Raw genomic sequence first — 72,089 nt, forward strand, 5'->3', positions numbered from 1 at the left:
TGTGTTCACCACTCAGAGTAGATGAGGGTAACGTAGGTCAATTAAATTATATTTTAATTTAAATTTTATATAGAATTTACGTTCCACATAAGCATATTGATATAAATACATTTTATTCTTTTTAATTCTAAGAAAAGAAGTGAAAAACTGAAAGTTTACTTATTGAATAATAGTTCCTGATATGTTATTTAACGTATTTAATGATATTATATTTACACTGAACGATAATTATTTTACAAAATACATGTTTGGTTTTAAAAGTAAATTCTCATTAAATTTATAATATGCAAGCTTTGAGATTTATAGCAATAAAGCACTGACAACTCTGTAGCTGTTTTATAGAAAATAAATGCTATATTTGCATTTAGTCACATATCCTACATTTCCATTTTGATACTTTTTAGCATATCACATTTTTAGAAAAAAACACTGGGCATATATACATTTTAAAGTGCATTTTTCCATGAATGTTTCTCATGTAAAAATGTGATTTTGATTCAAAACAAAAGGGTGAGTAGAAGAAATCAATATTAATAATAGACTGCTTTAAAAAGTAATATTAATATGAAAATAGAAGGAGTGTGAAAAAGAGAAGCAGGTGGTATACAATACAACTAAGACTATTAAAAGAGAGTCTAATTGGGCAATCAGAAAAAGACAAATCAGAATTCATCAGCTTTTCATAATTAACTGATATTCTTGTGAAAATAATGGAAGCTGTGGTTGAAGATACACTTTACTGTCACTGAACACTATATTTTGCAAGATTAAAAAGTATACCTTTTTCCTGAGAGAAACAAATAAAGATCAAAATATATCTTCATATATATTTATATGATATATATTATATACCTCCCATATATATGTGTGTATACATATGTATGTCTGTGTGTCTATTTATGAATGAATAACTAGAAAGAACTCATATGCTTTATGTGGAATATGCATGTGATATGAGAGAAATATGTGTGAGTGAGAAAGAGAGAGTTAACAACTATTATCTCAATACACCAAACTAGAGAGAAGAGGAAGATAATGTTTAAAACCCACTTCATAAAAGTACTTTACCCTATTTACATAAGTTCTTCTGCAAATTTCACTGGCAAGTTCTTCCCTGAAACACTATACTGAAGAGGGCCACTACAGAATTCTGAGTAAAGTTCAGTTACTTTTTTTCCTGATTCAAAATCCACTAATTTTCTTTTTACTCTGTGGTTTCTGCTGACCTTTATACTAATGTGAAAAGTATACCAACAATGAAGGGTAAAGGTAAAATGAGGTTCTAACCTAGAAACAAATTCGACCAGAATTTTTCTCATAGGGTTTAGGTGCCAATTAAATGCTTTTAAATGGAGGTATTATATGAATGACAATACTTTTTGCACAAATTGGTTTTTTTATCATTTTGTCATTAATTTAAATAAAACCAATTTTTTTTTATTAAATCCCAATGGAAAAAAAGTATGTGTATTATTTACTCATTTGTTTACCTAAGCAATACACATAAACATGTATTGTATTATCATGGTGATCATAGGAAAGTTATTATTAGCAATGTTATATGGGTGAGGAAACTGAAAACCAAAAAATCTAAATCATGTACTAATGATTTCAGCACAATAGGGCAATCAATTCTGAAATCAATATCCTGTGTCTCTTACCTACTCATATGCAAATAGGAAGAAATGAATTGTTGAATTTGAAGGCATTAACTTACTGGTAAGAGGCTAACATTTGAAAAGCTACTTTATATATTAGGCATATTCATGCACTATATCTTTTAAGTACATTAATATCAATTACAATGTTAAGTATTTTATTCTTCTTTAAAAGATGGGGTGGGCATGGAAGTAATTTGCCTTAATTCACATGAAGACTAAGCAGTGGAAAGAGTCAAAGTTGTGTATTTAACCTCAATATGCTCGTTCTTTCTACTAAACCAAAGTCCCTAAAAAATTATAGTAGCATAGCATCTGGTCAGACTTCTAGAGAACTTCCTTCTACTCAAAATAAGTTAAATGGAACAAGTTAACTTATAATGGCCAATTTCAATCTTGGATCTACATAATGAAAATCAGTTTCATTATATGCTTACCTGTGCTGGAATCATTTAGAAACCACTGCCTGCAAAGAAATGCTTCTTTAAGTTGGAAACATATTATCAAAAAACAATTTTTAAAAACCTATATGTAGTAATCACCTAAGTGTAAATGACTGTGTTTTTCTCAAAAAATAAGAATTTCCTTATTTTTTCTAACCTTAAAAACAAGCCTGATAGGTCAATTACGGTCTGTGGAATTCAATGCTATAGAAGAATTCGTATTCCGACTTTATCCTTCAATATGCGACCCATTATTTTGAGGAAATAGATTTTACTGCATCTCCAGCAGCTAATTACTAATGAAAATTAACATTCAAAAATAATTTAGCTGCTTTTAGAATAACTTGAATTATTTTAAGAAAGGAATGTGAGTTTGTCTATAACTAGATTTGACCTCTTTACTAAATGACTGAGCCCTTTCAAATGTTTTGACTTCATGGGAGTCTGCTTTGTTGTCATGTTGGATGAAGTGTAATAGGACTTACTGCTGAGAATCAAAGTAAACTACATTTGTACCAGAAACATTGTGCCACTTATCCTGAAGCTGTTTGTGTTCAGAGAGATGATGTTACCATATGCATTGAGCCCTTGGTGTACCCGATTTTTTTTTTTTTTTAATCACCGGTAATTGTATGTTTTACTGTAGAAGCTCTTGAAAACACATTTTGCAAATTTAATTTGGGTCATCTCACAGTGTATTAATGTTTCTTTGTTGTTTTTATTTTTAATAAGCCAACCAAACAGGTCGTCACATATAACAGCATACACTCTTGTTTCCTGAGTTCAGAATTTGGGGTCTATTAATTTCTAATCGTGTAAGCCGAGCAACTTAAATGGTCTACTTATGCTTGTGTGTATGTTTATGTGTGTATAGTTTTCATTTGTAAAATTAGTAGAATGATAGAACATATTTCCAAGAATTGTTGAGGTGATTAGATTAGATTCTATATGTAAATTACTCCCAAGGCTGGCCAAAAAATGATGCTCACAATAATACGTGGGATCATTATTATACAAATTCTGTAACTTAAGAAATACTTAATATCAGTGACAGTTCCATTGAGAGTGTATTCAATAATCATTTATGTATGAATTTCTGAGCTAGACAACAGTGCTAAGTCAATGAAATTAAAGTCAAATAAGATTCAAGATCTAGCTTTTAAAAAATTACATTTTTATAATTAGACAGTTAAATGAAAGACTACAAAAGGCTGATAATATTTTGACTTAGTTAAGCTTAAAGTACTGTGTAAACACATTTGAATATTTTCTTTGGAAAAATATCTATTCAGGTTTTTTGCCCATTTTTAATTGGATTATTATTATCATTGTTGAGTTGTATACATTTTTTGAATTTAGGATGTTAACCACTTATCCAATATAAAATTTGCATATATTTTATCCCATTTCATAGGTTGCCTTTTCATTTTGTTGTTTCTTTTGCTGTATGGAGCTTTTTAGCTTGATATAGTCCCGTTTGTTGATTTTTTATTTTATTTTGTTGCCTGTGCATTAGGTGTCATGCTCAAAAAATTATTGCCTAGATCCATGTTAAGAAGCTTTTTCCCTGTGTTTTCTTCTAGAAATTGTATGATTTCAGGTCTTAGAGCTATTTGCTCTCCATGTTCATTGCAGCATTATTTGCAGTAGACAAGACATGGGAACAACATAAGTGTTGTTCAACAGATGAATGAATGAAGAAAATGTGATACACACACACACACACACACACACAAATGGGATACTATTTGGCCCTGAAAATGAAGGACAGTGTGCCATTTGCAACAACTTGGATGGACCTGAGGGTATTATGCTAAGTGAAATAAGTCAGACAAAGACAAATACCACATGATCTCACTTATATGAGGAATCTTAAAAAGCAAGTGTGAAAAAAAAAATCAGATGTGTGTTGCCAGAGATAGGGGGTACGGGTGGGAACATTGAGTGAAGGTGGTCAAAAGGCTCAAACTTTCAGTTGTAAGATAAATAACTACTAGGGATATGATGTACGACATGATGATTCCAGTTAACCATGACATGTGGTACATTTGAAGGTTGCTGAGAGATTAGATCCTAAATTTCTCATCACAAAGAAAAGTATTTTTTTTTTAAATAAGTCCATGAGGTGATGGATGTTAACTAAACTTATTGTGGTGATCATTTCACAATACGTGTATGTCAAGTCATTATTCTCTGCACCTTAACTTACACAGTGTTGCATATCAATTATATCTAAATATAACTGGAAGGAAAAAGGTGAAAATAAAATTAATGGTAGTAATTGAAGTAAAAAAATAAAGTGGTATAAGAACACATAACAAAGTAACTAACTCAACTTGGATGAATGTTTGAGAGATGTTGGTTGAGGAAATAATCATTGAACTGAATCCTGAAGAAAGTGTAAGAGTTAGCAAACAAAGAACAAGGAGCAAAGACATTCTGAATATAATTATGAGGCTCCTCAAAGACCCCGTGCAGGAATATAGATACGCTGAAATCTTAGAGTCACGTGGAGCAGGTCAGCATACGTGCGTGTGATTAGGCAATGATTAATAAGGAATCTGGGGACTGATTACATCTGGAGATTAAGATTCATATCTTTAACCTACAGACTATTGTGGGGGAAACATGACAGGATCATAATTCCCTTACAGAAATATTTCTGACCTCACCCTAAGTAACAGAGTAGAATGGAAGAGAGCTACAGCAGGTAATTGCCAAGGTATGGTTAGAAGTATGAAAATAAGGGAAAGGTAAACCTATAAAATAGGTGATGGATTTGTAATGAATAGTAATATTAGATTTAAAGTAGACGTTAGTGATAACATAAGATCTAAAGTGGGCCGTTAGTAGCAATCTTTGGTTCTAGACTGATGTCAGGGGCATTCAGTGATTTCACCACAGTTATACAGATAATTAGTGGTTAAAATAATATGATTGCAAACGAGTGTTCTAATGTTAACATTAACATTAAATCATCTAATTTATCTGAAACTTCAATACAATAGAAATGTGAAGTGAGTTCTCTATTTTAGAAGATGAACCAGAGGTTCTGAATTCTCCCAGGATCTCAGGGGGCATAAGGGAAATCAGAGTTTTATTCTTTGTGGCACTTATCAAGATCAATTGAAAAGACTTCTGTCAACTTGATCCTGGAGCTGAGAGATTTTCTAAGCTCTCTAATGGGGCCTGTCGGAGAGACTCACAAAGGAGTCCTCTAAGAGGGGCTGCCCAGCAATATGTGTGGGACCTTGAGGGCTTTCTGATTCCGATGAACCCCGAAGCCTCGAGAGGTGCTATATTTGTGTACTGAATTGTTCCTACCGTGTTTCCCTGAAAATAAAACCTAGCCAGACAATCAGCTGTAATGCATCTTTTGGAGCAAAAATTAATATAAGACCCGGTCTTATTTTACTATAAGACCAGGTATAATATAATATAATATAATATAATATAATATAATATAATATAATATAATATAATATAATATAATATAATATAATATAATATAATATAATATAATATAATATATATGCTGGGTTTTATATTTATTTTTGCTCCAAAAGATGCATTAGAGATGATTGTCCGGCTAGGTCTTATTTTTGAGGAAACACGGTAGTTCATAGATTTGAAAGAAAACTGCTTCTCCTTGGCCTGTGTCCAGTGAGGCCAATGGAGATAGAGGTGGGCAAGGTTAGAGTTCGCAAAGTTAATACATGCAGAAGCACAAGAACAAAAATGATGTATTATCTACCATCTGCCTCTTAATCACTGCCCCAAAAAGTCCAATGGTCTGATTTGTTTAAATAACAAGCAATGGTATTTATTTTCAGCGTTAGCAATTGACAATGAAAATGAAATGGTGACACTGCAGAATCCAATCCATTAATTCAGAAAAATGGAGTTTTTATTCACTGTGGGGAAAATTAATGATCAGTTGAGTAAAGTGGCCTTGATTCTTCAGTAATCATTGAAGAGAATCATTAAATAAAGAAGTTGCTTTTATCTCTGTGAGAAAAAGAGTTGGAGAGCACCAAACCTCTGCCCCATTCTTAAGCCTACAGTCCTATTCACATCTCCACTCTCATTCTGAAACAACTGAGCCTCCATAGTGGAGAAGCATGATTTGATTCTGACCCACACCCGTGTTGCTGTAGTATACTAGCATAAGAAGGTAGACACTACAAATCAATCCTCCTGGCATCTATGCGTCTGGACAGAACGCCTCAACAACTGCAATCATTAACTGAGACCATTACTGAACCAAGGAATGGGGAAGAGGAGAGTGGTCACAGTAGGGGCATCTCCAGCTTAAACCAAAGTAATGAATATTAGAAATTCAGACGGTGTTAGGAAAATGGAAGAGGAAAAGAAGTAAAAGGGAACAGGTCTTTGTGGGGTCAGAAAATATTTCCTTGTGACACATGATATTATAGCATGTATCACAATGTACTACACACAAACCTGATTCTATGTAAAAATATAGTAAGACAATAATAAAATTAAGATCATTGGGCTTTTTCAATTTTTACTGTTTTTTTCATAAAATACTGTATAATATATTCTAAATTCAACATATTTTTCATTTTTAATTCATATTCCCATGTGATGTGTAATAATCATAAGTAGGTATTAAATATTTTTGTCAAATAATCATAAACTTGCAATGATTTTAGGTTACTGGACAATAGCCTAAGACAATAATAAAATTAAGATCGTTGGGCTTCTTCAATTTTTACTGTTTTTCTCATAAAATACTGTATAATATATTCTAAATTCAACACAATTGTTTTTCATTTTTAATTCCTATTCCCATGTGATGTGCAATAATCATAAAGAAGGTATTAAATATTTTTGTCAAGTAATCAAAAACTTGCGAAGATTTTAGGCTAGCGGACAGTGCTATGGTACACTGAGTGCTTATCACTGGTAATGTGTTATTATGCCCGTAGCTGTTGTAAGTAAACTCACAAAGATATGATATATCTTGACATTGACTTAAATAAATCATGTTGGGTTTATTTCATGTGTTAAAACTCAATTAACTGTTATAAACACATACTCTTTTAAATTTGCTTTAAATATAAATGAGTTTTATCCATAAACTAGAAATCGCATTTTCTGCTAATAAAAAGTAAATTATATAAATCACCATTAAAGAATCCCTACAAACAAAACCAACCATCGCATTAGACATTAGATTAATTCATTCAACTGCAGTTATAGAACTCATATTTTGTCTTAATCATAATATATGAAATAATCATTTTGCTATCCTATTATACTACATTTATGTAGAAAAGACTGGGTCATTAGTTAGCATACTACTTTCTCTGGACAAACTCCAATTCAAATGAATTTCCAGCTGCTAGGATAATGATTTTCTGACATCTTGCTCAATAGGAGTGCATTTCCAACTAATAAACAAATATCACCTACATACAAGAAAAACACCTTGTTAAGTGGAAAATACAATAAGCTTGAAATAACACCATTTCTTTTCAGAGACTCATTTTGTGTTTAAAATGTATATTACCTAATTATTCCTAACTAATTGCTTCTCATTGAAAACTTTTCATTTAAGTTGAATAGTGCACATAATACTCTTTTGTCCCTGTGATAAGCCAACATTCATGATCCTGAATTAAGTTTGGGGGGCCTGGTTCTGGTCCCATTATACACACTAAGCATGGCCTTGAACAATACATAATTTGCTTCTGTGAGAATCTCATGAATACACACATACACACACACACACACACACACACACACACACACACACACACACACACACACCACTGGACCATTCTCAATGGCCAGGACTGTTTGTCTACCACACTATCAGGAAAAAAATATGAGATAAGGAGGGAAGGGGAGAAAAGAGGGAAAATAACCTTTCTTGGGAATCTTTTTTTTTTTTTTTTAATTTTCTAATGGCAGTTTCCAAAATCCCATGAAAAAGTATGAACTAAATCACTAAAAGAACTGAATAAAGCATTCTGGCCTCCACACAAATTAGCACTGACTTAGTCAATGTTTTCTAGGTGTCGATTACAGATTAGCTGTGTTCCCTTTCTCAGACACACACATATATCTGTTATTCACATCCTGGATTTATCTTTTTCTATTTTCAAGATTTTTCCCATGACTGTACTATTTTCCTATGTTGATACCTTTACAAAAATGTTTTTAGAAATACCACTTCCATTAAGCATGGGCAAGTAACACATCATCAAACTTTATGGAAATATTATCTCACAGAGCAAGAAGAAAATATTTTTTTTCTATCCATATGTAGGTCTACTTTAAATGGTTTTATTTACATTTGTCCAATATTTGTATTGCTACTATCAGTAAATAGACTACTTCAACATTTATTGGTCAATCAATTAAGAAGAAAATTCCTAATGTATGTTTTTAAAAACAACTAATAGGACTGGTATTATGGATCATTTAGTTGGTACCCCACATAAATTCTTACAGAAATCCATTCTCCTAAAATAATTTCACAATCAATCATCTCTTCCATGTATGTCGGTGTTGGGGATAGGGTTAACACATAATTTTTAATGTAGATCTGAAAGTTAAGATCGTTTTTATTTATTATTTCTCTATATTTCAGTGGTTGTCAAAGGGTGTATACATAAAGGGGAGTGGGATGGAGTGGGGAGAACATTTGAGACTCATTTTAATAGATTTGTTCCAAATGTTCCTTTGTCAAAGTAATAAACTTAATTTTCCATATGTATATGTGAGTGTTCCAGAATTTCAAATGGGGGTAGGACAGGTGGCTTCTGAGATTGTTTTGATAGATCCACTCCATCTCAGTGCCCTTTGCCTACCAAACATTAGTGCACCAGTTGGCAAATTCTGTTTCATACAGAACTTCATAGGAATTGCAAGTGAATGGGGGCTGTGTAAGTGTAGGGGCTCGAATTGCTTTCTAAATCAGGCAGATATCTGTAGTATGAAACCATTCACATCCCAAATGGATACAGAATATTAGCCTTGATCCTAAACTAGGCAGGGATTAAGTTTGCATATTTCTTTGCATAATTTTTATTCACCTAATTTTTATTCCTCAAATATCTACTAATTCCTGAAAAAATAGGGCAGTACTGTGAAATTCAGAGTCTGGCACTTAATCTGGTTTTAGAAATTTAGAACTAGTAGAGGCTTAGAGGTCATTCACTCTATACCTTTAAACTGTTTGTGTAAGATGGTAATTTTACCTTCTAATTCATTAGCAGCAATTTTATCTTTTAAACTTTATATGAATTAATATTGTTATTAATTCTTCAAAAATCGTTCAACCATTTAACAGTTGTCTAAAAGTAACAAGTTTCATTTAAAAGGATATAGGATTTGAAAATAGATAACTTATGTTCGAATTCTGGCTGTCACTTACTAATCCTGGGAAATAAACAAAACAATTTAAACCTCTCAGTCTCAGTTTCCTCATATGTATAATCACAACAATGCAGACTTATATAATTTTAAAAGGACAGATAAAAAAATATTAGTACTAGCATTTTTAAATTAAGTAAGCACTGTACATGTGCTAGTGGCTATCATTGGACATGTTACAGAACAGAATGAGGTTCAAAAATTATATTCTCATTGGTATATAATATCACTGGTGTCTTTGGGTTTCACACATCCAGTCAGTTACAGTATTGCTATATATCAACTACATCTTCAACATTATTTCTAAATTTCTGACCATGAGTCAGAAGATGGGAATATCTAAGGCAGCTGTCTGCCCCCTCGCACTCAGTTCCTAAAGTGGCGTTGTCATTCAGAGGGAAGCATATCATTGTACATTTGCCCATAACTCTAGATGTGTAGCTCAGAGTTTGCCTGGGCAGAGGAGCAGGCCATAAAACAGAAGGCTTTGAATTTTTCCCGAAAGGCAGTAATTTCATTTACAACAGAGTATGAAACAGTTCAAACCTAAGGGTTGTCTCAAAAATAGGGGAGGTTCTGGAGAAAAGCAATTGATAGGAAATCGATAGACGTATTGATGCTGTAGGCTAAACCGTAGGCCAGCTAGTTTGCAAGACAGAACCATGGAAAGAGGCAGCTGGGAAGAAGACAGAACAAATCTCAAACACTAACCATAGAAATGACTTCTTCAAAGGAGTCTGGTTTGATTGGATTTGTTTGTAAAGCAATGTGTGCCCCCAAAGCATCCTTGAAAGCAATCAAACAATCAGCCACCAATTTGTGGAGTTTAACAACTGGTTTTGGTCAGGAAAAGAAACAGTCACCATGAAGCTTGTCAAAACCACTGTCCTTCCAATGTGCTTGTGGGCCTATCCTAGGCTGCAATCCCTAAGGTACAGCATCAGAGGCTTAATGCTCCAGGGGCAAGGTGGGATAGGTCGATCTCACTAATAATTCAGACAGAAGTTAAAAACTAAACAAGCAAATAAGAATAACAAGCTCCTGAGTGTGGCAGTTCCAAGAGCTGGAATATGTTATTTAAAATGTTCAACAACAAAAAAGATGAGACATTTAACAAGAAAAATAGCCTGCACATGGTGGAAAAACACAGGCAACAGAGCATCAAAATAGAGAAAACCAACTAACAAATGCAGGAAGAAATAGACAATTCAACAATAATACTTAGAGCCTCCAATACCCCTACTTTCAATAATGGGTGGAACTACTAGGCAGAAGTTCAACAGGAAAGGAAGACTTGAACAAAACCATAAACCACTGAAACCTAATAGACATCTACAAAACACTCTACCCAACAACAGCAGAAAATACATTCTTGCCAACTCCATACGGAACATTCACCACGACGGGCAACATGATATGCCATAGACGAACTTCAATAACTTTGAAAAGATAGAAATAATGCAGAGTATGTTCTCTGACTACATGGAACGAAGTTAGAAATAAATAACAGAAAGACATTTAGAGAACTAAAAAATATGTGAATATTAAACAACACATTTCTAAGTAACAATAGGTCAAAGAAGAAATCAAAAGGAAAATGAGAAATACTTTCAGATTATTTAAAATGACACAATATACCCAATCTTAAGGGTATATTAAGCTAAAGTCATGCTTAGAGTAAAATTTATCGCTGTAACTGCCTATATGAAAAAAGAGAAGACATCTCAAATTAAGAATCTAATCTTCTACCTCAAGAAACTGGAAAAGAAGAACAAACTAAACCTAAAGCACACAAAAGCAAATGTTAAAATTCATGTGGAAACTACTGAAATAGAGAATAGAGTAGCAAAAGAGAAAATCCATGAAATTAAAAACTAGTTCTCTGAAAATATGAACAGCAAAAACAACCTTTAGTCCTATTTACTAAGGAAAAAAATAGAGCAGAGCCAAATTACTAGCACCAGAAATGAAAGAGGAGACATTACTACTGACCTTACAAAATTAAATAAGATTAAAAAGAAATATAATCAATAATTGCACATCAATAAATTATATAACATAAATATAATGCAAAAATTCCAAGAGATGCACATTACCAAAGCTGACTCAAGAAGAGGTCCACCATTTGAGTAGACCTAGACCTATAACAACTAAAAGAATTGAATTGGTCATTAAAAAAAAAAAGAAGAAAGAAAGAAAGAAAGAAAGAGAGAGAGAGAGAGAGAGAGAGAGAGAGAGAGAGAGAGAGAGAGAGAGAGAGAGAAGAAAGAAAGAAAGAAAGAAAGAAAGAAAGAAAGAAAGAAAGAAAGAAAGAAAGAAAGAAAGAAAAGAAAAGAAAGAAAAAGGAAGGAAGGAAGGAAGGAAGGAAGGAAGGAAGGAAGGAAGGAAGGAAGGAAGGAAGGAAGGAGGGAGAGAGAGAGAGAGAGAGAGAGAGAGAAAGAAAGAAAGAAAGAAAAGAAAAGAAAGAAAAAGGAAGGAAGGAAGGAAGGAAGGAAGGAAGGAAGGAAGGAAGGAAGGAAGGAAGGAAGGGAGAAAGAAAGAGAGAGAGAGAGAGAGAGAGAGAGAAAGAAAGAAAGAAAGAAAGAAAGAAAGAAAGAAAGAAAGAAAGAAAGAAAGAAAGAAAGAAAGAAAGAAAGAAAGAAAGAAAGAAAACACACAAAACACCAGACCTTGATGGCTTCACTGCTCTATTAGTTCTAATACTAAAAAGAAGAAGAATACTAGTTATAAACTCTTTCAAAAATGTAAGAGAAAGGAGATTTCCCAACTCATTCTTGAGGGCAATTTGACTTGACATTGAAAAATAATTGAGAACAAAGTAAGAAAATCATTGTTGGGATAAATGTTTGGAGTTCCCTTTAATATTTTGGGTACCTCATCAAGTAGCATATGATTTTTTTTTTTTTTTCCCTAAGAGCCTTGATATAAGTGTCTCTCATCATTGAAAAGTTTTGCAGCCATGCTTCCTCAGAAGATACCTGTGATCTTTCTCTAAGAAACACTAAACCTCAGGAGTTTGTACGTGGTGTACTGTGCCTCTGTGCTCACCTCGATGTAAAGGACCAGATGTGAAAAACATGTATATGTATAAAACATAGGTACAAGACATAATACAAATGAATGAGACCACCATCTTAAAATCAATTATAGTCTTTCCCTACTATGACTTTTTAATAGTATATTATCTATTTACTATCATATTCATACATCATCCTAGTTGGTGCGTGCTTATTGTTAGGGATTGTAACCTCTCCCTTCTGGCCCTATTCTAAACCATCATTTTATCTTACAGAGTGTGCATGATATTTGAATCCTAGCTACTATGTAAGATTTGCTTTATTCTCATGAAGAAATGCAAACTTTCCATTATTTTATCCAATCAGACATTGGCTTCCTCTTACAAGAGTGCTTTCATTGTAGTTATGTTTGTTTGTTTGTTTGTTTGTTTGTTTGTTTTCCTAATGCCATCTGTGTTATTCTGACATCTAATATTCTTTCAGTAAATTTACCTTTCTTACAAGAGTATAAGCATACCAAAGAAAGGAAAAACATGCCTGATGAAAAATACCTCTGAATTCCAGAAAACAGTGCCTTATTATATACAGCAGGTCCTGAATATATATTCGATGAATAAAGTTATAAAAAGCAACCACTCAGGAATTCAGGAATATGTATCTTTATCATTAGTTTTTTTTCTACAATCACATTTTCACAGCTAAAATTTGCTACCACTTAGATTTTTGGCTCTTCAAATAGAATTTTTAGTAAAATCCCAATGTATGCAGACATCACTCTAACTTAGAAATAAATCAATATGCCAGAATCCCTCGGAAAGTGTAAGCTGAAAATGAGTTCTGGCTTTTAATTAGTTTCGTTTATTTTATCAGTCTGGGAAATTGGTGAGTCTTTTTAATTCAGGACTCATTTTGTACTTTTTAAATTATTTTAATTATTGCAAAGTATCCAGGTGCAATATGGTAGTCATTTATAAATAAATAAATAAAATTAAATAAAGTACAAGATCATTATCATTATGCATAATGTACTAATTACACAGAGCTCTATCCAGGCCAAATTTGATTACTGTGATTCTTCATTGCTATTTCCTAGATTTAAAAGCCAAGCATTATTACAACCAATTTCTTTTAATTTTATGATGGACTCCTTTCATTTTACTCTTTTCTTCTGTAGCATGGGAAGATACAAAATTGTACTGTGACTAAAACTACATTTTTCTCCTACTTTGAGATAATTAAGAGGTGTCCTTGTTTAATCTTTGAATTTAAAATGTGAATAATTCAGTGTTTATGTGAAAGTGAATTCCTGGTATTGTGGCATCAGATATTGCATGCTAAAAGACAGCCTGTGGAGAGGAAGTATTACTTTGTATTTCTAGTCCTCTTAACTGTAAATTTTAAAATATGAAAACATTAAAATTTTTAAAGGAGAAAAAATACTCGAGGTTTCAAGATGGACATGACTAACTGGATGGGTATCAGAGCCCAGAGTAAATGATCCACCTCGATTTAAAATAGTGTTGAATGGTCTGTTTCAGAAGACCCAACATGGATTAATTGAGGAAACTTAGTTACATTCTCAGGGTGCATTCAATACTGAGATGATGTAAACTTTAAATGAGAGTCTGAAAAAATGTTTTCACTTAAAAAGTAAGCTAAAAACAAGTTATCCATATATTATATGATAGTTGTCACATTAGTTGATTTACATGTACCATCATCTAAATCTTACAATAACCTTCTGCATAGATATAAATATCCCAGTTAGAGAACAGGAAGCAAAAATACACATAGTTTAATTTTCCAAGGTAGCACTGAACATGCTAGTGCTTGTGTTTGACCCATAGCTACTGTCTACAAGCCAAATTTCTTTTGATGAAGATCCATAGATAGCAGTAAGAAAGAGTATGGGCTGAAAAGTAAAATACAGGATGAGTTCTGTTCAAGGATGTCTGGCTGGAATCAGTGAGAAAAAAAATTAAGAATGGGTCATAGATTTTAGGAAATAAAATCAATGAGCTACCTTCGCTTCTTACTGCACATCCCCATGTAAGTCTTGTAACATAAAAACTATACTAAACCAGAGACAATATATTCTCCACCCTCTAATAACAATAAAATAAAGACTCAATGGTTCAGATATGTTTAAAGCCTTTTCAAGGACACACACTAATAGTCCAGACAATGAGAGAGTTTTAATTCATAGTATTCATTTAAATAATACTATCATTGAAAAACATAGATAATTTTAAAAGGTAAATATTCCAATATTTTTTTTATTGTTTCCAGTCATTTCATTCAGGTGTTTAGTCAGCAGCTCACTTATCCCTACTGAGGGTATACAGTACAATTTTTACTTGTTTTAAGAATCATGTCCTGAAAACCAATAAAATACAACCATCAATAAATGAAGTAATGTTCTTTAAACATTTTCTTAATCTTTAATTTTTAACTTTATGCAAAGCGCTGATTTGCATTTAAAATATTAAACTCTAAAATATTTCCTTCTGAATACCTTAATGTTAATCTTACCTTGATGCATGAAAATGTGAGTGGCAAATTAACCAGTATTCTTAAGTGCAGGTGTTGCTCTTTTGTAAAAGGAAAGAAAAACCAATGTCAGTTAGAAATTGCTAACAGCAAATATGTATATGTATTCCTATGTTGCTACAGATTCTTTGGAGAAAAAATAGACCTATCAAGAAGAAATAAACTTCAACTCTTGACAACATACACTGGATATGGACTGGTTCTGAAACATCTCACACCAAATCCTTCTACTTCGCATCAGGTACCCAGGGCCTTCCAGAAAACCCGCTAACACCAGTTTTAGGTATTTAGCATTATTATCGAATATATTTTATTGGGAATTGGCTGCAGGAAGCGTGAGAATGAAATGGGAAAGTCTTTAAACGTTATTTTTAACGTCCTGGATGTATGGACTAATGTGCTTAAATAAATAACATTATTTTATTTACCCCGAGTTTTAGAGAACTTTCATTGTGCTAAACTTTGCCAGTAATAGAGATTAAGAACACTTTACCTAGTAGATTCATTTGATGGTATTTATTGAGCACCTGCTACATGTCGGTTGCCGAAGATATAGTCATCAAAAAGATAGATGAGGTTTCTGCCCCGGTAGAGCTTACAGTCTAATTGTGGAGATATATAAACAAGTTACACAAGTACATATGCATATGATTGTACTTTCTGCAGTGAAGGTGCAGGAAATAGTGAAGGAAAGGGACAACATTCTATGAGAAAGTATAGCATAAGCTATTTTTAAACAGAAATCTAATAAGATCAGATATCCATTTGGTGATATTGTTATGGCTGCTGAATGAAGAGGATTGAAGAGAGGGGGAGGGTGACAGTGTGGAACCAATACTAAAGCTACTGTGGAAGTCTAGGCAACAGAGGAGCATCATTCAAATTAATGTGGTGACAGGCAATGAAAACAGAAGTGGGCAGCACTGTGCCAAAGAGCCAGCCTGTGGATATAACAACAAGGACTGAATTTGATTTTATGGGAAAAGTAAATGTAGCACAGAAGAGAGTCTCGTTTGCACAATAGTAAGTAGCCATTAACGCCCTTGTGTACATAGAACCACTTAAAGTCATCTAAACGGTCTGTGTAGTTACAGAGACCAAGCTCCATTCTCTCTTGAATACTTAGTAGAATATTTTTTTAAATTAAAACTGTGATCCCAGAGGATACAAACTCTTAATAATGTACTGCAGATCTACAACTCAGAACTCTCCAAAACAAATATATTTTTTAAATCTATCCTTTTCATTTCACAGCATTCAGCAAACATTTATTAAGCATCCACAATTTATCAGGCACTGTGCTAAATGTTGGAGATCAATAACTTTAAAATCACATGTCATTTTTACTTATCTCTCAGTCTAATGGTGAAACCAAACAAAGAAACAATATCGATACAATGTGATGTGTATTGTGATTGCTTAACGGCTTGGTGGAGTAAAGTATTCCAAGATGGTACAGGAAAGATGAAGAGAGAGTAGGCATGCAGAAAGCAATGTCAGTAAGTCAAGTTGAGGGGAGATGTGAAAACAAGAGTGATAATTATCCATAGAGAGAGAACGCACACACATAAAACAATAAAAAAATAAACACTTCCAAGTGTTTATCACACAGAGAAATATGAAATGTTGGAGGAACTGAGATTCAACAATGTCTGCAACAAAGTGTGACTATGGGATGGTACGTGCTTGGGAATAAGATGAAGATTTTAAGCAATGAAAGGTGTTGTTGAGATAGAGTTCGTTTCATTCAAAAACCACATAAGCCATGATGAAGAGTTTGGGTTTGATCTGAAATGCAAACAAATACTACCAAAATATGTTGGGGAGAAATGTCAGTAATTTATGTTTCAAAAGTATAAGTGAGGCTATCATGGTAATAATGGCTATTTAGAAGCTCAAACCTGGAATCAGTGAAACTGGTTAAGAGGCTGTTGAGAAAAAACAGACAGACGAAAGGCAGTGGGTGTTATCCATTTAATGTAAACATTGGAAGATGTTTAGAAACACTGAAAGTGAGATCAAAATATCTCGGTGACAATTTGACTGCCTGGGTTGGTTGAGTGGTACAGAAAGAAGAAAGCGACTTCAAGTTATTATAAATATATTCCAGGATTTCTGCCCTCTGCCCTATAAGGAACATGTGGATATGATAGTGTTGACTTGCTAAGGAGAAATAAGGAGAAGTTATTATAAATATATTCCAGGATTTCTGCCCTCTGCCCTATAAGGAACATGTGGATATGATAGGGTTGACTTGCTAAGGAGAAATAACATGAAGGAAACCAATGTGCGTTAAATACTTGAAGTGTACCAGCATGTGAAGGACCTTGATTTCGGCAGAATCAGACTAAATGAATTACAAGACAGTACTGCTTTCAGCACATCAAAGCCTGACTCTGCCAAATTCTAACTGGCTAGTTTTCAACGTACATGTCAGAAAGAAAAGGGTTTCCCTTCATATTGGAGTTGATTAGCAAAAAAATATGATGTATATAGGAAGTTCACAAAAATAAGGAAAAATATCAAGAAATTAAGAGAAAAAAATCACTACTAATAAAAACAGAAGATGAAAGCTAAAATGTAGTTTTGAGGGCTAAGGACAATTAAGCAAATCACAAGCAGCTCACAAAAGCAGATTATATTTAACTGCAAAGTAAATTAAAGCATGCTAAATAAGTCAGCATTGTTAATATATCATCTTTTGAAGTTCATGAAGTGACAAAGGTGAAAGCCCAGGCTAAATCATTAAATTCTAAATCTTAAAAGAGGAATTAATCAACAATATTAACATTATTGTTGCTATATGCAGAACACAATAAAAGCACTAAGAGGCCAAGTTTTTTTTTTTTTTATTTACCCATTAATTCACTAAAACATACTATGTGATTAAACACATAAAATCTTTAAAACATGGAATAAAAGACAAGACAATAAATAAGCAAATTAGTTTCTAACTTATATATCTTTGTGCTTAGGCCTCTGATTTAAGCCAGACGGATATGGAAACGGGAATTAGCATGTGAGCGGTAGCACAAAGAATCAAAGGAAAGAAATGATCTGGGAAGCACAGAAAAGTTGTACAAGATCTTCAGAGCAAATAAGAAACTGGCGAAAATTTATACATCTGGAAGAGCCAGCAAAATCAAATCTTGCTGGACGTAACTCCAGAGAAATGACATGCTGAAACTTCAAGATGCAGCAAATACACCATATTTATATATATGGCATATAAAGAATACACCTTACTATATTCTTTACAATAAACATTTAATTTGGATATAAAATTCCCATTATTCATATGACAATATTATTTCACTGAATTGCAAAGGGCAAATATAATTTTGCACTTCCAGAAAATTTCTAAATATAAGAACTTCTTGTAACATGTATATATATAGTGCCCAAAAATGTATACATATTTTAAGAAAGGAAAACTGTATTAAAATTGTAATACTCAATATATACCGATAACGAGATGAATACAAGTCACGTTTGACTTCTGCAATTACAAGAAGTGCTTAAGGTGGTTACCATCAGCGTCCAGACATTTCTAATTATGGCCAACTACCGCTTGAGCAACGTTGACCAAAGTGTCCACTTGCATACACTTTTTTGGCACCCCTGGTATATTTTAATTTTCAGTTCAAGTATTGCTGGAACAACTAAAGAGGATAATCAGATTTAACCTCTGTCAAGTTTTGAAAAGATTTTATATATATATATATATATATATATATATATATATATATATATATGTATATGCCATGTGTGTGTGTGTGTGTGTGTGTATATATATATATATATATATATATATATATATATACATATTTAAAGTATTTAACGTACTTTTATGAGAAGAATGAGCAACATCAATGGATGGGGTGTGGAATCACTGAGTCTCTTTTTGAACCCTCACATGTGCTTGCCAGGCTTCTGGAGACATTACTTAGGATCCTACGCCCAAAGCTTTACTCTTCTATTGGTAGAAAAGAACTCTGAGCAGCTGATCCTAAGTGTTCTGCTTCTCACACATTGCTGGGGCATTTTGTTATATGATATTGACACAGATTAAGTCAAAGTTGTGGTCTAGAGAACAATTCTGTTTTATCTATTAGTAATACTGACGTGTGGATCCAGATACTATGGCGTGTGTTTTTAGAATCATCATGCAGTTGAAAACAATTAGAATGTACCAGCATAATGGTAACCAGATGGCAAGATTCCGATAATATTTGTCGCCTCTAGATTCATATTCACAGTTATTGAAGTGAATTATCTGCAGTGTCATCAATTAATATAGCAAAGTCAATCAATTTAGACTTCCCTTATCACAACTTACCCATGATCAATTTACTCATTTTCTGTTTTGTTTTGTTTCTTTTTGCAGTGTAACTGAGATCTGTTATGAGGACAATAGATTCTGTGCAGATAGTTTGCCAAATTCCAAATTTCCATACAATTTATGAAACACAGTAAGCTGCAAATGAACTATGGGAGTTCACTTACTGTTTTCTGAGAAAAAGACAATTAATGAAACTGAATACGTAGCTTTGCCAACATTGTGGATTATCACCAACTGATTTTATTACACTACATTACATCATGTCTTCTCTTATTAGTCATATAAAAAATGTAAAATTACCACCTAGTGACACCTTACTGTATTCTTTACAATAAACATTTAATTTGGATAAAAAATTCCCATTATTCATATGACAATATTATTTCACTAGTTGCAAAGGGCAAATATAATTTTACACTTCAAGAAAATTACTAAATATAAGAACTTCTTGTACTTTTAATGAAATTAAATTGATGCTAAGTGAATGGGAATTTTTGCCCATGTGAGAAAACTAATTAATTTTACAGTTAATTATAAAATAACTGTAAAGTTTGATTAACTGCTGTTTCAGACTTTTAGCCACCTATTAGCTTGGTACCAGAAAGAATTCTTATTTCTGTCACCTTGATATTTTACCAGGTTGTTTGATTTTTTAAAATGGATTTTGTATAATTATTTATATAGTTTAAGTTAATCATGTGTCAGTAATATTCATTGCAAATATTTTCTCCAAATGTGTGGCTTGACTTTTTACTTGATTCAAAACAGTTATTATTAATCTTAACATCATCAAGTTATCAGATTTCTTTGACACTTCTGTCTGCGCCTTAAGAAATCCTTCCCTAGAGCAAGGACAGAAAGGAACTTTATCCCAAATTTTCTAAAAATGTTTCACTGTTTGGCATTTTATAATTAAATATGGAATTGACTTTGAATATGTACAGTCAGTGCTGAGGTATCATTTTTGCCATAGAAATAATAAGCATTTGTCTATGGTTCAGTTAATGATTCCTTCTTTCCCCACAGACTTCAAATGTCTACTCTGACAGAAAGTGAGTTTTCATTCATTTATTTCTGGGCTGTCTATTTTCTTTCATTGATGCATTAATCTATTCTTCTGTGAATAAACTAATCTCTCAACTATTACCACTTTAGAATTAGTCCCTCTTTGTTTTATACGTATTGGGCAAGTCCATCTCACCCTCAACTCATTTCCTGTCAATACTCTCTTAGCAAGGGAGGTATAATCTTCGGGTTCACCAATATAGATTTTTTTTTTAAACCATGAGTTTAGTTGACATTATGTAAGAAGTCCATATATAGAGAAAATAGAAGAAGTCAAAGAGTATTAGGCTCTGGTACTAGTGTCATGCCTTGCCATGAGTTTAAGGCAAATATACAAATTAATAATGTTATTCTGTTAATATTTACATTAGATAGTTTATTTATAATAAAAGTTTTAGATTTTTAAAATATTGAAATAATGTTATCTTTGATACTAAGCTTTTTATAGTCCCTTAAATTTTATTCCCAGAAAGAGTTGATCATTTGCATCACAATAGTCTCAACCTTGCATGAGTATTGCAATATTTAAATTTGGGGGAGATTGTAATGAACCAGCAAAAGAGAATGAGATAGAGTGGCCAAAAGTGTGGGAAAACTATGTGTGTAGTGTCCAGAATCCAAGAAACAAAAGTATTTCAAAGAGGACAGAGGAATTAACTGTGTTAAATGCTGCCAAAGAGTAAACTTAAATGAAGAAGAGAAATGGTCAAGAGATTAGTAAAAGTTTGTTAGTAATATTGGGAAGTGCAGTATAAGTGGGATGGTGGTTGTGAAAATCTAATTATAGAGAATTCCAATGAGCTAAGTAGAAGGAAATGGCGCGAGTGATTATAGACAATGTTTACTAGAATATTACCTACAGAGGAGAGGAAAATTGAACGGTCTACAAATAAATGAGATAATGAAGTTTATTCATTTTTAATATGGGAGAAAATTAAGACCATTATTTATAAGATGGTCAAATGGTATTTGTAATGGAAAATAATACAGTAAAGGGGGAAATGATGATATAAAATAGAGAGAGGGATGGAGAGAGCACCTTGAAATCTATTCCTGCGCAATTATGGGGAATGTGATCTTGTGAGCAGTTGTTAGGATTGGCCTTATTTAGGAACATTAAAGAACATTTTTGGAACATGAAAAAAGGTGGAGCACGTGGTAGTAGAAGTGGGCAGGGATGAGATATAGCAGTTCATATTAATGTTATCCTCTGATTGCTTCAATTTTCCCTATGAGATCAAAAGGAAGTTGGGGGTTAGAAGGAAATATTAAAGGAAAAGGAGAAATGATAGAGGACAAATATATGAAATAATTGTTTGGGCCTCCAGGGAAATGGAAAGGATAATGGGTTAGGGGAGACTAATATGTATGTTCAGATGCACGTCTGTAGCCATCAAACAAAAGCCCAAGGAATTTCCCATGAAACTCTTATTTTTACACCAAAATTCTATATTTCACAGAGTGGAATAAATCCCTCCTTGGCATTACTGTCAAATAGAAATAAAACAGGATTAAATCTTTATTTGTACTTTTGAGAAGTCCTCCTTTTCCTAGTAAATGCCAGCATTTGCCAAGATCCAGCTAAAATGTTTGTGAAACGTATTCCAATTTCCAGGTAGAATTAAGTTCCCTGCAGTCTCCTATTACTTTGTAGTGATTTCAAAATCGGTATTCATCACATTAAATAAAACCATTTAAAAATGACTAAGACAACTATCATTCCCTGACTCATAGGACAAAAGAATCTACAGTAAGAATGAGTTTTATTCATTCATACTGTTGAATGAACTAATGAAGAATGGCACGTATTCATTCCTGTTCAGAAAACGTGAAAGCTGGAATGTTAAATGACCCTTGGAAGGTCCTTGAAGCCATATGATTTTGCATTTATATTTTGTAGAAAAATATGCAGAGTAGATTTCAAACTGTTTTTGAAATGGGTTGATATATCTGTGGATTCTTTTGAATGTTGATCCAGCAGGGAGAATACATTAGCATTCGTCATAGAAACGAAATGGCAGCATGTCTTTTTCTGTAATTCCAATGCAAGTAATCAGTTCAAACTAAGACTTCAAATAAACTTAACTTGAACTGCCTAGCCTCATGCTTTGGTGAAAAATTGTGTAACAATGGTTTGTTGGTTCCTGCTTAGAGATTTTGCTCTCAAAAATAAATATTGTGCTAATTCTTGCACGGAGTGCTGTTGCATAACCCATCTCAAAACCAAAAGCCAACCTGGATCTGCTTAACAGAAAAAGGAGTATTTCATTTCCTTTATACAACTACTGTCCTCTTAATTTGTGAAGAAAGCTACTTGTGTATGCCAGTCATTTGTTTTTTATACATATTGAGCAACCCATACCCACTGGGATCCAAAATTTTTCACCCATAATCATTATATTCATTTTCTCCAGAAACCACTATAACTTTATTCTCTAGAGATCTGGACCACAATCAGTTCCTGTAAAAGCCTATTTGTATTGTTCCCTCATTTACATTATACCTTCCTGCAGTTACAGGTATAAAACAATCTAATGTATCCTTTTAACCCCAGGGCAAACATTTTCAGCATGGTTTGATGGTTTCCGGTTTGATTAATACCAGATTCTGACAGAGGAATCGATTGACTAGAAAACCATATATTCAGATCTCTCTTGCTCAAATTTTCAATAATAAACATATTCATATTATTTTCAGTAAGATTTTGAAAACTTTTAAGTTTTCCTACTTACTCAAAGGACCGTGTTCCTAAGTAGGAAATCCTAATAAGTAAATCTCTATTCTGTTTATTGTTAAGTCCACTGCAGATAGTACAAAAGAAAAGGCTTACAAAAAGCAATCTGATGATAATTATTCTAAGAAAGATAATATATTAAATTATTTCAATATCTCTATTCATAAACATAAAAGTAATTTAAATGAATGATTTCCAATACTTAATTACTTTGGTAATAGAAATGCAGCACAAGGGGGGAAAATAAACATATGATTATTTAGAGACGCTCAATCTTTTTTTCTCACAAACATTAATGAATTTAAGCAGGTGATGTTAATAGATCTGATTTTTGAAAAATGTAAAAAAGATGACTGTGGTAATTCATTCTCAACAGATTTTCAGTAAGCATCAATAAACATCCCACTCTTTTGAAATTAAAGGATATTAACAGGCATACGTTACTTCAATTAATACAGCCCCACACTGTTATAAAGTTAAAAGCATCAGTAAAAGGAGAAACAGACAAACCAATGAAAAGGACAGGCAGAAGGAGAAGCAAAGAAGTTGAAAACTCTGCAGCCCAGACAATCCATACGCGGATAATCAGGATTTGCCTTGCTCTGTTATTAGGGAAGGCAACTTAGTGACTTAGTGCTTGTTAATTTCAAACAGGAACTTGTTTTTTGTCTGATTAATTTGAAGAGTCCAGCACCAATTTCTTGATATCCCTCCTGTTATGTAAAACATCAGTTTTAAATTCATAAATATAATACTGCAGGGAGAATCATTACAATAATACTAAGTAAAAAAAAAAGTTCATATAGAAATAAACCCGTAGTATCCTTTGAACACTCGGGTATCTTTGCTTAATCCAAATACATTGCTCAAGAATGTTTGTGAGAAGTTGTGGATTGTTATGCTGAGACTTTAAGTTGAGTAAAAATTGTGTGTGTGTGTGTGTGTGTGTGTGTGTGTGTGTGTGTGTGTGTGAATGTTCCAATGATGAGTATCATCCTCATATATTCATAAGCCTTTGGTTCACATTGCTAAGTTATATTAAAAATACGATATTTCATTAATAAAATGAACTTTCACAGAGCCCGATCTATACCATTCTAAGTTTGGCTACAGTTTTTAAATAGTTGGATATCTCATTAAACCCCCAAACTCCTCGATAACAGAAAATGTCTCAAAATATTTTTATGAACATGCATGTACATACATATGTGTGTGCATACATACATTCAAACACACATATTTATTTATATCCATCCAATAAAATTGATCTAATTTACTAATGTCTCTGTCAAATTGCCTAATACGTATCCTCACTGGACACATCAACTTTCTTTTCTTTTGTATTTTTTAAATTTTATTTCATAATCTATGTGCAATTTTTGTTGTAGATATGTTATCTGTTGTATTTAGGTCAAAGCCAAACCTCCTAATTACTTTAGGAAATAATTTACTCTTGCTAGTAATTGCAGCCTAATTGTATGTCAAAATCAAACAGGCTGCATTTTATGGGTAAACTCCATGTTGAATACTTTGCTAGGTTAGGTAGAAGACTAAGTTTCCATGAATATTACATTACTGAATTTCAATGAGAGTGGGTGACATAATACCAGTTAGGACTAAGGGAATTACATACTTTAATTTATAAAGCATTTATTTTGGAAAACCACTTGAATAGATTCATGTTTGTTTAAAAATACCTTGAATGTTTTATGTTAAGAATGTAGGGTTCCACCTCAATTTTAAAGCCATAAGCCACATACCCCAGATCAGGTTGACAAAAACACAGGTATTATTGTTAAGTCATAGAACTTCCCAATTTTGCAAACAACTCAATGGCAAGTGATGTAAAACCCATCTAAAGTAAATACCTAACTGATTAGACAAACTTAGACAAGAAAAAAGAGTGCTTCCATTTAGAGAAGCTTTCACAAATCTGAGATCAGACTTCCCAAAAATCCTCCACTGCTCATCATTTAAATTTTAGAACTGCGTATAAGTTAAAATGAAATAAAATGTTCCAGTAGGAATACACACCACTTCTGGGAATCTCCTAACCAACTAAATCACAATTAAATCTGCAACACCTACTTGAGATGTATGCTTAAATCTCAAGATATAAACATATACACATATATGTATGCATGTATATGTCTATACATCTGTGTGCATATATGTATATGTAGATATGTATATCTGTACACATGAATATACATATGTAATATCAATACATATAAAACCTCAAGACAACTTTCATGTTTGCACTAAATGCTGTTGGTTGAAAACTTCAAATATTACCCAGTATCTACCTCTTACAATTAGAAATTCAAATAACTTAACCAATAAACACATGTTTTATAGTTTTAAGAAATGGAACTCTGAAAAGAAAATACTAACTATGGGAAGACGTTTACTTTTTACATTAACATCACAGAAATAAGAGTTACAGATAATAGAATTTGAATCTTTATTTCCATTAAGAATATCCTTTTAAAATGCCATAAAACAAACTTACAAAAACTCTAAGAGGAAAAAGAGGAGTCATGGAATCAGAAATATTCTTCCTTCTTCTTTCCATTTGCAGTTACCTTGGCCAACACCAACTCAGACTTTCCTGCTCCTAGGCAGTCCATAAAAGTATGCTGGATAAGTGTCTTCCTTCCTCCCTCCCTCCCTCCCTTTTTTCCTTCCCTCTTTCTTTCCTCCCTTCTTTCCTTCCTTCTTTCCTTTCTTTCTCCCTTCCTCCCTTGCTCCTTCTGTCTCTTTCTCTATTTCATCTATCTGTCTATCTATCTATCTATCTATCTATCTATCTATCTATCTATCTATCTATATCTATCTATCTATATTTCTTGACATTATATTTATATATTACTCTATCTTCAGTAGAACACTATAAAACATATCAAAATGGGTGAACTAGTAGTTGAATAAATTACATTTATAATCGCTATGTACTTGAGCTATTCAGGAAAAGGTGCATATTACTAACAACAAATTTTTCTCAACCTCTATCCTGTATAAAGATAAGTCATTAAAATGCATCCTAGTCAGTGAGAGTTGGTGTTGGATAAGGGCAAAGAAATGTGATTGAAGAGACACATTTTAAGCTCTGTAATAAAGGACTAAATACATATGGTAGTATTCATGATTCACTTTATGTCTTGCTCTATCCATAATTGGTTGTATATCTGCCTACAATTTATTTTAAGCAATGAGTTGTAAAAATGAATAAAATATTGACATATATTGGTCAGTTGTTTATTGCACAATTTATCTAAATTCCCACTCTTTATTTTCATATCAAAACAAAGTAAAGAACTACCAGGTCAGTCATTTACCTTGTATTTCATTGTTAATTTAAGGCATACATTTTTAAAGCATTTTAATTTAAGGCATTTTAAAGTCACAGCTGAGGTTCCACCTGGATGAGGGGGTAATAGAGGAACTACTCAAACACTATATATTTTTTTTCTATAATGTCCGCAATAGAAAATAGAGTCAAAAGCTGTTGTATATGCCATAAAAATACAGCCTTCTAGTGTGTTTTCTTTTATTTTTTTATTTTTTTGTTCTTTCCATTTTAACCCAATGTACACACTACTAGCTCCAACAAACCAGAATGGACAGATAAACGGCAAGTATTTATAGAGGGACAGACTAGGAAAGCTCTAGAAAGTCATGGATATTTTTTTTAGATTTAGTCTCTTCTTAATGCAGTTATTTTGAAGGATTATGAGATTCATAAATAAAAGACACACCAAAGTATAAGCACAGAGGATGCCAAAAATATATACACATTTTAAGAAAGCAAAAACCTGTATTTAAATTGTAGTACTCAATATATACCGATAACCAAAGATGAATACAAGTCATGTATATACATTTTTTGGCCCCCTCTGTATATGTTTCTATTCCAAGTCAACTTCCTTTTTCTTTTCCTATTAGATATAAACATTGACCTCCTGCACTAATTAAAAATTTGTACTTCAAAGAAATGTTTATTGAGGTCTTCTGCCCATTTTTTAATTGAATTATTTGCTTTTTGATGTTGAGCTGCATGAGTTCTTTATGTATTTTGGATGTACATCCTGATAGGATGTACCGTTTACAAATATCATCTCCATTCAGTAGGTTGTCTTTTTGTGTGTGTGCATAGTTTCCTTCACTGAGCAAAAAATCTTTTTGGTTTGACCTAGTCCCATTTGTTTATTTCTCTTTTGTTGCTGTAGCCCTGGGTGATATATCCAAAAAATACTATGTCTGGTGACAAATGGTTCCTTGACTCACTGTGGTGATCACATCGTAAGGAGTATAAATGTTGAATCATTATATTGTATACCTGAAGCTACTATAATATGTCAACTATCCTTTAATAATAATAAAAAACCTTTTACTTAAAATTATTATTACAAAGTTTGAGAATATTTTCAATGAGGCTGGAAAATCTGAGGTTAGTTTAAAACCCAATAATAAATTTATATTTTACAAATAAAAAATAAATCCTTCGTCACTGTTAGGAAATTAAAATAGACAAACACATACAGACCTTTCTTATAAGTTCTACAAGGAAGTTGAATAACAAATATGAGGCTCTCTAAGTGAAATCGAAATTAGTGATTTCCAAAGCAGAACTAACTTTCTAAAGCTGGAAACAATGCTAGAAATGTTTGAGTCCAACCTTACAGTTTACACTTGAAGGAAGTGAGGACAAAGGGATCGAGTTTCCCCGAATAACATAGCTAATCAGGGAAAAGGTTGACTTGCAAATACTGGGTTTCATAGACAAAATCTGCTGATTTCTCTCACTTACAGACCAAGACCTTTGCTTGTTACTGATAGTGTCTCATGAAAATGACAAGGACTTTAGCTGTCACTACAATATTCACACTGAGCCCTGCGAAACAGATGCTGTTCTGCCTTTTTCCCCCGAAAGTCTCGCTTTGCAGCGCGGTGAAGGTCCTGTACGGGACGAGTCTATGTTGAGGTTCAGACTCTAACCAAACCTGTCTATTCAAAGATATATAGGCAAGTAAAGTTAACTCATTTCTCTGCTAATAGACAAACAAATAAAATCAAATATTATTTCTAAATTCAATATCATGGGACTATATATATAAAGAGGGGCAGTGGAGATAATATTGTCTGTTTTAATACACTATTTTAAGGATTAAATGAGTCAACATATGTGACATTGCCTGACACATCAGTGATTCTTAATGACCTCTACTTTTCAACAGATGATACAGACAAAAATAAATAACTAAATGACACGACACGAACATTAAATCTAAAAGATATCAGGATGAACAGAAACTAAGAGATTATCACCTACAGATAGTATTTAGACAAAAAACACTTATATTCCAATACATACGTATGCAATAAATGTGGTTATTTTCTCTTGCTAAAAAAATACACAAGACATGGACACGTTCTTAAATACGTCCAATTTGTTGCACTGGATGCTGACAAAACATGATATTCATTGAATATCACAGCTGGCATAAACCCTAGTACGTACTTAATCTGAATCAGGATTTCTCAACCTACTGTCATTTGGGTCCAGATTGTTTTTGTTGTTGAGGGGCTGTCACGTGCCCTGCAGATTGTTTAACAGCATTCCCTGGCCTCTACTCACTAGATGTCAGCACTGCCACCTCCCTAAGTTCCGATGACCAAAATACATTGCTACATGTCCCCTTGGGGGCAAAACTACCCCAAGTTGAGGATCACTGGTCTGAACTGATAATTTTACTGATGAGAATTGAAATACCAAGAATTTGGCTGGTGTCCTCTGAGCAGGCTATGAACTGCAGTGAGGTGAAAAGAAATTAGAGTGAACTAGGGGATCGTGCTGACTTAGTTTTGGTTTTTCATCTACCTCTTACTTTCTGTGACACTTGGAAAAAGTCATCTGTCTTACATAGGCTCAATTTCCTCATTTGAAATAAGGAAAATAAAAATTAAAAAAAATACTTCGCCTGTATTAACGATTGGATTCTAGTTGGATAAAATAGGATAGTGTTTTAAAGGTTTGGAGGCAGCCCCCCACCCACACACACACACATACATATGCACACAGATACACTTGTGTATAATTATCATCATTATTGTTAGTTAAGAGCCAGGTTTAAACCCAGTCTCTTCATACCTAATTTGATCCCCTGAAGCAATCTCAGATCTGCCTATAAAGCAGTATTATCAAAATAATGTTTCAGTCATCACCTACATAAGAATACCATGGCAATGCTTGCTTAAATGCAGATAACCAAGCCCTTTTCCAGTTATTATAATTTAAAAGTTTGGAGTAGACTTTCAAATTGCATGGTTAAAGGATAACCTTAGATAATTCTGTTGATCCCTGTTATTTTGGAGTTATTGTCATGCTAAGCATTCTCAGATATTTCCCAAATAACTTCTGTGATTTTGAAGTGTTATGCTTCCTAAATTCAATGTTTTCCAAGCATCTTTTATTTGTCAAAAATCAAATTGACATATCATTTGTACTAAGTCAGTCTCCTGCCAAATTTATTCAACGAGTCTTTCTACTCTACAGTATAAATTGTAAACACTCTATCATGATAGAACACTGTTCTATGATCTGTTCCCTTTTCTGTTGATCAACTGCATCTCCTATATCTTTCTTTTCTACATCTTCCCCGTCCTTCTTGACTTTCTTCCTGCCCTTCATAAATCACACCTCCTGGAATATATACCCCAGTATTCACACTCGAGGCTCTTACAACTTTCTGTAACTCAAACAGAAGTGATTCTCACAAATGTCATGGTTTGGAAAGTTTCTTCTATCCTATAAAAAGTTTCTTCTATCCAAAAAAAGTTTCTTCTATCCAATAAAAGTATCTTCTGTCCAATAAAAGTATCTTCTATTGTCCACAACATAAAATCTTACCCATCTTTCTAATGTCATATGAAGCAATTCGCAGCTGGATACCCATATCAGGCTTCCACAGAGTGATCTCTACACACATTCCCCAATACTCCTATTCCTTTTAAATACATCAGATATAGGTAGTAGTATAGTGTGTGTGTGTGTGTGTGTGTGTGTGTGTTGGGGGGGGAGTGGTGCCTATACCCCATGGACCACAGGACCACAGTATTCACTGATGCCAGAAACAACACATTTCCATTCAATTATTTTGTACCATCATTGACACATAGTAAAAATTCAATAAATATTTGTTTAAAGAATGAATGGTGTTGTGAATAATACAAACACATTTGAGATAAATTCATAGCTCACAAAGCTTACAAAGAAGTGAATGGCTATATGCATACATCGATAAATATGCAGTAGAATGTAATTAGTACTCTTTCATCTCAATGGTATGTGTGCAATATTATGGGAGCACAGGAATAGGACAGATCACCACAGTTTATTAATATTCTCATTTCTGTTTCCAGTTAGATCCAAAAGAGTTCTTTTGTAATGTGATTGCTTGCATTGTCATTAATCTTTGAATAACTGCTTTCTGAAGAGAACATGGTTCAAATCAACCACCATTATAATATATATGTTTAAATGCTGATATCAGGATTATCTCAGCCACAGACTGGCCTTTTCCAAAATAATTTTTTTTTTCCTACTTCTCTCACCATTAATGTTTACTTCATACTATGATAACATTATGTCTTCTTGGTGTAATGGTCTGTATTGTTCTTTTTCCAAACGTTAACCTCTTCTATCTGAATACAACATAATCACACTAGAAATAAACTCACTTTTTCCTAAAAAAGAGACACCATTTAAATCTGATTTTCTTCTTAGGCCTGTGCAACTTTAATTGACAAAATTTACTTACCACCTTCTCTCTTGAAAAGTGAGTGGATACATTAGCAATTAAAGAGACAGCTTTTGAACAATTAGAATATATATATCTATGTACCAACTCTTCAAATAAAAGAAAATTTTCTCCAGACTGATGTGATTAATATCTCTAATTCTCTCCAATTTGTATGGATATGTTTTTGATTCTTATGTGAAGTTACTTTTCCTGGTCCTTACTCAGCTGAATCAATAGTTTGTGGTACAATCCTAAGGTCTTCTAATTTCATATATCAAATAACTTATGTGTTGTAATATGAAGGTGAATGCTACAGAAATAAATATGCATGTTAGTATATATATATAACATAGTTAAATTGGAAAGGCGTCAATTTATCTAAATAGCCTACATTATAGTTTCATTTTATGTATTCACCTAGCAGACTGTTTTTTTTTCCTTAATGGGAGATATGCTTTGTTAAAGATGAATCAGTCATAGAATAAATCTTCATTTATCACCAAGTTAAATACGATTCTTCAAATATTCCCAAGCAAAATAAATCTCTCAAAAAATCTAAGGTATTAAAAAAATAGTAGATGTTTTGTTGCTGGATGATATTCAAAATGGAAAAACAAGTCTTATTATATTTAATATAGTTATTGAGAAGCAACAAGGAGCAGTTGCCTTTACAGAAAGTACCTTCAAGTGCTTGCTTAGAACTATTTTTATCAAAGATGCTGGTCAATACTTTACAGCTTTTCTGAGCTTATGCAGTCTGATCAAACTTTGGAATATAAAAGATTAAACTTCTCAGCTAATTACATGCCTGAAGGCACATTAACAATGCAAGTGTCAATGCTCTGTTAAAAATTAATTTTGCATTTTTAACACAGTCCAGATAGCAAAACTTTGAAGGCAACAAAGTGGAAAAAGTTATCTTCTTATTTTAAAAGATAACCTAGGAACCTTGAGAAATCAGAACTTTATTTTTTCATATTATGGAAAATATAAGAGGTAGTGTGAAATCAAAATGAATTTTTACTTATTTAAAAATTTCATGGATCATTGAACTTTAGCAAGAAGGACCTTAAGAATCTTTTGGCCCCACCTTTTCATTTCTTTCTTGAGATTATTAAAGCATAGAAAAATTTTGACTTATACAAGACTAGACAGAGAGAGCATCTAATACTCAGAACTATTAACTTTTACCCAGAGCTTTCCATAGTATCATTAATACATAACACAGCAAAACCTGTATTTTAATATGTTTGAAATATATGCTGCCTGTTGTGGGATGAGTTGTGTCCACCGAAAAATTCCTAAATTGAAGCTTTAACCCCTATTACCTCAGAATGTGACTACATTTAGAGACAGAGTATTGAAGAGGTGATTAAGTAAACTTGAGTCCTTTTAGGGTGGGACCTAGTCCGAACTCACCAGTGTCCTTATAAGTAGAGGAAATTTAGACACACAAAAAGATAGCAGTGATATGCTCACACAGAGGAAAGACCTAGTGAGGGCACACGAGAAGGAAGCCATCTGCAAGCCAAAGAGAGCAGCCTCAGTAGAAACCAAACCTACTGACAACTTGATCTTGGACTTCTAACCTGCAAAAACTGTGAGACAAGAATCTGTTTTTTAAGACACCCAGTCTGTAGTAGTTTGCTGTGGCAGCCCTAGCAAACGAACACTGCCTCAACTATACACAATGTAATATGCATTTTATGATAGAATTCTAGATACTTTTTTTTTAATACTAGATATTCCCCACAGAACTCAGAATTTACATCAAAACATTCAATTTGATATGAAAAAAATTTACTGTTTAGAGAAGGGAAAGTAATTTCCAGTTTACATGGGAGGAATGCTTACATAAAACAACCAACAAAATAAAACTTAATTTGGTGTGCGAGGCCCATCAAATAAAACTTGAAAATTACAAATAGAGTCCCATGAGCATCATAATTGACTACATGACAAAAGTACAAATAATCACGGAGATGAATGCATATTTTACTTTTGACATTTTTGAATAATATCGAAACTGTGTTTTTTATCCAACTTTAAGTTAGAACCACTACTGCATAGCTCTAATGTTCATATTGGCATAGAATGAATACAATATTGACTAACTTCAAGATTTTTTCCAAATAAAAATTATTAAAGGACATAGCAATTATTTTTATGAACTTATGAGAGGACATAATGTAGTAAAAAAATCAATTTAGGTTTAAAGACAAGAACCCACAATAATACTGCCCTTAATTATCAGTACAATCATGAGCTCATGACGTCCTTTCTCTGAACCTCAATCACCATATATCTAAAGGAAGAATTATTCTAAATGATCTCAATATTTATTTTTCATTCTGTGTTGAAGATAAGTGCTTTCTTAGAAACATTGATATTTCTAACTGGTTGAATATAAAAAATATCCATTAGTCTACCTTAGGAGAACAAAGTAAACCTCTTTCACTTCTATTCTATGTAATTTCCTTATAAATCAGAAAATAAAAGAATGAGACATTGGCAGATGTTTAATTCTTTAAGACCTCTGCACCGGTAATTCTCTCAAAGCATGTCACAGGCTTTGTTGTGACAGAGCCAAAGTGCACCTCAACGCTGTCTAATCAGACTGCTGCTCACCAAACTGACAAATGCATTTTGCACCATTATTATTTTTATTTTTTCTGTACGGTTTCCTACAAATGTGACAGAGCCGGTTAAGGCAGACTGTTTAACAGTTGTTAGAAAATCATTGAGAGATAAAGCCACAGGTAAATACTTTCTTAAGCAGTTGCTCTTTATGCACATAACTTCCAAAGTTAAAACTTTGCTTGGTCAAAATACTCATAGTTATAAATAGATGTTGATATTGCACACAGAGATCCAACGAGAAAGTCACTGTTTCTGAGTGGACATAATTTGACAAGAAATTTGGCCTAAGAGGCAGGGGCCATGTCTTGATTTTGCAAGGAATTTAATAACCAGGAACCCCTTAATGAATTAGAGCCATGATTTAATATGTATAAATAAGCAGTTCATTCAATAAACATTTGTTGAGGACACAGAGGTGACTGCCACACACTTGTGCTAGTTTCCTGAGATTAGAAAAATGAAAGAAAGCTGCAATTCAATACTGGAGAGTGAGAAGTAAAATGACAAGTGAAGGCTCTGGGCTGGGAAGGACTGTTCTGACATTGGTGTGCATACTATGCTGTGGAAGTAAGTGAGGAGCATCCAAACCTGCCTACAGGAAAATGATTTTGCAAGTTTCTGGTGTCACCATTTTTTGTGCTGAGTCTAAAAGCGCCATATAGCCCTGCCCCCTTATCCATAGGGAGTACATTCCAAGACTCCTAGTGGATGTCTGAATCTGCACATAGAACTGAATTATATGTATGCTACGTTTTTCCCTACACATACAGACCTATGACAAAGTTAAATTTATAAAGTAGGCACAGTAAAAGATGAACAATAACTCATAATAAAATGGAACAATTATAAAATATACTGTAATAAAGGGTATGTGAATGTGCTCGCTGTCTCTCTCTCGAAATATCATATTGTATTGTACTCACCTTTCTTGTTGTGATGACGTGAGATGACACAGTGCCTTATCAAGTCGAGAACTTTCTTCACTTTTTCACTTAAAGGAAGCACTTTCTGGCAATTCTTTGGCATATCAGAATTGCCAGCATCACTACTCTTGCACTTGGGGGTCATTATTAAGTAAAATCAGAGTGACTTGAACACAAGCGCTTAGATACCACGACAGTCCATCTAGTGATACCCGAGATGGCTGCTGAGTGACTAACGGGTGGGAGCGTCCATAGCGTGGAGATGCCAGACAAAGGGATAAGCCACGTCCGTGTGGAACAGAGTATGGGGCATGCAATTTTATCATGCTACTCAGAACGGTATGCAATTTAAAACTTATGCACTGTTTATTTCTGGAACTTTCCATTTAGTATTTTCAGATCTTGGTTGGACACCAACTGCAGAAAGCAAAACTACAGATAAGGGCAGAGCCCTCTGAAAGGAACGTCAAAGGGAAGCTGATTAGTGTGCACAAAAGCGTTGCACAGAAAACTACCAGGAAAGAGTGCGCGAGAGAGAGATGGGGTTGATATCTGTGTTCTCCAAAATTTCATCCAAATCTAACACGCTATTTAAAACATCACCAAAACATATTTAAAGCAAACAACTCCTCCTCCCTTTATAAACCTATCTGTAGTACCTGTATCATTAATATCATCAATAATTGAAAAGAACTCAGTATAAATTTCCTCCAATTGATTTTCATTAGATAACCTAAATCTAGGTGGGCATCCATCTGCAAAGAAGATTTAAGCATTCACATCTCCCTCATTTACTGTCTTGGATCTTGATTTGGGGTTTGCCTTTAATTCCCTCTCATCATGAACATGAACAGACAAAATCTCTGGTCTCAAAATATGTGTACACTACCTCAAGGAATGTTTGTCGCTCTTCACTTCATATCTACACTTGCAAGGATTTCACCTGTCTTTGGCACTTTCCCACACGTCTATTCCTCTCTCAGCCTAACCCACTGAGACGTTTACTTTGTCATTTCACTGAAGCTACTATTGTCAAAGATGCAGTGCTCTTCAAACTACCCAATCCATGGATTACTTCCAATTCTGATTTGATTTCACACACCCGCGATGTTATATTCTGCTGTTTATTACCTCCTTGCTAATCTCTTTGCTTTCTTGGTTTCTTCTGGTTTCTTCATGCTTTGCTCAGTCTCTCTGTGGGGTACTCACCCTCTTTGTCCCCCCTCTTAACGGTTACTATGCACCGACAGTTGTTTTCACCAGTTAACCTTACCACATATATGTTGTCCACTTACCAATATTTAGCTTCTGTCCAATCCTACACTGTAAGATTCAGATCTACTATGGTCTTTCCCTGGATAAATTCCCAGCAACTGAAAACAGCATGTTAAAAACTGCACTCAATAATTCTCCTATCTTCCTTCATTTGCTATCCATTTAATAAGTGTATCAATATAATTAGTAAAGCAATATGGTCAAGATACATATGCATAACAAGTGTTTATTTATATATCTATATCATCTATGTATCTATATATTATCCATATCTGTATGTGGATCATATCATGTACCTATCTTTGTATCTTTAATTTATTATAAGGAATATATATACATATATATATATACATATATATATTTATATGTATATATAAATAATTTATTATTAGAATTGTACTTTACACAGTCTATGTGAGATGATTGCTTCTGTTTCTGGTGCTGGAGACTGAGCTCCGAAACAGAAGCAGTCAGGAAAGGGAAATAGAAGTAAATTGAGGCAGGAAAGACAAATAGAAACCTGGGAGTTTGAGCTGAAAACCATGAGAATTTACTGGAACCTAGTAAGCTTTATCACCACCTCCAAATCTGCGACTGGAGGATGGGTGGCCTGCAGGACAAACTGTCACCTTTCATCATGAAGATAAATGTCCCATAGAAGTTAAAATAGGAGATTCAGCAGGAGCTGGGACTGCTATGGGCCCACTAACTGCCCCAAGCCCACCAACAGAGAAATGCTAATATGCATGAGCTGCCACAATAAACTGTGCCCACTGCAAAATTTTTGAGCACAAGTAAATGGTTGCTGCATCACTGATTCCTTCAAAATTTTATGCAAAGTATCTCTCATGGTCCATGCTAACTCGGAAGTAGGAAGAAGGCTCTGAGAAATATCATTCCATTTAGCTAAGTTGACTTGATAACAAATCCACCATAATAGTGTCAGTGTTCTTTCAGAAAACTAGGATGCCCCTTCAACTCCACTTACTCTCTCCTTCCACATTCATACTCTTAATAAATCCTGTCCTTTCATCTTACTAAGTATCTATCATTCAGGACTGGATTCTCACCTATGCTTTCTCTTCCTTATTTCATGTATTAATCACATTTTAGCTTACTGTTAATAACAAACGATCTCTGATTTTCTTAACAAAGCCTCATTTCTTCCAAATGCACCCTCCACGAATCCATCTTATTAAAAGAAATAGATTATACTGGTTCTCCCATATTACAGCCTTTGTCTACCCACCCAATAGTCTGCCCTCCAGCCTCACCAAATTCACCATGAGATTTAAACATGAAAATTATTTTATGTTGGTTATATTTTTATTGAACTTGCTATTTTAGATGTGAATTTAGTATGTAGTTGTTAATACTTAAAGACACTTCGAAACAATATCACACATTAAAAGGACGGGATAAAATCTAAAGAAATCCTTTAGAGGTAATACACAGCACAGGGAATGTAGTCAGCATTCTAAGTGATTCTGAATGATACCAGAATAACTTTTCACAGTGAAAGATGGATACTAGACTTATCATGGTAATCACTTTGCAGTTATATAAATGTTGAATCACTGTGTTATTCATCAGAAACTAAGAAAACTGCTATAATATTGTATGCCAACTATACCTTAGTGATTTGTTAAAGAAACCTTTTAAATTAGGTCCCTAATTTTCAGTATGCATGAAGTCATACTACTTACAAAGTTATATAATCTTGACAATTTAAAAGAAAAGCCACAATATTGCTTGAAAGACAACTCTGAATTCTTTGAAAATTATTATTGACTGAAATATTTAGCTTCAACAAGGTAAAGTGCCATGCTACATGGAAGAGAACATAGTTTGAAAGATAAGAGAGCAAATTACGAGAAATATGGAATTAGAATTCCCTCTAGAATCCAGACTCAAGAAACAATATCTTGCTCCACTGTGATTTGCCAACTTATAGTCTCTATAAATATCTGTTTGCTTGTTTTTTTAATTATCATTATTATTATTTTTACATATGATATAAAATAAGTTTTACTTGACATGGAAGGTGGCCTGGGATGAATAATTGAATTATTATAGCCAGATTGAATTGCTATAGCCAGAATATTGGGTTCTTTATTTTACCGGAATTTTGGACAACTGGGATTCATAATAAAAATACTGGGAAAAAAAAGAAAAGAAAGCTACTGTGTGAGATAGTTATATTAATGACTTCTAAAAGCCCTGGTAGGTATGAACCTATGTACTTCCACATTGAGTCTGAACTTGATCATGTAACTTATTTTAGACAAAGGAATATCAGCAAAACAGACATAAATGGAAACTTTTTAAATATTTATATATGGAGGTTTGTCTTCTTGGAACATAGTTGCCATCTAAGGAAATCCCAGGGACCCTACAGGGTCAGTCAAGTGACTGGTCATCCATGATCCCATAGTCCCCAATGAAAGTATCAACTGGCAACAAAAGCATGAGGGAAAAGAGCTGGCACAACATAAAGCAAAACTGAGCTCTCTCAGTGCCGAGGTTGGAGACCTACAGAATACCAAGCATATAAATGGTTGATATTTTAAGTCACTACATTATAGATGATCTCTTTTACAGCAATAGATAATAAATACAGAAATTGGTAGTGGCTTTGGAGTGTTACCAAAACAGAAACCTAAAACATATGGCATTGCCTTTAAGATCAGGGGCAGGTGCGAACAGGAATGTACGAAAAGTTAGTTTTTAACTTCTAGATAATAATAGATGGTATGTCTGAAACTATTATTGGAAGCTGAAAAAAAAAAAGAGACTTCTGTAGTACTGTGTATCTCCGAAAATAAGACTTAGCTGGACCATCAGCCCTGATGCACCTTTTGGAGAAAAATTTATATAAGACCTGGCATTGTATTATATTATATTATATTATATTATATTATATTATATTATATTATATTATTAACCCGGTCTTATGTTAAAATAAGACCGGGTCTTATATTAAATTTTTCTCCAAAGGACACATTAGAGCTGATGGTCCAGCTAGGTCTTACATTCGGGGAAACACGGTAGTAAAAAATATGGTTAATAACATTCCTTTAGTAACTTGGAAGAATTAAAAATAATAATAACACAAAATTATGTGGTCTGGCTAGGCAAATTTCTAGAAAAAATGTTGACAAGATTAGTTATGTATTTCTAGATGCATATAATAAGGTAATTTCATTCAAAAGTTACTAAAAATGTAAACCTTCATAAGCAGAATTCATAGGAAATATAGAAAACTAGGGACATGATAGGTTGGAAAATAAAATGTTCTGTATCTCATCCCCATTTACTCCGTTAAGCAAAATATTCTCAAAAGTTTACTTTTCTCAAAGTAAAAATTGATCTCAAAGGTGTGACTATAAGACCCTTTGATAACACCTTTGAAAATTTCAGTTTGATGTTTGAAGACCCTCTCATTTATACAAAAGCATTTACAAGAATCTGAGTGCCTAGTACCTCAGCAGTCTGACAAATCCAAAGTAGAGAAAAGATTGTCTTAAAAAGAATTATGGAAGTAGATTTTGAATCATGGAGTAGATATCAATAAAATGCATGGGTAATAACTGAAGAGTTTAAGAGAATTGCATTTTAAAAGAGCAACTAATTATTGGACTATGTGAAAACTGAGATGATTTCAAATGGAAAAAAAAAAATAAGTCCTCTGCTTTTCCACTTTCTACAATAAGGAAACATGTTGAGATCTGTTCATCTGCAAACACAGGCCACTACTTACAGAAAAGGAAGAATCTCCCAGAGAGCAGAGCCCACATGACAGATATAAGCACCCTGGGGAACAACGAGATATGGAGTTTCACCAAAGGACTGGAACTGAGCCCCAATCAAAGAAATCAGTCTGTCCCTAGAATAGTGGATCTGACAATACATGGGGTTGAATTTTAGAATTGTTATGAACCAGTGTTCCTATGTGCTATCCCTTACTTTCAGTTTTTAAAAAGAAATGTAAAAATCTATGATCTTGTCCCTGTCTTACCTTTGTAAGTGGAATGTCTGGGACAGATATCAATTCTAAAGTCTATGAATGTGGAGGAGAAATACTCAAGGAGCTACATCCAAGGAACTTCATCTGCATTCTGGTGTAATACAAATCCTGAGGTCATGTGATTTAGACTTGATGCATGACTGTTTGAGATTCAGGATATCTAGAGAAGGAAGAAGTACATTTTCCAGTAAAGTAGGGTTGTGGATCATTAGGACCACCTTCTATGGTAGGTTGTTACATTAATATCCACCAATGAATTAATGATACGTCTCGATTTTCATGAACCTTGTGTAGTCTCTTTCCATACTGCATCAAAGCTTGGTTATTTAGCTAATGTTAACCAATGAGACACTAGAAAATGTGACACAGAGTCTTCAAAAGCCTTCATGCACTGGGACTTGTCCTTTTGGAACTCAGTGACAGCCTCAGTCAAATGGTGTACATTAGAATAAGGAAATCGGCAAAAGACCTCAGCAAATCTGCCACCTGATGGCAAACATGTGAATAAGCTTTGCCACATTACCTGGAACAGAGACAAGCTGTATCAGCTGACTCCAAGTTCCCAATGCACAAAATTGTGATTTTTAAAATACGTTGATTTTTTTGGCATCTAAGTGTGGGCGTGGTTTCTTAGGCAATAATATATAAATGATGCAACTAGTAAAAAAGCCTTATTAGTGTCCTAACATAAAGTATCTGCTTACCGCCGTGGTCAAATAAAAGGAAACTATAACACATTTTGTGAATATTTTAACACATTTACTTCAAAACAGAAAAAAAAACAATTAAATATGTCTACATTGCATATAGTAGCAAGAAGATATTCCATTTATATCTATATGGACTCACACAACGAAATAAAATGAATTCTCAGAGAACAATCCATTTTCATAATGTATGTTTATATATCGGTGTATATTGATGATCAATACATTAGAAGATCATAAGTGTATATCCCTCACTCTAAGAAATTTAAATATTTTCACAAGGCAAAATGAGACTATTTATCGATCTAGCTATCTGTCTGTCTGTCTATCTATCTATCCATCCTATCTATTATCTACAAATGGACAGCACTGATATACATTATTAATGAAAAGTACACAGTTTTTTAAATAACTTTAAAATCTCTAAGAAAATTCAGGACCATTTTGACTTATCACAATGGCTATGACATTCAGTAAGCTTTCAATAAATATTAGTTATCATTATTATCAAGAATACTATTGTACTAGCAAAATTTCCACACATACTACAAACTATTTAAGTCAATTTCATCTGTACCTAATTCCAATTCTATTCCAAATAAAATTGACTCTTCTATTTGTCTTACTCATTCTTTGGCAATCAGAGTATGTGTCTGATGACAATTTTTAAAAATGTGACTATTTTTGTAAAACCTCTCTGCAAAGTATATTAAATGCATTGACAATAAAAACTTCATAGGGGTTCTTTCATTATAATTAATTTGCAACTCACAAATGCTTTAACGACAGCTTTTTAGTGATAAATCTTGAAGCACAGCAAGCTTACAATACAGTTTCTGTGCTCATCAAATGTGGATTGAGTAGACTATTATGATGGCAGTTTTGAAAGTTAGTACATCTGTGTGAAACACTATTATAATGGTCTGTATTCACATTGCATAATTGCAATCATTTAGAATTCAACAGAAAGTCTTTACATTAAAATAATGTTTTTCTAACTGTAAAATAAGATATAGTAAACTTTTGTTTCTTGATCTTAGACTCCTTATTTTTTTGAAAAGTCACTTACGCACATAATTACTTAACACATTTAATGTTTGTGATGTGATCTTAACAGGAGACTTTTAATTGAAAAGTAGTAGAAATATTGAAAACAATATTATGTTTCATATAAAGAGGTTAAATCATGGCAAGATAAAAATGAAAATAATAACAGTTTCTTCTCAATTTAATATTCACAATTTTAACAATAGGAAGCGTATACTATTTTTGATCACTGTCCCTTTGTAGGGATCCCATATCCCCCTTGACTTAATTTTGTTTCTATTCAAAGTCCACTAAACTTTTGCCACATTGACCATAGGCTATGTTGATTGGGGACAGGGGATAACAATACAGGCTCAATAAAGTAATTCAAGATAATAGGAGCTAAATATAGTTCACAAAATACTATATTATTGCTAAACTCAAAGAAAGACTTGGATATTAATATGTATCCTATTTGAAGATACTGATCTTTAAGCAAATTCAGGAGGTAGACTCTACCAAAAAAAGAAACAAACAAAAAACAACAACAACAACAAAACAGGTCATCTAACCCAAACTGCTAAGATGCAATAGGATTATTAGCAAATTGTGGAAAAGACAAGGGAAAGAGAACATATGACAGGCATTATATAGAAACTATTCCATTGGTTATGCCCAACAAACTTTCTACTAGTCCATCTCTTCAGTCCTCAAATGCATTTTCATCTAAGTGATAGTTTGCTTCACATTGATAGTGGATGAGTAAGACATAGTTCCTATCTTCAAAGCTATTGCAGGGAAACACATTATGCTGACCACCCAAAATAATTAGGGCTCATGACAGTTGTATGAATGGGTGCTATGGATACATAGAGGAAGGGGTTCTCTCTAACTCTGAGATCAGGCTGGGCTTAGGTAGGTAATGGTTGGACTGGAGTTACCTTAGAAGGTAATGGTTGGACTGCAGTTTTGAAGAATGAGTACAAATTAGTTTAATGGAAGTAAGCAGCCCAGAAAGGGGTGGGAAGGTAGCATATGTGAATATTTGAAGTTATCCAATTGATGCCAGTAAGGACTTAACTCTACGTGGATAATGGAAAGTGAAGCTAAAGTTACTGCAGGATGTAAAACACAATATTTTTATTAGCAATATTATTTTACAAGTATTTTGCAGGTTTCAATATATATAATTACATGTATTGAAGTTGAGAGAGGAGAAAACATAGTATTTATATTATCTTGTTATTTGATCACAAAATAAATAAGTAATGATGACAAATGAAATAAATTATGTAAATTGATATGGGGTAAAAAGAGCAGCGTATTTAATACAGTGTGTAGTAGGGATTAGGCCTAAAGGATAAGGAAAAAAGGGAACCCATCATGGGGAGAGGAGGAGTAACCTTGTTTGAAAGTGTAATTCTACTCTTGTGCGGGTGTGTAACCAAGGAAATTTATTGCCGATAACCAATAGGATCTTTCCATAAAGTATACTGCCATATTATACTTGTTCTCCTTGGTAAAATAAATATCCTGTCTCAGTTTTCTCTTCCTGACTGCTTCAGACACTTACAGATGTTCATGGAGTAACAGTTAAGAAGTATCAATTACAGAGAGCCTTTAATAAGCTATTTTTTGCTTGATATATTCTGTGTTTTATATCAGAGGGGTAACACATCTGGCCTTATGTAATGATTATAGATTAATAATGATAAGTAGTTTTATAAATTTTTAATAAAGTTCAAAACCAAGGGAAATTAAATAATAAATAAGTAGATAAATACATTTATGGTTTTATGGTAAACTTTTTTTTTTCTTTTTTCATTTTTTTTTTTTAAACAAGGTACTGGTTTAAACAAGGTTCAGGATAATGATGACCTCTAGTAGGGAGGGGATAATTTCAATATTATTGAAATTCTAAAATTTATTGGTGAGTCACAGGTATTTATTTGTTTTTTATTATGATGATTCAAAAACCACATATATGGTTACATATATCTTTTTGATTGTTTCAGTATAACACAGTTTTAAAGCACCGAACTGAGAGTCAAGAGATCTAGTTTCCAGTTTCAATTTGGCCATTAACCAATTCTGTGATGTTTTACATAGAACTGAATATGTTCTGGCTATAGTGTCATCATATGTAAACAGCTAACTTTTCCATAAATTCTACTATATTGTTTGCACAAAAATTCTGACTTTATTTATTACACTTAACATATAATAGAAAAAGTATGTCTTAATAAGGGGGTCCTGGGGAGCTGTGCAATGTTCAAAAATAAGAATTCTGAAGTCAGACCAGATTTAGGCCATGTCACCTTTTACCCTTGTGACAATGAACAAGTAACATGATTATGCAAAACTTCAGCTTTGTATCTAATATTAATGAATAGCTAACATATATTAAGATCTAAGCATATACCAGATATTATGCTAAATGTATATATTATTTTTCCCTCTTAATATCACGATAGGCAATGGAACTTGCACTTCTGTAACATCCATAGAAAAATAAAAACTTAGAATATTAAGATCCCATCAGGGACATTCAAACCCAAATATTTCTTTCTTTAGAAATCTTAATTAGTATAAAACTTCTTTCTCAATAATAATAACATGGTTAAAAAGTATATGTCACAAGAAACCCAAGAAACATCGGATGTTATATTTGACAATTATTCTGAATGTATCGATATCATGATATCACAGAAAGATTGTCAGCAATGTAGTAGGCCATCGTCACAGTAGTAATCATAGTATTCACAATATGATACTATCCCGTATGTCTCACCCAGTCATGTGATTACAGTGATTTGGGCCAAATAAACAATTACATATAGCCATTTATTTGAGAAATTAAAAACAAGGTAAGCAGAAAAAGGGGCAACAAATTAAGAGTTGCGGTGGACATCGATTGTTTTGTTGTCTCAGGACAGGATTTCCCCGCTGTGACCGTTAAGACTGGGCCTATGTTTTGGAGTTTACCCCACTTGCTTCTTGGTCTCAGCGGGGTGCACATGACAGGTGGGGCCACCCACTGCACTCCACTGCTGAGGCAGCACAGCGCATGTGCCACACTCACCTCGGCGTGTTTGCAGAGACATTGAATAGATCTGTGTTATTGCCAAAGTAATCAGAATTCCTTCTTGGAACATAGATAGGTATCGATAGATTTGATTTGTTTCGATTTGATTCAATTAGAAACATAGATAGCATTTAGGAGAGGTTAGTTATTTTCATTTATGTGAATGACTACAATTGCCCAAACAATTAAAAGACTAAGTCAACAAATTGGGGTTTAAGAATAGTTACATTCAACTACAAACAGTGATAGTAAGGATAAATACTCATCAAACAGAACACAGCTCTCAGAAATGTTACAGAATTAAACTCCCTCCATTTTACTTTAAAAATCAGCATTCAGGGTACACATTACCCATGTTAGAGTGTGATCTTATATAGTTGTTCGTGTTTACAAACAATACACATTTTACTGAAGAGAGAACATTTACTACATCACATATGTAAAACACAATGAATGTCTTGCTTTTCCAATTTTAAATGACCTTATGAGAATCATCTCTGGACTGAAGGATTTTTATAAAATCTGATTTTGTACAAAATCACTTGGTTTCTTTCTAGCCATCTGTAGTTAAAATAATAACTAGCTTTAAAACAATAAACAAATTGGAGAAGAAATGCATTTTCTTCAAATTTATCAATGGTGATATCTGAAAGATTTGTAAATTAAATGTTAGTTTTCCACTAACACACTGCATCGGTAGGTAGAGGTTTCTCAAAGAGGCATGAGAACCTAAACATTGTCATTTGAAATACAATGATATGCATATGCTCGATAAGAATAAATAGGAAGTTTTTCTCTTTGCCTGAGAAGTACGAGTGGCATAGTAAGGAAGGTGGGTACGTGCCAGTATTCACTTTTTAATTGCGTGAACCTTTGCTCTAAGTGCCCACAAAAAAGATCACGCTTGACTCTTGCTAACTCTCCTTCAGCCATGGTCGGCTCATTATATTTCTTTCATACATGGCTGTTGGCAGACGCAGACATAACATTTAACATGCACTGAGTCTGCTTCAAGCATTTTAATTGGTTTAAAATTGTTGGTAGCATCTTTTACTGTATTAATTTCTTGCTTCAGCTTCAGTCAACTGAAACCTTTGCCAGATGGCAGTGCAACCACTGCATACAGAAGAGGAGACTGGAGGTATTTATAGGATACCAATGCCTCCCTTTCATTAAGGATTCATGAACTTTCCCTTAATGATTATATTGAAAAGGTACCACAACAATTGAGATGCATGCCTTGTGAAAATTAATAATCTAATTTTGCAAAATGACAGTTTTGTGTAAAAGTGATGGAAGACATAACTTTTGAGCAGCTAGTAACGACTGTAAACAAAGAATATCCCTTTGATGGTTTGTTTTGTTCAGATTCAATGAAATTCAAAAAGTAATAGCCTTTAAATTAAACACCCCTCATAGGCAGGGAATAAGAGAGCAAAGTGTTTGTTTATGCCGTGACTTTAAAGCATTACATGTTTATTAATTTATTTCTAGAAAACATACTGTGCAGTAGTTAGTTATACAATAGTCAGTGTGTTTCACAACAGAATTACCTTCAAATTGTTCATATAAAAGATAGTAAGTTGTTCTCAGGTAGAATGTGCAATCCAAAATCAATCTCTCTCTCTCTCTCTCTCTCTCTCTCTCTCTCTCTCTCTCTCTCTCTCTCTCTCTCTCTCTCTCTCTTCTCTCACACACACACACACACACACACAAACATACAAAGAGCACCAGAATAGCATTAAAGCTATTTTCAATTGCAGTCAATCAAAATTTTGTAGCTTTTAGAATCTATTGCTCAATATTGCACATAAGCAACTTAAATGCAAATTATACTGGCAGCACTTAAGGGAAGCAGACTGTGTACTTTTGAATACCTTTCCTGTGGAAAATATATCTACCTATCATCACAAAGGTAAAATGTGTACTCAAAAATGACCTATATGCATATTTATAAGTTGTACCCAGATGGCCAGGGTCAAAACACTTCAGGCTGAAACTCTACCTAAACACTGCAAACATGTGTGTACCCATCAGTTTTCATTGTCTAACAATATGTGTCTTTATGATATGGTCCCTTAAGTGTACACAGGGCATCACTGCTGGGATCTCTGCCTAGAGGCAGAAACTTATCTCAAGATATTTGCTTATAGGCAGAAGAACCTACAAGCCTTTCGCCTTGTCGGGGAAAAATAGGACAAAACCTAGTAACAAAAATTAACTTCCATGGGCCCAAAGAGACAAGAAAAAGTTATAATTCATAAAACTGATCATTTTTATTTAAAAAGTAGCATGCTATTACAGAGAAATAAGAACAAAGATTTATTCACAAAAATTTATATTATTGATAGAAAGAAGCAGGGAGAGAAAGGAGAGAGATGAAGAATGGTATAAAAAGGGTATTTATATATCTGAGATAAAGTGTTTTACAAAGTTTATAAGTGCCATAGGTTCATAATTTCAAAGTAAACTTTATCTTTTTTCTAGAGAGTTCACTTATCCCTGGTCAAGCATGATATGTTTTGAAGTAAAAAGCTTGTCTGATTTTGCCTTAATACTCAAAAGATCTAGTCATTGTTATTAATATTACTTGTATGTTTTCAAATCCAAAGTATTTAATAAAGAAAAGAAAAATATATCCTCTCAATCTATGCATTTCCCTTTTTCTTTCTGCTTCTGCTATCTACCAATAATGCTATCCGACAAGGCTCAAGCTTCTGAAACTCTCTGATCAAAGTATTTGAAAACAATTTTTAAAAAGTGTATAAATTATTTTGGTTTCCTAAAAATCATTGTTTTCAAGCTTTTCAATTTGTTTAGGTTTTGTAAAATCCTATTGGGCTACAACAAAGAATTACAGTCTTTGTGAATTTTCATAATTCACAGTCTGTTTCACAAAACCATTTTGCTTGTTTTCTTGTAATCAATTCATTGAGCTATGATTTTTATAACATAGAGTGTATAGTTCTAAATTTACAGATCAGTGTGTATTGACAACTATATGCCTTTATTTAAGCACTATCTTAATCAAGATACAGAAATTTTTCATTATCCCCCCCAAACTCCCCATACAACCATTGAAATCTATCTCTGCTCCTCAACCCCAGGCAACCACTGATTTGATACTTTTCATTAAATCTTAGTTCTGCCTGATCTGAACTCAATATTAACTGAAAACGTGCAGTGCACATTTTATTGTGTATCAGGCTTCTATTACTCAACCAAATTATATTATTTATTTATACTTCTAGAAAATAAGTAGTTTGCTCCTTTTAATTGCAAGGTGGTATTCTATTGCATAAATTTACCCATTTAACTGAAGATGGACAGGTAGTCTTTCGTCAATTTTGCTGAAATGATTAAAGTTTATGTGAACATTTCTGTACATATATTTTGATTCCATTGCGGAAGATACTGAGGAATGGCATTACTGGATCATTATATAGGTGTATATTTAACTTTAATAATCTCTAACACACTTGGTAGTAACCGTCTCCTTAATGTTAGACTATGATGGGGGCGGGTTCTGAAGTTGTATCTCATTGCAGTTCTAATTTTCATTTCTCTAGAGCTTAATCATGTCAAGTACATTTCCATTGGTCATTTATACATTTTCTTTTTTTGAGGTCTTTTTTTTTTCCCAAGTAATTCATTGTGTTTATTGGATTACTAGTAATTTTGTTGATGATTTTAAAGATATATAGATATCTTTATCTATACATCTATCTATATCTTGATATATCATTCTGGACACAAGTTTGTGTCAGATATTTATATGACAGATATTGTGCCCTAGTATATGGCTTTTCTTTCCTTTTTATTAACAGCGTCTTTTGAAGAACAGTTTTTAGTTTTGATGAGGTCTGATGCATTCTTTCTTTTTCTTCTATTGTTAGAGCTTTTGTATTCTAAGATATTGCTTTATTTTTTTCTGGACCTCTATAATTAACATTTAGTTATATGATCCATCTGAATCTAATTTCTTGATGATATGAGATCCTGGTCCAGAGTTCTCTATTGTTCTACACATAGTGGATACCCAGTTTGTCCATCCCACTTCATAAGAAGTCTACCCTTTGCCCAGATCAATGTGTACTGACAAAAATATGCCTCTATTTAAGTACCACTTCAATCAAGATATTGTACTTCTGGAACTCCTCTATGTCAGACTTCTCTAAAGCCATTTGGTTGCTCTGAGCTCTTTGACACCTTTTGACTTTCCTTCATCCTTTGTCCCACACATTTATTCTCATTCATCTTTATGCCAAAAATTAATACTCCACTTCTGGACTTACCACATCAGTCCCACTTTAGATAATGATACCCATCTCTATCTTTTTTTTTTTTAATGTACCGCAAATGTAGGAAAGAAGCGTTCAATTCAGTTCTTAAACCCTATCTAGTTTCTTGATATTTTCTAATATAATTGATCATTTAAATATTTTATACTGGGGATTATGAAACCATTTTGTTTCAGTATCTATTCCAGCTTATGTATCCTTAGCTTTTTTCAAATTACTATTATTGTTTCTTTGTATCTAAATATCTTACTGAGGAAACAGAGTCAAGAGGGAATATCACATTTTTTTTTTTTCTGGACTGTGTGTGCTTGTTTTTGAGGCACAAATGACTTTTTTCTATACTTTCTGCTAGGTTCACTTTTCATCTGCTCTGCAAGTCTCAGTGTACTGTCAGTGTTTCATATAAAGTATCAAATATTCATAAACAAAAATAACATGTTCTTCAAAAAATTTTGACAGCACCAGAACTGAAACACACAGTATTTTAATCACATCATTTTCTTTTTTTCTTTTTCATTTATTTAGTCCCAGCTTTTTACCGAGGAAACCCAATTCCAAGCAGATACTCAAAGATTTTAGCTATAGCACGGCAATCAAATCTCACCAAAAATCTGTCTCAATTTCATGTCTCACCTTGTCTCTCTGATTGAGACAGATGCAAAATATCCAGCAAATGCCATCACAACAATTACTCTTAAACTCCCTCCGTATTAAAACAACATGCAGCTAGTTGGGCAGAATTAACTTCACATTTGTTTTCAAAGATGATGTGGGGTTCCAGTAACTTGGGATCCAAGCCAATCAGATTATTAAGGTAATGAGGACCAATCTAATTACCACATGTAATTTCTCAGATAACAGGCATTGCACGGATAGTGGCTCAATAAGTACAAAGCTTTGGAACATTACTCCACGGTAGTGAGTGTAGAGGGTCTCCCCAGACATCTTCAACTAGGAAGGATCCAACCTGAACTTGAAGCCAATATCTGTATGGGGGCAGATATATGAGAACCAGAAGAAAATGAAGCCAGCTTCCAGATCACGCCATGTCTGTTTTCTGAACTGCATTCAGCCCTTTCAACTGAGTAACCCCCAAAATGCTCTGCATTGTTTAAGATGACTTACTTTTGTTTTCTGTTAGGTGCAACTAAAATAATCTAATTGGTAATTAGCTATCTATACCTCCTGTACGAGGAAATGTAACTATGATACAAATAAAGATTTAGACAAAGTACAAGTAGGGAGAATGGTTAGTTCACCTGAGGTCAAGGAGGAAGTGAAAACACAGTCAATAAATCAGACATTGGGAAAAGAATATCCATCTAATGGAGATGAGCCTAAATATACACATCTGTTTGATCACTCATTTGTCAACAAATATTAATTGTGTACCGATCATATGGCAGGTACCACAGTAGGCACTAAATATGCAGTTGCAAAGATGTCCTACCTCCCAGAATTCATCATCTAATTTCATTTCATTAAGAATTGACATTTCTACATAACAGTGACAAATGGAAGTTATAGTTTAATTGTTAATTGACATTTTTAAAGTTCTTTTATGGGCATTCTCTTGGTAACTCAATTTTTAATAATATTTTAATATGAATTTCTATAATAAAATTCCTAGTAATTGGAATTCTGAATATTAGCATTATCATAATTTAAAATGCATTTTCAATTTTCTGAAATTTTGTTACTTTCCTAGTTTCTAGATGTACTTGAAAACAGTGGAAATAATATTATAAACACCAAAAAAAGTTATTGTGCATAGGAATCTAGTATTTTGACAATTTCATGAAATTTTCAGAGCATTGCATTAAATTATATCATTTAACATTACTCATATGTGCAGTGGAAACAGAATCTCATGGTATAAATACAACAAGCTGGTGGGAAATATGCTACAATATGTTTAGAGTTAGAAAGAACAGTTGGAAAAATATGTATCTTTGACTGTATTTTTTGTCAAAAAGTATGCAGTCATATAGTGAGAAAATTAAAGTTTTTGAGAATTAAACATTGTTCATTAATTTTAAAACTGAAGAATCATTTCATTAAAAAACTCTTTTCTCAACATTAGAAAAGTGACTTTTTATACTCCACATAATTCCACTGAGACCCATTCAAGTTGCTACTTGTATTAATACTTAATTCTTCATTATTGCTGAGTAGTATTCAATGGGATGAATGTACCAGTTTAACAGTTTGCATATAGCTGGCATTTTGATTTTTTTCTGACTTTGGCCATTACAATTGGAACTCAAATGAACAATCAATCACAGGTTTCTTATGTAGACATACTCTTCACTTTTCTAGTATAAAGTGCCCCAAAAAAGTGCTGGTCAGGACGAGTGGCACATATATTTTTTTTTAAGGAAATTACAAAAATATTTTCCAGAATGGCTGTATCATTTTACACTCTCATCACCAATGTATGAGAGATCCATTTTCTCCACATTCTTGCCAACATTAGGCATTGCCACCATTTTACTTCAGTTAGCTGTTGTAACAGGTGTGTAGTGATAACTCCCTGTGCTTTTGATTTGCATTTTCCTCATGCAGAGTGATATTCAGTATTTTTTCATGTGCTTATTCACGATGCATATATATATTCTTTGGTAATACGTCTCTTCATCTTTTGCCCATTTTTATTTTATTTATTTATTTATTTTTTTTTTTTTTACTTTTGAGTTTTGAGACTTCTTTATGTATTCTAGATCTGAGTCCCTCGTCAGATATGTTTTGTAAATATTTTCTCCCAGTCTGTAGCTAGTTTTTTCATTGTACTAACAGGGCACTTTGCAGAACAAATTTTTGTTTTGTTTTTAATAAAGTCTAATGTGTTGGATTTTTAAAAAGGATCTTGTATTTTGTATCAAGTATAAGAACTGTTCTTCAAGCCTTAGGTCCCAAAGATTGTTTCCTTTATTTTCTTCTGAAAGATTTAAAGTTTTTATCGTACATTTAATTCTAAGATTCATTTTGAGGTTGTGTGTGTGTGTCTTAGATTTTTACTTTTATTTGCCTGTGGATATCCAATTGCTCCCATACTATTTATTTTATTTTACTAATTTTGTAAAATGTATTGGGGTGACATTGGTTAGTAAAATTATATAGGTTTAAAGTGTACATTTCTATAATACATCATATATATTTGATATATATATACATATATGTATATATATATACACACACACACATATATATATATACACACACATACATATATATCACATTGTGTGCTCACCACCCAAAGTCAGTTCTCCTTCCATCACCATATAGTTGACTCCCATTAAAGGCCTTCATGAACTGAATTTCTTTTGCATTGTTGTAAAAAATAGTTGGGTGGAACACAGAGGATTTTTAGGTCACTGTAACTATTCTTTCTGATATTAAAATGCTGGGTACATGTCATTATACATTTATCAAAATCCATAGAATATACAACAATTAAGCATGAACCCTGATGTAAACTATGGACTTTAAATGATAATCACATGTCGATGTAGGGTCGTTGATTGTAAGAGATCTACTGCTCTCATGAGAGATGCTGAGAGTGTGGGCGGCTGGGCATGTGTGGGATCGGGGAGTATACGGCAACTCTGTACTTTCCATTCTATCTTGCTGTGAACCTAAAACAATTGTCTATTAATAAAATAAGTATTTTGTGTGGGTCTATTTCTATGTTCTCTATTCTGGTGCACTGATCTCTATATCTATCTCTATGGCAAAATGACATAATCTAAATTACTGTAACTATAGAATGACTTAAAATTTTAAATATTGATTAAGATGTAATTAATACTGTAAACAGAATTTAATAGGCATTATGCCCTTCAGCCTTATAATTATCTGAGGTACTATACATAATCAGTGCGTATATAAAGAAAACTTGTAAATTCTGGGCCTAACTTTAATGAATATTATCAGCATAATCTTATATCATGCCATTTGACAGATTAACCCACAAGTAATAAAACGCCCAGATTTTACGTTGGGTTTTTCGTATCTTAATAAGAAAAATTATAACCTAACACACAACATAATCAAAGACAACATGGAAGTAAATGTCCAGATTTCATATATTTTTTATCAATCTTGTGATTATATTAGTTGCAATAATATTTACCTCAGAAAAAGAACCAAGCGATTTTATAATTATAAAAAATAATATGAATCACGTCTTGTGTAAACAAATCTCTTTGAAACCTAAGAATGTTGATTTCATCATAAAACTCTATTTCCTCTATAGGAGAAAACTACCAATCCAGATATTTTCCAGAATACCCAATAATCTCATTCAATACTCTCAACTGCCAGTTTTCCCCCATGCCTTCATTATCTTTTTCACTCCAAGTATTCGGCCATTTTTAGCCCACATCTCCCAATGACATAATTTCTATGGCCAATTTTTGCAATGTTGCTGATTAGCATTCTATTTTATATTTTTAAAAAAGGTAGCTGAATTATTATAGAAAATCATTTAAACGCTGGTTGTCCTCTCCAGGAGCTTTGTTTTTTGTAATTGGGTAATAAAAGTGCTCCAGTGGCAATTTGCTTTCTATGGCCAAGTCTGGTACAACTTTACAATGGCTTTTTCACTAGACTGCAATCTCCTCAATGTCATGAGCTATGCTTTATTTGTAATTTTATACCCAGTGCCTACCTCTGAGCAAAACTCAATAAAAGATTATTAAATGAAGAAGCAAAGAGAGGAAGGGAGAAAGAAAGAAAAGATCTGACTCTTTGTGTATGTTACTGATTTTTAAAGACACTTCCTTTGTGATATGGCAATTTTAACAGTTTTCTCAAAATAAGTTACTAGATAGCAAATGAATATTCATTAATTCACGTACTATAGTATATATAATGTTTATAACATCATAAGAAATGTTTCAAATACTTTAAAGGATAAGATTATTTCTGTAGAAACTTTGCACAAGTTACCGCCTCGATCCTCACCAACTCTAAAAGCGTATTACATACAAGTCTGTGGTTGGTCTCTTGTGAGTCCATGAACATTGTTTTCTGTTTTCATAAGTCATCACATAACACCTAGCCAACTCTCCTAGACATATTGACGTACAAGGTATAACAGTTTCTGAGGTGCTCCATTTTTAACAGCTGCTAATACTATGGTCGCCCAAAGAATACCATTAATAGTTCCAGGCTTCTAGCGAGTTGTGTGCTACATTCTCTGGTCTTATCAATGTACTGCAATACGTCGTATCGCCTTCCTCACATTGGGTCACTATTGGGCATCTGGACACTAATCAATGACAGTGCATTATTTTGATAAGAATGACACTTACATTTCTACCTGTAGCCATCTCTGTTTAGAAGAAAACAATAAGAATGAGAGTATAGTGTGGGGCCTTATAAAAACACTCTGAAACAGATCCCCAAAACACTTCTGTCTCTCTTCTATTTATTTTCTTATAAACATTGTCTTCTGCCCTTGTATTCTATTTGGCATACAGGCTGTTATCCCAAGGAAACTGGGTTGCAACGAGGACATAATGTAGTACAGCTGCATTTTATTTTAGGATCTTTGTCAGAGTAGGGGTAGGAGCATCTCCCCCAACTTGAGGTAGAGAAATTCATAATTTAATACCAGGGTACATTTGAGAGGTTGGCTGAAGCTGAGGCATTAGTAAACACCATAGGCTTTCCTGCTTATGTTCTTTATTCTGACTCTAGCACCATTACTTGAAATAGGATTACATGAATAAAACCACGAGTGGCTCCTTCGTTCATCCTTTTACTGCTACACCTAATAACAATCCTCATTTTCTTTTTATGACAAAAAGCTTTTCTAGGTTGAAGAAAAATGCACATGTTTTATAATGTTCATAATGTGTTTTTTAAAGCAGGACTTCAGTGAGAAGCTGAGCATTTTTAGGTGCTTTCAGTGAGAATAAAATGGTAATAAAACAAGACATTTCAAACCTGTTTTTAAAACTATTGCAATTGTGAGAAGGTAAGAAGCCTCTACTATAGACACCACCACCCCAAATTCACTATTATAAATGTATAACTAATGTAAATCTTTAAAAGAGGGGAATAGAAATCAATATTCTCCTAAACTCTATTAAAATAATGTGGGGAAGTCCACTAGTCACCTACAGAAATCATTATATTTATTTTAGTTCATTTATGACATTTTGATATAGGCAATTAATACTTCTATGTATAAAATCATTTTTTGTTTTTGAGGTGGTTTACTTTCACCTGAAGTTAAGTTTTTTCCAATGTAATGACACTATGAGCAGCATCTTTTTTGTTTTTCTTTGCGTCCTTCTCTCATGCAAATGACCTTCCTTTTACAGTCTTTGTTTATATAGTGGAGAGAGTGCACCCCATAAGCAGAAGCCACTCACAACTGGTTCAGGGAAACAGTTTACGTTCCAAATGCATGTTTGTTGAAGGACAGTCAAAGAAAACAGATCAGTAGAACAAAAGGCATATTTCAGCTTAATCAGAATCCGAGATAAAAGACAAAGTAAGTCCTAATTTTGTTTCCTGAACATCTCTGTCATCCATCATTTTTTGCTAATTAACTAATGCTAATTAAATTCACATTTAGCCATTCTCTTACAAAATGTTTACTGATATGTATCAAAAAGGACATCATATTTTATATAACTTTAATAAGCCAATTCCATATTTAATCTATATTTAGTTTACTTTTGTTAATATTGCAATGCTATAGATCATGCTTTCTAAATGTTTGAGAATAATAAATGTAAGTGATATAATGAATATTTTTATATTTGTGTAAATTGGATTTCCATTGCCCATGTCTATTCAGAATGTCAAGTGAATGGGTTTTCTGATGACCATTTATGCTGTTAAATTAATCACTTGCTTATGTTTTCTGAGGTTGTTTAATGGAAGGAGGCAGAGACAATTTCAGATGGCTTTAAAGACTTAAAAACTAATCAGAAAGCATACTTTCTATTTCCCTTGACAATAAATATTGACAATTAATTGGGATTATAACTAGGTACCAAGTAAATTATATAGATTATCTCATAATTACATTGTGAGTACTACTATCTTCATTATACAGATGGAACAGATGGAACTTAGCCTTAAAAAAGCTAAGTTAGTAGTACAAGGTCACACTGCTCCTCAGAGGTGCTGGAATTTGAACACAGTAATCCAAATGGGCCTCCCAATAAGAGTATACCCATGTACCACTTTCATAATTAAAAATAGCATCTTTTAAAATAATGAATTAAGAGTATTATAAACAAAGATGTTTAATATGTTTTTTGATTATTTGATTCAACTGGTATGTCACTATAGTTTTAATTTACATTTCCTTAATGACATGACTTGTAGCATCTTTTCATATGCTTACTTGCCATCTGTATATCTTCTTCCGCAAGGTGTCCATTTAGGTGTTTGCCTCTTGTTTAACTGAGGTGTTTGTTTTCTTAATGTTGAGTTTTAAGAGTTTTTTGTATATTTTGGATAGCAGTCCTTTACCAGATGTGTCTTTTGAAAATCTTTCCTCCCAGTTTGTGGTTTGTCCTCTCATTCCCATGATCTTGTCTTCCATAGAGCAGAAGTTTTTAGTTTTAATGATATCCAGCTTATCAATTATTTATTTCATGGATTGTGTCATTGGTATTGTGTCTAAAAAGTCATCGTTCTATACCAAGGTCATCTACGTTTTATCCTATGTTATCTTCTAGGAGTCTTATACCTTTTAGATTTAGATCTATTTGCATTAATTTTTGTGAAAGTATAAGGTCTGTGTCTAGATTATTATTTTCTTTTCCATGTAGATGTCCAGTTTTTCCCACACCATTTGTTGAAGAGATGATCTTTATTCTATTCTATTGCCTTTGCTTCTTAGTCAAAATCAGCTGACTATATTTATGGAGGTCTATTTCCAGGTTTTCTATTCTGTTCCATTGATCTATTTCACTATTCTTTTGTTGATGCCACAGTGACTTGATTATTGAACTTTATAGCAAGTCTTGAACTTGGGTAGCTTCACTCCCCCAACTTTGTTCTTCTTCAATATCATGTTGGGAATTCTAGGCCTTTTGTCTTTCCATTTGAACTTTAGAATCAGTTTTTTCAATATTCATAAAATTAAAAAAAAAAATTCTTGAAATTTAAATTAAAAATAAAAGTCTCCCTGAGATATATTTTTAAAAATCCCTTTATTTATAACCATGTTGCTTGAATTTCACAAGAGTTATGAGGAGGTTAGTATGAATTCAAACCTGTGAACTAGAACCCACAGACAAATACAATGTTACTTTTACATCGGCATGGGCGAGTTGATTAGAATCGGGATATAAGTATTAAATTAATAAGAAAAATGGTGAGTATACATAAACACAAAATGATTTAGGAATATCCAAAGTAATCTATATTTGTAAAAAATTATACGTATATTTTAATTCATTTGGATGTATGTTTCTATTCCAGTTACAACTCTAGAATGAGATCATTGTACCCAACTGCTCCAAACATGTGTGGTAGGCTAAATAGACCCCCGAATGAGTCCTCAATCTACCCCAGAACACATGAATGTTGTCTTATGCGGCTAAACGGATTTTGCAGGTAAGATTAAGTTAATGATTGTGAGATGGGGAGATTTTCCTGGAATATCCAAGTAGCCCAATATAAAATCACGGCAATCCTTATAAGAGTGACACAGCGGGAAGTCACTCAGGAAGAGAGAGTGAAATGATCACAGAGCAAGAGACTGGAGTGATGAACTTTGAAGATGGAGAAAGGGGACAGAGTCAACAAGGATAGGTGGCCACCCGTAGCTTAAAAAGGCGAAGAAATGGATTTTCCCTCAGAGTCTTTATAGGAAACCAGCTCTGCCCACCTTAACTGCAGCCCAATGAAACTCATTTTGGGTGTCTAGCTTCATGCATTTGTCTTGTTCTCCTCTTTTAGCTTGCCCCAAGAACAATCAGCTGGGAAATTATCTTTAATATATTTCTTATCCTTTTTCTATCCTATCAGAATGCTTTCATTATAGCCAATAGTAAGTTGTTTCTAAGGATGAAAACGCTTTTATACTATCAAAAACATTGGCTTCCTTTAGCACCATAATACTTTGTGTAGTGTAGAAAGCAGATCTCAGTGTGACAAAAGGATATGTACCTGAGAAGAAAAACAATACACTAAAAAAAATGATTTTTAAAATAACGCTTTGAGAAAAATGGGAGTGGAAAGGTGCATACATTGATTCAGATTATAGTTGAGTGTTGAAGTATCTGCAGAAAAATCAAAAGCTGAATAAATCAAATGCTTGTCCCAAATCCATTTAATGAAATATTTTCAAGATAGTGTTGCTTGATTTCATTTAGCTTCCCATACTTTTCTCACATTAAATAGCAAAATTAAATAAGCAATTGCCAACTATTCTGCAGGCAAAAAATTGAAAGTAAAGTAAGCATAACCTCATAAATTCTATATTTTTTTAGCAAAATAGTAACCATATACTGTCTATGTTTGTATCTATATTTGCACTTTAAAAAGATTAAAAAGGGCTTCATTATTTGTCGTCTCTAAGCAATATTCTTTTAAAATTACTAGGAATAGCTAAGATACAGTTCTTTGTACTTCTAATGAATTTGAGGTTTGTAGATAATAAATTGGAAAGGAGATAAGAAAATTCAATTTTAAATAAATATTTTTAATATGTAGTATTATGATCTAGCAAGTAATTCTCCTAAGCATGTGGCTTAATAGGAAGAGATACTTAAGAAAGAGAAAATTATGTGTAAAATGTACCCCATTCCTTCTTTTATTTAGTTAAGAAAATATTTCTGTATTTAGCTTCTTAATTTTATCGCTTCCATAGTTTGTAACATGATGTCTTTATTCATCATCTTTACATGAAAATATGTACCATCATTTCCTATAACGTAATTCTAAATTAAAATCTACATTGCCATAAATATGTATATACTATCAGGTTATGAAAAACAAAAACAAAATACCTCTTGCTTTTTATCATAAAAAAATACAAAATATATTTTCTTATGCTTAAAATGGAATGATGGGCAATGAATTAAACTATTAGCTTTAAATAGATTGAGATTTACAATTTGCAAGATGCAGAGAGTTAAACGGCTATTTATTGATGCCATTACAATGCCTATGTCACAAATAACTCTAATGAGCAACAAAACAATAGTTTATTTTTTTACAAAAGCACTCTCTTTTAATGTTTAAATTCTCAATGTCCTCATAAATGGAAAATTATTCCTAAGTACATAAGGCACCAATGAATTTTCCAATTTATGCCTGAACCTACAATTATCACAAGGAGCTACAACAAATATGAGAACAATTACTGGAAATAGTAAATTTGCAAATAAAGAAAATGAAATTTCATAGGTTCCTTCTATGTAAATACTTTTTTTGGTAGATTAGCAATCTTTGCATTAATTTCTCTACTAAGCACAATTGAAATGCTCTAGGATAATACTTCCCAATTTTTTTATATATTCATCTTTCCACAATTATATATGTACCCCATGAGGCCAGTGGCTAAATAAGTACAATACTTTTCAACTAAAAAGAAATTAATGAAATTATTTTAATTTATGAATGTAATAATAAGTAGGTTACCAATTATTGCACTTTTAAAATTATACAATTTCCCACTATTATTGTATTTCTGTTTACTTTTCAATATATCTGATAACGTTGACTATCGTCTGCCTAGATTTTCAGGACTCCATGCTTTGTGAACACCTGAGTAGGTTCAGTCTTTGGACTTCTGTTGACATTTCTTTATAATAACTCCCTTAGAGACTCTGTGCACTCCTACTACACACCTATTAAGAGATAATTCCAAAATATGCCTCCACCCTGGTTACCTTCCTGTCACAATGTTCTATTCAGTTCTGTCTGGGACTTGTCCAAAAAGTAAGCTCGTAATTTTTACTCCAAAATATGTTTCTTTCTTTTTTCTTGCCTAGCACAATAATACTTTAAATATCCCAAGTACTTTTGTCCTCCACAATTTATTTTCGATTTTTTAAGTTCCACTTCTATGGCCACTACCCTTGGCAGACCATGATTTTATCATGCCTACACAATCACATTAGAGTCCTTTGTAGTGTTCTGGCTGCTCCTGTTCCTAGTATAGTACATACCAATTGGAATTTCTCAAATGTGATTTACACAAATATCACTATATGCTGTATTTTGTAACATATGAAACATATAATTTGGATTTCAACAGTTAAGCTCTTCTGCGGTTCTCTTTTATCATCTGGATCCCCTCTCATATTTTTTTCCACATTCATATCTTGGTTTTGTTTAATAGACCAGACCACTCATTTCATGCAATCTGTTACATCTGCTATTCTTTCAAGAAATCTTGTTCATTCAATTGTCCATATACAGATCTCGCCCAATTTCTGCACTTTTGCCTTGTATTTATTTTATGATCTGTGCTGGTTATTGTGCCCATTGGATTCATTCTGTGACCAGCTCTGCAGTCTCCTGTGCCCATGAAATCGATCTCTACAGTGGCTTCAAGTAGTCCAGTTTGACCCCAAGTGAAAAGAAGCCCCAGCTGGAAATCTGCAATCAACAGGAAGGAGGTCAAATTTTCATCTCCCTCACCTTCTCCCTCAACTAAGCTGCAGAGAGGACATGGGCTCTGTTCTTCTATTCATGGGCACTACTACTCCTTTCACAACTCTTTTCTCACACAAATACAGATTCTGCCAGTTCCTAAAAATACAACCCACTCTGGTAGCGCATAGCATAGGAACAATTATTCTCATTCTTGCTAGTCTCTGGATCTGCCCTTATTATTTTTTTTGCCATCTGTCTCCTGAGAGACTCCTGATACAAATCAACTTTTCATTGTACCTGTTTATGCCTTTTTATATAATAGCCATTTCCTTTTCCCAGTCTGTGTTTAAATATTTTGTAACAGCTTAGTGTTCATATTCAAAACTGAACCATATTTCACACCACACACCAAAAGCAATTTCAGGTGAACAATAGAATTAAATGAAGATAACATAGGAGAATATTTTCATCACCTTCTTAACAATTAGCAATGATTTTTAAACAAACCCTAACAGCACAAAATGTAAAGAAAAATAATTGTAATAAAATAATGCATTCTGTATGTTTCATTTATTTAAAATTCAACAACTGGTAAAACTGCAATAGAGTGATAGGATTTAGGACAGCAGGTGTCTTTGGGGAAGGAGTGAGCAGGAATTGGGATGGCGGGCGACATGCTGGCAGCGTCTACCCCATCACCTGATCATTGTACAAGTGTTATTTTTGTGAGACTCCCAATGTTTTACAAACAACCATTATGGACCTTTCTATTTTACATACGCCTCAATTGAAGGAAAGCTTAAAAATCCATCTTGCATAATTACTGACAGCACAGAATAGATAATGAAATCAGGTCCCTAAGAATGTGAAAGGGAATGCAATCAGAGCATGAGTGAAGAAAGCAAAGAAGAAGAAAAAATGGCTATGAATACAAATAGATGTATATTTGGAGGTGGGAAGAGGAAGATCTTTAAAAAGTTCCCATATTATAACTTCAATTTTCTCTCAATTAGGAGTATGCTGAAAGCTCAGATGAAACATAGTGACACTTGTAAAGAATGGAAACGTTCTGACCATCATGGAGGATAGAAAATCAAGCAGATCATAACTCGCAACAGTAGCAGATGTAATAATCTGACCCATTAGCCATATTAGATAGACTCCTGACAGCCTTTAAGCCACACACCCCCCTTTCCCTTCTATCTCACATCTGCCAAGGTAATAAGTAATTCTGGGTACCCCTTCCTTTGATTTTCTGGGGAAGTTTAATCATGTAAGTGCCATCCAGAGTATATGCCTAATCACCACCCTGGACCCTACCTCTCACCACCATAAAAACCTCAAACCAGTCTCCTTTCCCTGACCTCTTGACACAATTTTTGGACCCACTTCAGACGTCTGCTTCTGATCTCTCCCAGAAAGCATCATTGTGTGAGTAACAAACTTACCATATTGTGTTGGAGCCTGTGATATCATCAGCCTCAACATCCAACCGATATCAGCCTCAAAATATGAGTTGAGGGTTGGGGAGAACTGACCCCACCTCAGGGGGCAGATGGTTACAATGGGATTGCTGGGTAGCACTGAGGGATTATATGACATTGTTGTGTCCAGGTGCTCATGCTTCCTCATTTCAACAACAGCTCAGGAAAGCGCTCCATTGTGTAAGTTAAACCAGCAAATAGTTAGCAATACCCTATCATCTGCTTGATTTTACAAAGTATGAAATTCAGACAAGCACAGAAAAACACTTCTCTAACTCAGTGCTAAGTGCCAGTATCATTAATTGTTTTATTATTATTTGTTTTATTTTCCCCTGAGTATTCCAAATTAAACACAAATAGTCTAGTGTCTTTTACTGTTACTGGCCTTCAGCAGAGAAATCTTGCCAATGCACTCCATATGCAGGTACATATGCTTTCAGATTTCTTTCTTTCAGGCGATAGAAGAATAATGTAAGCTGCTGGGGGAAAATGCTGTAATTTTTTTTTTCATTTTTACTGAAGGCAGGCAGATAAACACCTATAGGTAGATCTCTGCCTGCAGGCATGAATATACTTTAAGAGAAAATCTCTTAAGTTACGCAAGATGCTTTTAAAAGGAATTATTTAGTGTGTTAGCTAATTACAAACCTGCTCTGAAAAAAACACAAATGTTTACTTTGAATATACTTGGAGTTTTTCCAATTCCTTTACTGTATTGCAGTCCATTTTCTCACATCTTCGGTGATAAAAGAAAGGAAGGCAACTTATTTTGTTAACACCTTATTCAAAGCTTTTATTAAAAACAGTATCCTCACTCTTGGTTTTAAATATCAATTGATGGTTAGTGTTTTAAATATGAGTTTTTTGGTATCAGTGGAATCTGTTCAAAATAATGATTGAATAAAAAGTAACTACATGGGGGCCAGCCCGGTGGCTCAGGCGGTTGGAGCTCTGTGCTTCTAACTCCGAAGGCTGCTGGTTGGACTTCCACGTGGGCCAGGGGCCTCTCAACCACAAGGTTGCCTGTTCAACTCCCGCAAGGGATGGTGGGCTGCGCCCCCTGCAACTAGCAACGATAACTGGACCTGGAGCTGAGCTGCGCCCTCCACAACTAAGACTGAAAGGACAACTTGAAGCTGAATGGGGCACCCTCACAACTAAGATTGAAAGGACAAAAACTTGACTTGGAAAAAAGCCCTGGAAGTCACACTGTTCCCCAATAAAGTCCTGTTCCCCTTACCCAATAAAATCTTAAAAAAAAAAAAAAAAAGTAACTACATGGCGTTTAGTTCTGAAATTCTAAAAAAAGTAACTTGTTATTGAGGGAGCAAATATTTATACTAAAAATACAATCGTCTATTTTGACTCTTATAGAAAACCACAGAAATCACAAGAAAATACTTTGAATCTTGTCAGTAGTCCAAAATATTATTATCAATGTGCTGAATTGTTATTAAGCAATTCAAACTGATAAAAACAGTAGAAAAATTGGAAGTAGGCTAAAATATTGATTATATTTGAAAATTATGATATTTTGATTCCTCAATTATCTCATGGTTTAAATTTAGTATTGAGAAACTCTTAAGAATTTTATATAAGTTACTCATTTCCAATAAATGTTATGAGTCCATTCAGCATTAGAAATGAACTCTAATCTATATCCTCTGAATTCTCAGATTGGTTTATAATAGATTAAAAAATATAGATATAAAATTGTCTTCTATTCACTCATTTTTATTTTATTTTTCTTCATTGTGTCTTTCTTTTTAGAGAAGTTTTAAATTTTATGTAGTCTGATTTGTTCTTTACTTTATGACATCTAGATTTCATGTGTTAGTAGTTTTTCCCACTCCAGAATAAAATTATTTCTTCCAAAACAAAATTCAGATACTTTACTTCTTTTTTCACTTGAATATGATTCTTGTTTTTCATAACTGAAATCAGCTTGATTTTTCATTTGTAATGCAACATACCCAAAACAGCTACTCATCTCAAGGGTCAGAACATTTTGAGCAAATCGGGATGTTGCTGAAACCTTCAAAAGTAATGCTTTGAAGTATTTTATAACTATGCAATTAACAAATTTAGTGATGTTGTCATTCTCAGAGTCAGTTAACTCACTCAGAAAGAACATTCCATCACTAGGGTATGCCCTTAGGGAATTATTTTCTCTTATCATGGAAGCAAACCATTAACATATTTTGAGTTTTCATTCGTCTCTACTATCCCAGTGATGTTATGAGCATTTTACCTGTGCCTAATGCACATGCAGTATCATACTCATACGTCCTTTGGGCAGCTATAACAAAAATACCACAACTAGATAGCTTATAAACAATAGAAACAAATTGCTCTCAATTCTGTAGGCTGGAAGTCTGGAATCAAGATGTTCTCATGATTGAGTGAGCCCCCCTTCGGCGTCTAAAACTTCTCATTTTATCCTCAACTGGCAGAAGAAACTAGGGATCTCCAATTCAGTCACCTCCTCCAAGCTCTCTATTTGTTGGTTTGGTTTTTCATGTATTTAATCCTGGTAAAGTTGCTACTAAAAAAGATGAACAACAAAAAATGTACTTTGGGTACATAGTGAAGAGTTGACCAAGATCCTAGAAATACTTCAAGAGAGATGATAATAAGGAAATGAAAATTTTAATAGCAGATTCAAAGTTTTGTTTTGTTTCATTTTATTTTGTTTTTTCAAATCAGAGTGAAGGTACATCCCTAGTTTTCCAGCAAGTAAGAAGTAGTCATTCATGGAAATTAATGTTAGTGCACCAAAACTGAGCCTTTGGTGCAAACAAGTATCATTGTGATGAGTCAGTTCATTTGTAAAAAGACTATGCTATGGGAAAAAACAAAACAAAACAAACAAACAAAAAAAAAACTTAAGATCAAAATTTAACTGTTTTCACATCAGGACATGCTGCCAGGTTATAAGCTATTTCATTCACTTACAACATGAACATATAGCACCATGAATGGCACATAGGAAGCATTTGATTACTTTATTCGGCAAAAAATTGTTTGAGAATCTATTCTGTGATAGGTATTGTTTAAAGATAGGAAATGACAGAAATAAACTGGCAGATTAGTGTCCTGCTGTGCGCATACTTCATATTCTAGTGGAAGATACAGGACATAAACATACCATGTTTCTCTGAAAATAAGACGACCTAGCTGGACCATCAGCTCTAATGAGTCTTTTGGAGCAAAAATTAATATAAGACCCAGTCTTATTTTACTATAAGTCTGGATATACTATAATATAACCAGGTCTTATATTAATTTTTGCTCCAAACAACGCATTAGAGCTGATGGTCCAGCTAGGTCTTATTTTCGGGGAAACACAGTATACATACGTCTAAGTAACACTTTCAGGTTACTAAATGACATACACAAAATTAAAGCCGAATGAGGAATAAAGAATGAAAAGAAGGGGGAGATTTGGCACCTGGAGGGGAGACTGTCACCTTTGTGAGATGATGTCACAGTAGAAGAAGCAAGAATAATAGAAAGACACCAGCCAAATAGAAATTTGGGGAAATATATTTCTTAGAGAAAAAATAATAATCATAAAGGGTTGTGGACAAAAATGACCTTAGTGGATTTGAGGACATCAAGCCCTGAGGGAGTGACCCAGAATAAGTAGGGAAACAAAAGGTATGAGATGAAGTCAGAGACGCAATCAGGGGTTAGATTAAAAAGGCTTGTAAACTAGAAAAAGGCACTGTAGGGTTTTGAGCAAGAGAGCTATGATTTATGTTTCCAAAAGATTACTTTGGATTCTGTGTAGAATATAAGTAATAAATCAGGTGAAATCACAGAGACCAGTTAGCTAATTAGGTTATTAAAGTAATTTAGAAAAGAGATGATGATGGTTTGGACTAGCAGTCATGGAAGTCATTAGAAGTATTTGAAAGCTTATGGTTAAGCTTACAGACAGTCGACAGCCAGTTTGCAGATGACGGAGCAACCAGACAGCTGGCTAATAGACCGCATGTACAATTTCAGGAAATGGGAGGGAGTAAGGATAAATCCTGGGGCTTTGTTATGGCCCACTGACACAGGGAACACTAGGGGAGTCGGTTTTGAACCCGGAAATTAATTCTGACTATGTTAAGTTGTACATGACAAATTCATGTTTAAACAAAGATATTTAGAGGTGGAAATACCAAATTATGAAGTCAGGCTATGCAATTGAGGGTTGTCAGTGTGTAAAATGAATTCAAATCCATGGGAATATTTGTAGTCAAAGAAGAGAAGATCTGAGAAGTGAGCACTTAAGAGTGGGAATTGGAGGAGGAGTCAGTAAATCAGACTGTATGGGATTAGTTAAGAAGGAAAAAAAAATCAAACCGAGTAGATGTTTTTGTTTGGGAATCCAAGAAAGAAAAGTTTTCCTGAAAGGAGTGGTGTATTATAGAAAAGGGTTCTTAATGTGAAGCATGAATTTGGTAAAAATCGATCACTGGGGTTGGACAGTCAAGGTTTCGGTGACACTAGCAATATTAATTTCTTAGTAGTACTAAACTATCCAGTCAAAATTAGTAGTTGGCTGTGTTAAAGAAGAACAGGCACATGTGAATGTGGCACACCAGTTTTGTGAGGGCAGGGAGAATCAAAGAGATTCTTGTTAATTTATTTGGTTTTTAATTGGAAACATTTCTGCAGATGTGTTTGTGACATCTGGGAAAACACAATATTTGAGTGCCGATAGACTTATAGATTTGTTAATGGAAAGATGAGTGGGTCTATCATATGTTCTATTTTCTCGGTGAAAAAAGAATCAAATTCACCATTGAGAAGGGGGAAGTGTGAGGAGAAAGAAAAAAGTATAAAATACTTTTTTGAAGAATGATAAGAAACATGACTATGGAATGTGAATTTCTAGAGACTAGTCTCGGTAACTAGGGAGTAAAATCTGTAAAGGAGTGATAGACAGTGAAATCATTTTGGATTTGATGGAGTCTCCAAACAAACATGATAATGATTTTAAAAAGAAAAAAAAACAAAAACTTAACTTTTAAACAAACGTTTTAAAAATTAAATAAGTAAATCTGGAGTGTGAAGTGAATAGTCCAGTGCAGCTTTCCCCAAACAAATGCTCAAAAATAATTTTGTTCATTGAAAAGAAAATAGGTTTTCAATAAAAACAGGTGTCAGTGGTCACCTAACTGAGGTCCACTGATGTAACCTAACCCAGAGTTTCGTTGATGGTTTGTTTTATATTTTTAAGATTGCAGGACTTGTCAGAGCCTTTAATAAGCCACTGTGCATGTGAATCTTCAATAGGGTGATTTTAAATGTTGTATTTGAGAAAATCCTTTGTGTGTGTGTGTGTGTGTGTGTGTGTGCGCGCGCGCGCGTAGGGATGCGATCCCCAAAGAAAACAATTATTTTTCTTTCTCCAATGTACAGTCACCTTGGTTAACGTCTATAGGTCCCTTTGAGGAAGGCCAGGAGAAAGATTAAAGCATAAATTCTAGTGTAATTTAGAAAACATAGTTAGGATTGACCCTTGTGCTTCTGAATTTCAAGTATTTTAACACACTCCCTTTTCATTTTATTTCTACCCATGACTGCTTTGTATAATGCCTTCCATCATCTTTTGTTTTGCCTTAGATTAATAAAGTAAGTGTTATATGAGATTTATTTTGTGAGATAGGCAAAGCTCACATATCACTTTTCCTATGGTAATCAGGCACTAACCACCTGTTGCTTTACTGATTGTAATATTATACTTAACTATGGAAGGAGCAGAAACAGCTTGTCTATTTGAATATGATCTTAGATTTAGTTTTCTCTAAAGAGTGCTACATTTTAAGTAAACACACATTTCAAGAAAAGCAAAACAGCCAAAATTTCAAGTTGCTTCAAGGTGTTGCTAAAGACAAGGAACTTGAGTAAAATGCACTACATTGCTCATGGTAGCTGAGAAGATAATGTGTGGAATTAAGAATGCTAGTTTCATAATTCCGAGGCAGGCAGGGACCAAAAAAAATTCTAATTTCATCATTTTGAGAAAAAGCTAAACAAAAACCCTCCCGTGCTTTCATAGGCTTTTTCTCCTATGCAATGGAGGTTGCTGAAAGTTCCATATGCTAAGAAATTAGTTAGCAATTCAGTATACCTGGATCTGTAACCTAATGCCATCTTCGGAACTGGCTGTGAGGGTGAGGGCGGCCCCACTGTGTGAGTGATTCCTATCTCTAGCCACAGCCCTGTGACATCCAGAAACATCATCTAAGCTTCCCCTGGTTGACTCAAAGCTTGAGGGCGGCCCCACTGTGTGAGTGATTCCTATCTCTAGCCACAGCCCTGTGACATCCAGAAACATCATCTAAGCTTCCCCTGGTTGACTCAAAGCTTATCCCGAGGCTCGTTTTGATACCTAGGGCCTCTGTGCTCTGCTCGCTGCCCACACAGCAGCTGTAGTCACATTTTGAGCATAGGAAGTTGGGTTTTATCTAAGTGTTCCAAATCCACTGTCTCAAAAAGAGATGCTGCAGGACAGAAGTATCTTTTATTGAAATGAGCTGAAAGCATTTACATCCTGGAGAAAAGCTGTGCTTTCCTATGGATACTCACAAATGACTAATTGTGCCTGGTGCCAGGTGCACAAAACAAATCACTCGGTTTTGCTTTCACAGTTTATAAGGGAAAGAGGGTACACTGAATACAAAGAATCAGCATATTGCTTTTCAAGATGTATTTATTGTTTTTGGTGATGATACCTGCTTTCTTTCTATTTATTATTCTAGTTCAATGTCCTTATAGTCTTTTCTTTTTCTCTTTTATTTCCATATTGAATTGTGATCAGAAGAGCACAGGAGATTGCATTTTGCAAAATCCTCTGTTGATTCAGATATAAATTTCAGAAAAGGCAGAGTGATTGTCAGAGAGATGAGCATTTCTTTTTTGAGATGTTTTTGGTTTGATATCCTTCAAACTGAGTGAGATTAATGGGCACCGAGAGATCAGAGCTCATGAGTACACATATTTTAGCCCATCGGTTCTTTTGTTAATGCAAGTGCCGTAGACATTTGCAGCATTGTTTTTGCTATTCTTCTTTTTAGTTCTAATTTTTATTTTCCTGCTATGTATTTTTTGATTGCAGAAATAGAATTATATAATTATCATTTTTAGTATTTTATTGCCACATTTACATCGTTATTTTTTTTCACAATCCTTAAAGATTAAGACTGCATGAAACTTTTCCAAATAGTTCTCAGTCACCAGAATGTGATTCAATGAGACATCATTCTAGAAAAAAAATTTTAAGGCAAATTAACTATGTCAGGGTTATGTCATTTTGTTTTGATCTATAAAGTAGCGGGGTTTTTTCCTGGTATAAAATTATAAAATGAGCTTAAATGTGCAGACCCACAGGCTATCCATCTGTACAGTTTAGTTTAATATCGAGTATACGAACTATGCTTTTGGTTTATTTTATTATATCCCTGTGTTATTATTTTAGACTTGTATGTGCCAGCAAGTATTTAAGGAACTTTTCAAGTCAGAGTTGAACCTGAGAAACTGAAGCAGTACTAGATACATACTAAGGGAATTATTGTAAGGAATTAGCTTACATGACTGTGAGGTCTGCCTAGGCAAGTCCAACATCTGTAGGGTAGGCCAGCAAGAAGGGAAAGGTGGAACTCTCAGGCATGAGTTAAAGATGCAGCACACAGGATGTCTTCTCCTTCCAGGAAACCTCAGTTCTGTTCTACGGACTTTCAACTGATTGGATCAGGCCCACCAGGTTATCTAGGATAGTGTCCTTTTCTTAAAGTCACCTGATTATGAATGCTAATCACACCTACAAACACCTTCACAACATCTACATTAGTGTTTGGTTCAATAACTGGGTCCTAGAGCCGAGCCAAACGGACACATACAACTGACCATCAAAGCCCAGCATGTGTCAACTTGGCACACATACACATCTCCTTGAACTATGTTATTCTCCAAACAGAAAAACAAGCAACAGTCATACTTTCCATCTACCATGATACGACTCTCCTAGGCACACCCAAAGTGCACAAATCTTGTTCCTGAAGGAGGATACATAGTCGGCGTGTGATGTTTCCTCTCCTATCTCAGATCCTGTCACTTAAAACCTGTGATGTAAAGTTATTACTATTATTAATACATATTATGCTTGATGACAAAGGGATGAATGGGGGGAAATGTGCTTAATATCCCTATCTATTTATCTGTCTTTCTATCCACGAAAAAATCCATAGCAAAATAAGGAATGAAGCCTCAAAAATATTAAAAGTCCTAATTTGTGTAACTGGTCATGAGGTCATAGCTAATATTTATAACTTTATTTCCACTATCATTCTAGAACCTCCTCTGGTTCTTTGCGTGGTGAGGTAAACTAAATCTTAATTCCTGAAGGGTTGAGGACATTAACAGTCATACCTGAATCAGGTTGTTGTTCTTTTCCATTAACTTTAATCACAGGACATGGTGATACTAGGAAATGAGTTAAGGGGTCTCCTATATTCCAGCCATATTCTTCCTTCCCACCATTATGTAGTGGAAATTGTGCAAACCAATTTCCCTGGTGGTCAGGCTCTGTAACCCCAATCAATATAGAAACTTATCTATTCGCCTGTTGATTCCGAGATATAAGAAGACCGAAATACCCAGTGATACTGGTTCAGTGGGATCATCATTGTGCCTCCTGGTAGAGGCATTCTTCCCTTTGGACTAAGACATCCAAAACAGCAGAGCATAAAGTCACAGGGACAGGAACTGAAAAATTTCCTACCCACAACAGTGAGTGGTGCCACTCCCATTTGCACCCCTTCATTCCCGGATCATGAATAACGGCTATGGGAAAACAGCACTAGACATGGCCACTAATCTAGACCATGTACAGCCTCATGGAGGAGATTGCCACACATCCACAAGGTATTGCCACCTAGCTGACAATTGTAACTGAGTCTTCGAAAGACCATAGCACTGTTCTGTCAAGCCAACTGATACTGGATGATGGAAAACATGGTATAACTGGTAAATTCAATGAGCATGGGGCCACTGCTAAACTTCATCTGCTGTTTAAAAAGTGATCACTGCTTCACTGATCAGAAACAATGCTACCTGAAGTACCACGATGGCGCGTAAGCATTCTGTCAGTGCATGATGACAGTCTTCACAGAAGCATCTGTACAAGACAGGGAAATCCACATCCAGAAAAGTGTCATTCAGAACACACTACTGCCCCTGCCATGATTAACTTGATTCAGTGTAATCAATCTGTCAACAGGTTGTTAACTGTCACCCTGCAGAATGGGGCCATATTAGAGATACACTGTTGGTCTCTGCTGCTGGCAGCCTGGGCACTCAGAAGTAGCTGTCGCCAGTTTAACTTGGCGAGTTGAAGTCCGTATCACTGAGCCCGTTAATCGCCCCCCCACTTTGTTCCTGACCCACTGAGCAATGGCAGGCATGGCTGAGGAAAGAGGCTGATTTATATCTACTGGTATGTCATCCTATCCATGAGATGGTTAAAATTCTACTTTGCTAAAGTCACTTTTTGATGAAAATCTCCATGGGACACAAATGTGTTCAGCCTTTGCCCATTCCGTGACTCCATCCACATATCTCTTCCCAAGACCACCCTGCCACCAGTTTTACTACGATGTTCCTTCTGATTGACAATTAAGCCAAACCACTGGTTGAGCCTAGAAATCAATGTATGCCATATCTCCGGCAATTGTTCCTTTCAAGCAAATTGCACAGCCAGGTGCACTGCTTGAAGTCCTGCCAACTGGGAGGGTTTCCCTAGCTACTATCCTTCAGACATGTTGCCAGAGAGCCTGGAATGCTGCAGCTGCCAACTCTGCACGGTACCTTCACGTTATGCAGGACACTCTACAAAACGAGGCCTGAGTTTCCTTGTGCTCAGTCCACTGACCATAGGAAACTACCTAGGAGGCCACAGGTACAGACTGAGAAAGAACAGGTAATGAAGCAGTTATGAAGCGGTAATGAAGGGGTTGGGCATTTGGC

The sequence above is a fragment of the Rhinolophus hipposideros genome (genome assembly GCF_964194185.1).
Source record: "Rhinolophus hipposideros genome assembly, chromosome: 16".
Lineage (NCBI taxonomy): Eukaryota > Metazoa > Chordata > Mammalia > Chiroptera > Rhinolophidae > Rhinolophus > Rhinolophus hipposideros.